The sequence below is a fragment of the Amblyomma americanum genome, chromosome 3, assembly GCF_052857255.1.
Source record: "Amblyomma americanum isolate KBUSLIRL-KWMA chromosome 3, ASM5285725v1, whole genome shotgun sequence".
NCBI lineage: Eukaryota > Metazoa > Arthropoda > Arachnida > Ixodida > Ixodidae > Amblyomma > Amblyomma americanum.
In genome coordinates this window covers 53,315,649-53,376,029 of record NC_135499.1, presented here as the reverse complement: position 1 = coordinate 53,376,029, position 60,381 = coordinate 53,315,649, and the positions used below count along the sequence as shown (strand labels likewise).

At 50.5% G+C, this 60,381-nt stretch overlaps 3 protein-coding genes across 4 annotated transcripts in view; 2 read left to right on the top strand and 1 right to left on the bottom strand.

Annotated features, from left to right (window-relative positions):
• Positions 1 to 5,976, bottom strand: part of LOC144122961 (uncharacterized) — a 15,995-nt gene extending 10,019 nt beyond the window's left edge. Inside the window, exons 1-4 of one of the 2 annotated variants that reach the window (XM_077655906.1) lie at positions 5,872 to 5,976; positions 3,920 to 4,022; positions 1,961 to 2,046; positions 366 to 473 (exon numbers count right to left, since the gene is read on the bottom strand). In XM_077655906.1, the coding sequence (XP_077512032.1) occupies positions 366 to 473; positions 1,961 to 2,046; positions 3,920 to 4,022; positions 5,872 to 5,943 (369 nt within the window). In that variant the 5' untranslated portion in view covers positions 5,944 to 5,976. The remainder of the gene's footprint in view (positions 1 to 365; positions 474 to 1,960; positions 2,047 to 3,919; positions 4,023 to 5,871) is intronic. The other variant, XM_077655907.1, reaches the window with a different exon arrangement.
• Positions 5,977 to 23,107: 17,131 nt separating this feature from the next.
• Positions 23,108 to 43,460, top strand: LOC144123729 (galactosylceramide sulfotransferase-like). The gene is made up of 4 exons (XM_077656502.1): positions 23,108 to 23,136; positions 33,983 to 34,223; positions 38,189 to 38,509; positions 42,963 to 43,460. Exons 1-4 carry the CDS (start codon positions 23,108 to 23,110, stop codon positions 43,458 to 43,460), a joined length of 1,089 nt encoding a protein of 362 aa, XP_077512628.1.
• Positions 43,461 to 55,294: 11,834 nt separating this feature from the next.
• LOC144123728 (uncharacterized) lies at positions 55,295 to 56,143 on the top strand. Its single transcript, XM_077656501.1, has one exon. The coding sequence runs from the start codon at positions 55,295 to 55,297 to the stop codon at positions 56,141 to 56,143; it is 849 nt and encodes a 282-aa protein (XP_077512627.1).
• The last annotated feature ends 4,238 nt before the right edge of the window (positions 56,144 to 60,381 follow it).

Here is a 60,381-nt window from a genome sequence, read left to right as displayed (position 1 = left end):
AAGAGTTTTTGTGCTAATTTGTTATTTACTCTCTACCTCCGGCACGCGGCATTATCAATTTCTGTCTCCTTGCGAGCAGAGGCCAAAGCACTCTGGAGCAATCACGATTACGTGTAGCAATTTCCATGATGTTTTGGTGTTTCAGGCGTCTTATGTCTAATGTTCAGTGTGCTTTTTAAATATAGCACGGAACTGAGCAAAGGGTATTCTGACCTTCGTCGCCAGATGAGTGCGCGTGTACTATCACTGCTATTCCTAATATGCTGTTCAGTGCCACATTCTTCGCCTTGAAGATTGCTGCTCTGTTCACCACCTCGTGACAGTGTGCGCTGAGCAAAAATATAAACAAGGATGAGCTTGCTTACGTTACGCCGAGTGCTCTTGAACGCAACCATGGTGACGCAGAGGAGGAAATCTGCGACAACCTCTGCTGCTGTCCAGTTGACAAATAGTTTCATTGCTCTTGGAGAATCCTGCGGCAAGGGTGAAAACTTTATGCCCGTGCGTTTTCGGCACCAAAGCACTGTAAGATGCCGAAGTGTTTGCCGTTCGGAGTTTTAATTTGCAGCATTAGTAATATGATTTGTTCAAAGTCACCGCCACTGAATAAGTCTTAGTACCGGATTTTCGATCACAACTAAAAAGTTTGAATCTTCTAACTTACGAAGTTAAAATATAACAACTCCCCGGCTCAGCCCACTGCAATAATGGCTTGAAATTACGTTATCGCTAAGCTTGTATAGTTTGTATCTATATATAAAACATATGGTTATACATACATACATACATACATACATACATACATACATACATACATACATACATACATACATACATACATACATACATACATACATACATACATACATACAGGTTCTACATACATACGTCGACTCAAAATAAATCTACGGCTAAATGAAGTGTTTCTCAACTTTGCGCGCGCGCGCACACACACACACACACACACACACACACACACACACACACACACACACACACACACACACACACACACACACACACACACACACACACACACACACACACACACACACACACACGCGCACACACACACACACACACACACACACACACACACACACACACACACACACACACACACACACACACACACACACACACACACACACACACCACACACACACACACACACACACACACACACACACACACACACACACACACACACACATATATATATATATATATATATATATATATATATATATATATATATATTACATACATAGCTTATATTTACAATATCTTTATATATTAAAGGAAGGCACTTTACTATTCAGGAAAAACTGAAGGAGCTGAAAATACAGACAGAAATTCTGGACAAGAGGATTTTTTAAAAGAAGTAAAAGTTTACGAACGACATTTTTCCGCATATCGTAAGATTGCACCACAAGAATCAGTAAATCTAAATAGCCTCCTTTGGGTGATTGTAGGCTTCTCCTATTTATGGTCAAAAACGGACCACATTAGTTCTCTTTCTAAGTCTCACTTACTCTGTCCAAGCGCCGGACAAACTTTAAAACCAAGATTTTCCTACGCATCGGAAGATTAGACTATACCCATCAGTGTGTTGTCAACGGCACCTTGCACTATTTTACATTTTCCTCCCAATTAAAAGTGATGTCCGTGAAACTTCGGCTTGTACTGAGTGCAAAGCTGGTGTGTCTTCGTTTTTGCGTTTGTTACTCAAGTGCTCACTGTAGCCATTTGGCAACTGTGTCCTACGTGGGTATGGGCATGCGCAATAGTTTTTCCTTAGTAACAATGCTTTGCGCTCCGCAATAACAGGAAGAGTTAGAGGTGCCTTGGAGGCGCTTTCAAACTACCCATTATTAACAGGAACAGAGATACGCCGAAATTAAGACCCCGTTGAACGATCAGTCGCCAACATATACGCCTTAATGTCAAGGAGGCTTACGTCTTCAATCCCGATAACAAGCAGCAGGTCCACGCAAATGGTGACGAACACTAACAGCATTCGTGGTACCAGCGCCAAGCAAATCTCTGTAGGTAAAATTGTGGATGGTTAGAGCAAGCCCTCAGGAACGACGAGCCTTCTATAAGCACAGCAAAAACATGTAAAGCAGTGTGCAGCTTGAACGGCTTAATAAAGCGAAGGTCTTCGAGACACTTAACTGCTGCCGTCCGAAAAAAAATACGAAGAACTCTCTCCAAAAAATTTATTCATAGTGCCGCTGTTCATTTACTACCATTATGTCGCAGCGGCCGGACATTAGAATGTATCGAGGTGAAGTTGCAGAGTGGGGCTCGTGTTAGCAACGGCGGCAGCTGCGCAGGCATGCGCACCTGCCTCATGGTTATCAGCTCATCGGCTTAAAAATCGTCTCAGATCGCCGAGCAGGCTTACGTATTCTGCTTCCTTCCACCATGCTGCCTAAAGATAAGTATTAAGCAAGCTTAAATTAAACAGCAAATAAACACCTGACTTACGACAAACTTGTGCATCGAAACCTATTGGTGTCTTCGACTGGTCGCTCCCACGATCCGGTTAGGATCTGGTGGGAGCCGCTCTCGCTCTGAGCGCATAGAGAGACTAGTCAAGCCGAATGGTCCGCGAGTTTTTAGAGCGGAAGCGCAGGAGGCAGAAGGGGTACGTAACTTCCGGAACCACTACGCGGCACCGCTACTGTTGTCAGCTGTAGCCGCATGTAAGGTCCCTTGAATACCTTTAGCCGCACGTGGCCGCACACAGTTTGCATCGCGGTCGCCGCTTAGCCTGTATCGATCGCTACCCCGGGTTTCCGTCCCACGGGACGTTCATTTTTCGAACATCGCCTTCTGGATAGCACTGTCGTCCTCGTCTGAGCTGCTGCTGGAATCGCTGTTGTCATTTTACAGCAACACAGACCGCGTTCCTAGCGTAGTTATCCGGCGTCTCTTGGAAATTTTGCCTCACACAGCGTGGCACCCGCAAAACACAACACAGCAAGGCCGTTACTACTGCGTCAAAAAACCCACACTTGTTTCTGCCTACGCGCAGTGGACGCCGAGGCCTCGTACCGCTTTCGCGATATGGCGGAAGTGGCTCTGTCACGTGGACTCATCTCGGAGCCGCTCCGACTTTTTTCTCGGAGCGCCTCAGAGCGCTCTGAGCTGGAGGCGAGCGCTCAGAAAGAGCCAGCCGAATGTAGTCAGAGCGGCCGGTTTCGACCAGCTGAATGTGCGGTCGCCTCTCAGAGCGCTCTAGAGCGATCTAAAGCGACCAGTCGAAGACACCGTATGAGAACGTTCGGGCGAGTGGTTGCCAACTGCACTCTCCAGCATCAGTTATACTTGGAAATGTCTGCGCAATTGCCGATCAGGTCGCTAGAAGAAACCAACAGAAAACCCTTTCCTTTTGCCGAAACCGATGCCGCAACGGCTACAAAACGGATGGAGAAGCGGCTGTCTCAGGAAAGGTCGAGCTGTTAGAAGGACAGGTTAAAAGTGGCGAAGTGCCTTTTTAATTACAAGGACTATAGGAAAAGTAATACAAACGACATTTCCAGAGTGGGCTCTTCATTTATAATCGAGGGGAGCTAGACTATCTCAAATGAATAAGCCAGCAAATCAGATTCAATTAAACACGCCAAAGCCAGAGGGCAGATATTTTCACCTGTCGCTCTCTTAACCAAAATTTACTGTTTACTGCGCATTTAAAAACATAAAAAGCCGTATTCAAGGCCATGCGCAGTGTTGTATTGTGCATAAATATCGGCGGGAATATTACTTTCCGCAAGAAAAGGGGGTAGCGAAGAAATGAACACATCTGAAGTAGCACAGTTCGAAACTTTCTGAAGGACATTAGATCAAACAATGTCCTTTTTTTTCGAAATACACTTGAGCTCGAGGCTGAATTCGTTGCTATGTTTCCTACCAAGGAACGACGTGTTGATGGAGGCGAACTTCAGGCGCATTATCATATCCTGGCCGCTCATGACTGCGAACACCTGCGCCATCAGGAAGAGACTGTGTAACGTCTGGAACGGAAAAGAACAATTAACCGCAGATGTCATGCCATATTTCCGCCACAGGCTTTGACAATAAAGCTCGAAGAGGAAGAGAAATGCTGCAATGTATTTTCACGGCGTTATAGAAAATCATGGTCGGGATGCCTTAATTGGATGCACTGCAAAGTCAGTGTACCCTAATCTTATCTGATTGATATAGAGCGCGTAGCATTCCACCATCCTTCCGCCGGTGCTATTGCTTTCTTCGGATTATGTTTCCTTCGGGTCCATTTTTGCTTCCGCATTGATTACTTCTCACGCCCTTCCAGTATCCAGCTGCCGCATTTTGACTTCGTGCATCTTCAAGCAGCATCATCCATAGCCTAAAAAGTTCACCGATAACTGCATTGGCGCACTGATACTTTGAGCGCTAACTTGTTCAGGAAATGCAATCCCGCTAGCGCACCGCCTTGAGTAGCCCCGGCCGCGGAGGCCAATAGTTGTTGCCGGCGCGACGGCGGAACGCAAAGATTACAGCACGCTGGCCTGCTATGGCCTACATATGTTACTGCGGGTATTGGATCATGCCGAATGGTCTTTTCTTATCACTTCTACGCCGACATTCATTATTCAGTTTGTAACATCACTGCGCCACATAATTCCCCACAGGGTAATTGCATTGATACTATGCATATACGTGCAATTAGATGGGTCGCATGATGCAGAAAACTGTGGAGAGATTTCAATGCAGTATGACCAGTACACGAAAAATAGAAGGCATTTCTAATGCGAAAGAGTCATATATGGTTCATCAGAAACGAAACCCGGCGTTGTCGTCGCTGAATGCAAACGTGGTCCCGAAAATTCTAGATGACGTCACCATGGTATAAAAAAAAAAGATTTCTTCCGGAGGTGCGCGCAATTGAACCCAGGACTTTCAGACTGCGAGACGAGCCAGCAATACAAGGGCCACAAAACCGCATTGCTTCTTCGAGAACAAAGGTGGACCCAGTACATGCGTTTCCTTAAAGGGCAGGTGAAGATGTTTTAGAATTCGACGAGTTTAAAGGGGTAGAATGTGTAAAACTTGGAGGTAACGCATTCGAAGCATTTTTGTGCTAGGATTTGAAATGGTGACGTAATCGCAGAATAAATCCCCATTGGGGGTCAGGCTTCTCTGCAGGGCGCAGCGATGGGCATAGGCTGCAACGATGTCGTCACATAGGGCGGCACTGCGTTTCCAGATAATAAACGGTTGTTTCAAAGAAATATTTTTGGCAGTGTAATGCAATGTATTTGAGTATAGCCTCAAATAACACTAAATTAACTTTGTTTTTCATCCAATTGGGTTTAAAGTATATCTAATACGTCACATGCTGGCAACATTAACACGCCCTTAGAAATTGCTTCGGTTTATGGGGGTTTAACTTCCCAGGCGACTCAGCCTATGAGGGACGCCCTAGTGAAGGACTCCGGGAAATTCGACAACCTGGGGTTCTTTAACGTGCACTGACATCGCACAGCACACGGGCCTCTAGAATTCTAGAATTTCGCCACAGTCGAAATTCGACCGCCGCGGCCGGGATCGAACCCGCGTCTTTCGGGTCAGCAGCCGAGCGTCATAACCACTGATCTACCGCGGCGGCTCCCCTCAGAAATCGGACGGTACTCGACGTAGAAGTACAGAGCGGGAGCAGATGCGACTGTAAATTATTTGAGTTGCATTTTCTAAAGCCCACTTTGACTGACTTTGCCTCTTCAATCAAACAGCAGAGAAAGAAAACGATTTTGTCGAGAAACGCGAACCTGCCCGTTAATAGAGTCACGAAAATGTTAATGTGGTTTTCTTGTGGCTTGAGAGAAAAACGAACGAACTTACGAAAAAAATGGTGCCCATCGTTTGGATACCAGCTTGATTCTTCAGGGCGAAAAAATCGTAGGGTGACTCCATTGTAAACAGCCTAATCTTCTACTTTCTCAGACAACTCACAACTGGCAGCCTCTGTTGTGACGCCTTTTTTTTCTTCTGTCTTGGACACTGCAGCACAGCGCGGGCGTTACTTTTCAGAAAATGTCTTCTTAGCACAGATCACAGTGGTGATGCTGACCGCAGTGTTGAACGGTGCTACGCGCTGCTTCAGTGTATCACTTTTTTTTTTCGATAGGGGAGATAGTTTCGTGCGGAATAAAATTCTCTGGTGGATTTGTGAACTTCTTTTTGAGCGCCTCGTATACAAAGCATGGTATTTGAAAGGCTGATTATTATCTACTGTCCCTTCGGTGCAGGAATTTATACGGAAAGGCTGATAATAAGAAAGCAAGAAATGGGTTGCGCTTGATGGTGCATGTTGTAGGCATTAGCCGCATGCAGTGGCTAGGCCGTCTGTGTGGCTTGGCTTGGCTGCGCGGCTGTGCGCCGGCGTGAGGCTTGTGGCGGCTGGGACGCATCTCGGGTTCGTGCCGGCATTCGCCTGACTGGAATAAAGCGGTCCGGTTGGCGTCTCAACGGTCTCGCTTTCCTCCACTCAACATGGTGTCAGAAGTAACGCAATTCCCACAGTAAGTCCAGCCGGGGCTTCGTCCTCTCACTTGGATACCTATCTACGGTGGCACACGTCACAGCAGCGTCTACGGCCTGGACTACGCGGCCAGTACATACATGGCGTCCTTCGTCATTCAACCGCCCGAGGCCTTCGGCTTCACGACTCCTGCCGACTGGCCGAAATGGAGGAAGCGGTTCGAGCGTTTCTACACGGCTTCCGGTATCTGCGACAAATCAGGGTCACGCCAGGTTGACACGCTCCTTTGCTTGACGGGCGACCAGGCTGAGGGCGTCTTCGGAACCTTCAAACTCTCCGGTGACAACGCTGAGAACTTGGAAGTCGTCCTAAAGAAGTTCGACAGCTACTTCATACCGCGGCGCAATGTCATTTTTGAACGGGCACACTTCAACACGAGGGTCCAAAACGACGGCGAATCCGTGGAAGAATTCGTAATTGCGCTTCACACGCTTTCCAAACATTGTGAGTACGGCACCCTCCGAGAGGAACTAGTTCGAGACAGACTGGTCGTCGGAATTCATGACCAGAAATTATTAGCGAGACTGCAACTAGACGCTGATCTTACTCTTCAGAAGGCGCTAGAGAGTATCACGTAGGTCGAAAGCGTTCGTCAGCAGCAAGCGGAGCTTCACCCCGAAACGCTGACCGGCAACGAAGTTGCATCAGGCAAACAGCAAGGCACCTCACGAATGCTGCTCACGTCAACGACGGCCGAGAGCTCTTTGAATTAAAGCCACATCCGCGTCCAATGTCCACATCCGCGTTCAGCTGACAGAGTTCCGTCATCGTGTCGTTGGTGTGGGAAAGAACGACACCCGCTTTCACTGGGCCCAGCGCGGACGCGGGTATGCAAGGGCTGCCACAAGAAGGGCCACTACGCGTCTGTCTGCATGTCACGCCGGGTTGACATCGTTGAAGCATCTGGACACCACAGCGAAGGTGGATTTGTCGGAACCGTCTCGTCCTTCGAATTTCCTTCAAGACCATGGGAAAGAGTTGCAATGAACATGTTCTTCAACAGCCACTGTGGTTAATCGTGACTGATTATTACTCCAGATATCCGGAAATGACTCGTCTAGAGAAGCTGTCATCTAGTACAGTGACCAATCACTGCAAATCAATTTTCGCCCTGCACAGCATTCCAGAGGTGGTAGTCTCTGATAATGGTCCCCAGTTCTCGTCCTCCGACTTCGCTAAGTTTGCTCAAGAATACGGGTGTAAACACGCCACATCAAGCCCACAATACCACCAGAGCAACGGACTCGCTGAGGCTGCGGTAAAAATCAATACTTCAATGAAGAAAACCCAAGGCCCGTACCTGACCCTATTGTCCTACAGGTCAACTCCATTGAAAAATGGCTACAGCCCCTCTGAACTATTGATGGAGAGGCGGTTGCGGGCAAATATTCGTGACTCCCGGAAGGCTTGTTCCCCGTTTGTCAGACGCCACTAAACTTCGGAATTTTGAAACCCAATACCGCGAACAGCAGCGAAGAGATTACGATAGGCAACATGGCGTACGGCAACTTCCGACCATTCTGGAAGGAGATGAAGTCCGAGTTACAGACTTAAAGCGAAAAGGGAATGTTGTGTCGCCCGCAAGCGAGCCTAGGTCATGTATAGTTGACACTGTGAAAGGCACTATACGGCGAAATCGAGCCCATCTTATCCCCTTTCTCAAGCCTCCGAATCAGGAGCGAGGCCACCAAGACGTCGTATACAGCGAACCTCTCCCTGGGACTTCAGTTTCTCAAGAAGATTCTCAAACAACCTGCGCTGACGCCTCCCAACCGCACACCAAGTGTGCACGTTACGTCATTCCTCCCAAGAGGTTACTTTTCTGTCAGGGGAGATGTTGTAGGCAGTAGCCACATGCATTGGCTAGGCCGTCTGCGTGGCTTGGCTTGGCTTGGCTGCGCGGAGGTGCGCTGCGTGAGGCTTGCGACGGCTGGGACGCGTCTTTGATTGCGAACATGGTCTAGGAACTTTGTGGAGAACGGAGAAGAACCAAGCTCAGTTCGTCTACAGATCTATCATAGCATTTACCGTTAAACAGAAATTTCCAAAGCTTAACGTGTATGCCAGCCACGTGACTAATGAAGAACACCGTTGTGTAAGGTGCAGCCAGTCGTGGGCCGCCATGTGCGAAGTTTTAACGATTACATGCTTAAAGAATAGCAACCATATAGTGCGCATGTGTCCAAGGTTGACGCGCGAAAAGCTGAGCGTGGGCGTACACATACGATTTGCCGAAGTTAGTGTTGCGGCCGATCTCACCTTGACCGTCTTCGATTATTGCATGCCACGCTGCAAAAAAGATTTCTTGCTTGAGTGGTAAGTAGTTCGCATTCCATTCACTCGATGGCGCCACATTTTCTTTGGCTTTTATTTTATGAGTTTATTTACGAGTTTATTTCACATTTTGTCAGTCGCCGAACAATTGCGGAGTCGGAAAAAGAGTTACTGTCTTAATCAGCTGCATAAATACAGTAATATTTTGGCAACTTGACAGCGGTGCCGGTGGTTTAGCGAATGCCTAATGCCTCCATGTGCGGTAAAAGGAAAGCTTTCGAAAAGGTGTTTTAAAGCGTTCGGAGAAAATCATTTGTTTGTGGCAAGCTTACACAGTTTCCCTTATCCATACTCATCGGGATGACGCAATTTTGAAGCTGTCTATTGGTTCTGACAGCACGTTACAACGTCATCATGGTGGCAACAGTGAAACCAAGAAACCAGTCGCCATTCACACTTAGTGCCTCGATTCCCCGCGCCTCCGCTGGCGCTGGCCCATGGAGGCACCTTACATGGATGAGGGGATATATAGATATCGGCTTTCCCTTCGAACCGAGATAATGGCGAGTGCCACCTTGTCTGAGCAGTTATGTTTTATTCGAAACTAAGTTGTATCCTGGCCCAGGTTAGCAACTTTTGTCCGTGATATGACGCGCTGGGCTGACACGTGCCCAACGTGATTGGCTGTTTTGTGTGACGTCACCAGGAAAGCAGCCTTTATATTGTCACGACCTGTGGAGCCGTGCAAGTAGGCGTCGAGGAGAGCCCAAGACTGAGAGCTTTTTATTAGAGAGCCAGGGTCCAGGTCACAGAGCCAGAGCTCCTCAAGAGCCAACCACCGCTTCGTGGTCGTTTCCACTAAGCGTGGAGGCCGCGCGGCACGTGGCAATAGCTCGTTGTCTGCGAAATAAAGCAGTCCTGCGTTTGCCCTCGGCCTGGCTCTGTCACTCGATATAACAGTGGCGACGAGGTGGCCTGGGTTGGACGGTGAGATTGAAAGACTTGCACGATCTTGCTTCCCATGCATGTATACAAGCGCGACCAATGCCACATCGCTAGGATCCTATCAGTTGGCCGGAAATAGAAACCAAATGGTCACGGATTCACATCGATTATGCTGGTCCAATCGACGGACGCATGTTGCTGATAGTTGCCGACTCGCACACAAAATGAATTGAGGCACTTCCGGTCCGGTCGTCGACCGCTGAATTCGCAATCTCGCGGCTTCGGGAAATGTTCGCGTGGTTTGGCTTGCATGACGCAAACGATCGTGTCGGATAACGGGCCTCAGTTTTCAATCCAGCAGTTTGCCAAATTCATGACTGACAACAAGATAACGCATCTACGCAGCGCGCCGTACCACCCACAGTCTAATGGCCTGGCGGAGCGCGCAGTTCGCAGCATAAAGGACGGCCTCCATAAGCACGCGGCGGTGAGCGATCTCGAGAAACTAGCGCGAGTGCTGCTAGGCTACCGGCGTACCCCACTACCGTGCGGCAAGTCCACGTCAGAAATGCTGCTGAATTACCAAGTCCGTTCACGCTTGGATGAATGTGTGCCATCTCTCCCTCCGGGTTCTTCGCAGCCTTCCAGATTCCAGTTCGGGGATCGCGTGTTGGTGCGCAACTTTGCCCAGGGGAAATGTTGGTGTCCAGGCGTCATAAAAGGCATCAAAGGTTCCCGGCTGGTCACCGTTGATACTCCAAATGGGCCACCCCGGCGTCACTTGGACCAAATTCGCCGCCGGGTGCCTACGTCGGCTGTGGGTCCTAAAGCGGAAGCGCCCGACCCAGTCCAGCCTAGCCCGGACAACAGGGAGCAAGCATCGCCACGAAGAGAGCGCCTCAGCCCGGAAAGTTCGGAACGCAACGGTGCCGTTCCCATCCCTTCGACATCGCCTCCGGCCGAGCCAGCTGAATGTCCAACACCGCCGCTTTTGCGGAGGTCTATCCGGGAACGGAGGCCCGTGAAAAGACTGCAGCTTTAGAACAAAGAGAGAAATGATATGACGCGCAGGGCTGACACGTGCCCAACGTGATTGGCTATTTTGTGTGACGTCACCAGGCAAGCAGCCTTTATATAGTTTGTTGTCTGCGAAATAAAGCAGCCCTGCGTTTGCCTTCGGCCCGGCTCTGTCACTCGTTATAACAGTCTGTCTGCTCATTTTCCACCAATATTCCAGCCTTTTTTTCTCCTCATATTTCCATTGCTGCCCAGTTTCTTCCGCTCCTCATTTCAAAACCAAGAGCTTCCGTACGGTCCCTAGCTTCATTGTGTTGGAATTACCATCCCCGAGATCGGTCGGATTCTTTAACATTTTAATAAATGGTGCCGAATCGTTCCTGCTTCTCTTCCCCAAACAGAACACGCGTCTTCCTGCCGTGTCTAATTCCATTGATAAGTGTTTGTCCTTAACCTACTCGGGCCTTGTCGAGCAACGCGCTGCCCTTATTGTTGTTGAACATCTCCATTCTGATTTCTTCTTTGCTAGTGCGTTAGACTGCTAGCGAATGGTTTGCTTTCATTATTTCCGCCCATTTCGCTTTCGCTTTCTGTTTCTCTTACTTTCGTTTCAATATTATTAGCGCTTTCGCTTCCACTTCTGACTCGCATATACAACATTGTCACGAGCCTTTTTGTTCCTTTCTGCTACGCTTTTCATACATATGTACTAAGACACTTTACTTGCCCACCTTCGTTCGTCCTCACCTATCAGTGACCATCCAGATACCGATGCAGGCGCAGTTAGCACCTGTAAGGTCCCGTGATACACGGATAACGAAGGCAATGTTATACGTGGCAGCGTCCGCAGTAGCTGTCACTAAAAAAAAACAGTTTGATGATTGATGTCTTAAATGCAGGGCAATGACCTGAAGGTAGAAGTTATTGGTAAAGCCAAGCAGTCATTTGAATGTGTACTTGAATGAAGTAGAAATTTCAATATACTAACCTAAAATAGGAATTCAGAATTCTGAGTCAGCATTGCATAGAATTGAAATCTGTACTTGAAAAAAATGTGAAATCCCAGATATTGCTGTTTAAGCCAGCAAGAAATTTTCACGGATGGGAAGGAAGAAAACGGAGCCTATAGTTGCACTTTAGATACAGCGCCGTTTAAAAAGGGACGCCCTTAGCATCAATCTGTTCGTCCGTTCATGAAGTCAGAATTTCCATCGAACCCAGAAGTCAACGAGAAACCTGTGGAGGAACTAGTATTAGGACGATTTGGAAAGAAATGCCTCCTATCTGTTGGCATGGCAACTACAAATGATACCGTGAACAATATAACACCACAAGATGAAGCAACATTTTATATACATAGTTGTTTTCCCCACAGTCACCGTCATTTATTATGCCTTTTTTTCCAGCAATGAACAAGAAGCTACATGCCGTGCTTGTAAACATCGGAAGAGCGTAAGACATGCCGCTTTCTGATAGCTGCAATCATAGCATGCTAGCCTGAAAAATTTTGCGCGCACAGTCTTTTTAAACAGGTCCAAAGAAACGGAAGCCCGAAGGGTCCATATCCGGACTGTGTGGCAGATATTTCAGGAAGTCCAGCCAAATTTTGCAATATGCTCTATGGTCGCGCCACTGGTATCGTGTTGCAGGCGCAGTTTCTTTCTCCCTGCCTGACCTGACTATGGAAATTCGGGCTTTTATAAACTTGTGTTAACCGATGATTTCCGAAATTTGATTCCAGGATTCATCTCTGTACAGAGCCTTTTGGTAATAATTCGTCAATCAGCACGGATGAGCTCTTTGGGGCGCTGCAGCCATTGTGAGGGGTGGTAACTGAGAAGGCACACTAGGAGCGTGACTTTTCGTTCACATCTTTGTGACCATTTCTGAAACGCGTTGCCTAGCGATGCACAATACCCACTGCCTTGTCTCTGTAGACCTGGAGGAATCGTGAGTAGATGGTAGAGAAAACGATTTGTTCAGCAGTGATGAACTCCACTGCACTTTTTCTGTTTCGTATTCACCTCTGTCACACACCATTATGCTAGACTGCCGCTCTGCTGCTGCCGTTCGGACAACAAAATTAACAGATTATGAGCACAAAGGCCCAACCCTAAGTTTAACGTCACCGCCACCTAGCAGAGGCATTACTTGTGAACATACACAGAAAAAAATTGAAAATTGGTTTTGAGGAAAGGAAATTGCGCAGTAACTATCTCCCATATCTCGGTGAACACCAGAAAAAAAGATGGAGTGAAAGAAGAAATGAAGAAATAGGTGCACCCGCCGCGGAGGCTCAGTGGTTAGGGCGCTCGACTACTGATCCGTAGTTCCCGGGTTTGAACCCGACCGCGGCGGATGCGTTTTTATGGAGGAAAAACGCCAAGGCGCCCGTGTGCTGTGCGATGTCAGTGGACGTTAAAGATCCCCAGGTGATCGAAATTATTCCGGAGCGCTCCACTACGGCACCTCTTTCTTCCTTTCTTCTTTCACTCCCTCCTTTATCCCTTCCCTTACGGCGCGGTTCAGGTGTCCAACGATATATTCAATTGAATTCAATTATTTATTCACCAAAAAACTGGACGGTCTCCAGGGCTAAAAGTTGCTGCCTACAACTTGACCGGGGCCCTGGAGCCGTTTACAAAGCGGCAGCAGGCATTGGTGGCAGAGTACGCTAACATTAATTACAAACACTGAGTAGCAGAAGGCGTCAGAAAATACAGACCTGCTGCATGATTTATCACAACAATAGATTCTTATCAATTACAATTGAAAAAAGTGTACTCGTAGCTCTTTTGGGGATTTGAAGGCTACTGTTACGTTTCGCCTACGACGCGCGGTATAGCCGGCGCGGATGCAACGGACGCCGGGGCTTCGTTCAAAGTGGCGGTCATTTTGGGCCCGTTCAGTGCTGCCGTAACGCCTCCCGCCAAGCGCGTCCAGGCAGGTTTCAATGCCACGTGTCGTCGTGTGTGTGTGTGTGTGTGTGTGCATGTTGGTGCCCACGCTTGTCAAAGCGCGGCAGCCGCGGAGAGGAGCTCCCCAACTGGGAGGCGAGGAGGTCTGACCGGCGCCGGCCCGGCGGACGCGCACGTCACGTCTGAACATGTCCGAGCGTCGCCGTATCGGGCGCCTCATTCCGTGCCGTTCCTTCTTGCCCTCGACTCCGAGGGTATAAAAGGCAGCTGCCCCGGACTGTATACTCCCCCTTTTTTCCCTTTTTCCTTCTTCCTCTGAAACCCTACCTATCCTTCTCTCTATCTGCACGCCGGCAGTGGTGGTGGTGCTTTAACACCAGTCACAGGCCCGTGCATTTTCCTTTCCTCTTCCCCTTTCATCCACTTACTACTACGCCAAAGAGAGACTTCGATGTTCTTCCGTCGAGTAACGTGGTCGCCCTGACCGGCTGCTCTTTTGCGATGCCAGAATAAACAAGTTGTTCTGTTGCCAGTCGACTCATCCTTTGCCAGGACCTTCGGATGTTTCCAGCTGTGCCCCAGGCCGCCAGGCCAACGCTACCCTTGGGGCTTGCAACCCATTTGCAACAACTGGTTGCCAGCGGTGAGATCGCGACAACGGAGGCCAGCAGCGAAGATATGCGATCAACTGTATGCTGAGCAGCACAACGACCATCCGGGAGCAGTGCAACGAGCCCTGTGTGATGACTGGTTGCCTGCAGCGGAACGACTGCGCTGAATTCTTGGCTGCGAGGTTTGGTGAGTGCGGGACTTTCTTCTTCTGAGTTTTGCCAGGCTTTTGTTAGTGTCAGAAACAGAGCTGGTAATTGTGTTGTCGTTGCTGCCGGGTTAGTTTGCGGCAAGACAATAGTAGGTAGTAGAGAAAGCAGCATTCGGAGCAGCCATGGATTTGAAGTCGTTGCGCAAACCGAAATTGCTGGAGCTTGCAAGAGAGTTGGGTCTGAATGTCTCAGACAAACTCAGAAAACCAGAACTGCTAAGGGCTATTCTTGAGTTGGAGGCTGAGGATGACGAGCTGTCGGAATGCCTTGAGACCATTGAGGAGAGGGAGCAAAAAGAGAAAGACGAGCGCGAACGTAAAGAACAAAAAGATAAAGAGAAAGAGGAGCGCGAACGTAAAGAGCAAAAAGAGAAAGAAGAGCGCGACCGTCAACACGCTTTGGAAATGAAGCGTCTCGAGGTAGAGATGGAACGCGCTCGTAATGGAAGCCAGGCACACTGTGCAGGAGAACGAGTATCGTTCAAAATGACTGACATGATGCGGCCGTTTAAGCTTGGAGAGGACATTGGTTTGTTCCTGGTTAACTTTGAGCGAACGTGCGAGAAGCAGGGGTTCTCTCGGGAAACGTGGCCACAGCGCTTGCTCACTTTGTTACCCGGCGAGGCGGCCGACGTAGTCGCTCGCTTGAAGAGAGAGGAGGCAGAGGATTTCGACCAAGTGAAATCGAGTCTGCTAAAAAAGTACAGGCTGTCAGCGGAGGCGTTGCGTCGGAAGTTTCGGGAAAATGAAAAAGGCAGAAGTGAGTCATATACAGAGTTTGCCTACAGGCTTATGTCAAACATGCAGGAGTGGCTCAAAGAAGAGAAAGCGTTTGGTGACCACGAGAAAATTCTGCAGTGTTTCGGGCTAGAACAGTTTTATAGTCGGTTACCTGAAAACGTGCGGTACTGGGTCTTGGATAGGCCAGACGTTAGTACAGTGGCTAAAGCCGCCGAGCTAGCCGAGGAGTTTGTGACGCGTCGGGCTCGCGGAGCTAAGGACGGTCAAAAGGGTGAATTTGGCTCCGAGTCTGAGAGGCCGAAGTTCACACCCATGAGAGCAAGGGGGGACACAGGTAGTGCGGATGCGAGTGAAAGCAGTCCGACCGAACGTAAGGAGACGGCGGCAGCCGAAGCCGAACGCAGAAAGCGGTTCAACAGGAGGCAAGCGCGCGTGTGTTATACGTGCCAGAAGCCGGGTCACGTTTCGGCGCAGTGTCCAGAAAAAAAGTCGTGTGTTTGTCATTATGTAGCACTGACGAGAACATGAAGCTTCTCGAGCCTTACATGCGAGACTTCCTCGTGAACGGGAAAGAGTGCCGAGTGCTTCGTGATTCTGCAGCTACAATAGATGTAGTTCACCCCTCTTACGTAGAACCCGATATGTTCACGGGCGAGTGCGCATGGATCAAGCAAGCCATGGAAGCTCATAGCGTGTGTCTGCCCGTAGCAAAAGTGCTTATTGAAGGACCTTTCGGAGCACTTGAGACGGAGGCCGTAGTGTCATCTATGTTGCCCCCCCCCCCCCCCCCCCCCAGTACACGTACCTATTTTCGAACAGGTCCGATCACCTCCTGTGCGAGAAGGGGCTTTTGCTTGGTGAGGCTAGCGTTCAGGCCTTAACCAGATCGAGAGTTCGGGAGCTCGCTGCAAAGGCGGTAGTTGCGGGGCCGACGTTGTCGAACAATGAGAAAGGGTCGGAGGCGCAGCAAGCTGATATTCAGAGCACGTCCGAACTGAATAAAATTGAGCCTGTAGCGTTGAAGGCATCAGGTACTGGAGAGGAAATGCCCGACACGGGAAAGTTAGAAGAGCTTCCGGTCGAGCTTCCGGGACTAAGCTCAGTGACGAACAGTGAAGACACTGATCAGGTCATTAGTGACTTAATCATTAAAGCACCGCTGTCGGCTGAGCAGAAAACCGAACTACACCAACTCTTACAAGAGTTTCGAGGTCAATTCTCTGAGAGGCCTGGTAGGACTTCTGTCCTTACTCATGATATAGAACTTACCTCCCCAGAGCCAGTACGATCCAAGGCGTACCGGTTGTCACCCCGCCAGCGCGATATTATGGAGGCTGAGGTAAAGAAAATGCTACAGCTCGGTGTTATTGAGGCGGGTGAGAGTGATTATACCTCCCCTTTGATTTTAGTTGAGGTACCGGGCAAGGAACCTCGTCCTTGCGTCGACTACCGCAGGCTTAATTCCATCACTAAGGATCAAATTTATCCGATCCCTAACATCGAGGAGCGCCTTGAGAAAGTTAGTAGCGCTCAGTTTATTTCCACCCTAGATCTTGTCAGGGGTTATTGGCAGGTTCCACTTACAGAAGAGGCTAGTAGGTAGGCGGCGTTCATTTCACCAATGGGAACATTCCGTCCTAAAGTTTTGAGTTTTGGTTTGAAGAACGCGCCATACTGCTTTTCAAGCCTCATGGACAAAGTGTTGCGGGGACAGGAAGAATTCGCTTTACCGTATTTAGACGACGTAGCGATATTCTCCGCATCCTGGTCTGAGCAGATGGCACACTTGCGGGCAGTGCTAACCAGCCTGCGCGAAGCGGGCTTGACAGCCAAGGCTCCCAAGTGCCAATTAGCACAGGCCGAGGTTGTCTACCTCGGTCACGTGATTGGACAGGGTCGTCGCCGCTCCTCTGAAATAAAGGTGGCCGCTGTGCGAGACTTCCCGCAACCGCGCACGAAGACCGATATTCGGTCGTTCTTAGGTGTCGCCGGCTACTATCAGAGGTACATCCCCAGGTACTCCGATATCGCGGCTCCCCTGACGGTTGCTCTAAGAAAAACAGAGCCCCAAACAGTCGTCTGGAGCGAGACAAAGGAAAGAGCTTTTAGCGCCTTAAAGAGCGCCCTAACAAGCCAGCCTGTGCTACGATCGCCAGACTACACAAAAGGGTTCGTTGTTCAGTGCGATGCTAGTGAGCGAGGCATGGGCGTTGTACTGTGCCAACGGGAAAATGGAGAAGTGGAACACCCCGTCCTTTATGCTAGTCGTAAGCTGACCTGTCGTGAGCAGGCGTACAGCGCCACCGAGAAAGAGTGTGCGTGTCTCGTGTGGGCCGTTCAGAAATTGTCGTGCTACCTAGCCGGCTCGAGGTTTATCATTGAGACGGATCACTGCCCTCTCCAATGGCTGCAGACCATCTCTCCCAAAAATGGCCGCCTTCTGCGCTGGAGCCTCGCTTTGCAACAATATTCCTTTGAGGTGCGTTACAAAAAGGGGAGTCTCAACGGTAACGCCGATGGCTTAAGTCGAAGCCCCTAACGTAGGAATCCGCCTCAAAGTTGTTTGTTACTGATGTTTTCTTCCTGAGGCAGGATTTTTAACATATTGCTTTTGTTTAGTGTTTCAAAGTGATTATGTGCTTTCTAGTGCAATTTTCCAATTTGTGGACGCGTTCTGAGTGCTGCTTGACTACTGTAAGGAACTAGGCAGTAGTATAAAAGGGGAAAGAGCCTGGCAGAGCTTAGTGAGGGTTCTCTCGTGCTTGCTGACTGAGCGGTTGCGTTTCGGCGTAGTTCTAACGCTTGCTGGGAACGAGCACAAAAATGGCAACTCTACCGAAGTCACTTTGCAGTGTCCTGTGTGATCCTGAACCTGAGAACGAGGCCTTCTCTGTGCGCTGCGCTCAAGCAACATCGAGGGACGACCGGTTTCGATTACGAGCATCATCGAGCGACATCCCTCCGGACAGCGGATGCAGTCCCCTGACCATCGGGATCTCCTTCTCCCGGCGGGGCGGTCTGTTACGTTTCGCCAACGACGCGCGGTATAGCCGGCGCGGATGCAACGGACGCCGGGGCTTCGTTCAAAGTGGCGGTCATTTTGGGCCCGCTCAGTGCTGCCGTAACGCCTCCCGTCAAGCGCGTCCAGGCAGGTTTCAATGCCACGTGTCGTCGTGTGTGTGTGTGTGTGCATGTTGGTGCCCACGCTTGTCAAAGCGCGGCAGCCGGGGAGAGGAGCTCCCCAACTGGGAGGCGAGGAGGTCTGACCGGCGCCGGCCCGGCGGACGCGCACGTCACGTCTGAACATGTCCGAGCGTCGCCGTATCGGGCGCCTCATCCCGTGCCGTTCCTTCTTGCCCTCGACTCCGAGGGTATAAAAGGCAGCTGCCCCGGACGCCAAAGAGAGACTTCGATGTTCTTCCGTCGAGTAACGTGGTCGCCCTGACCGGCTGCTCTTTTGCGATGCCAGAATAAACAAGTTGTTCTGTTGCCAGTCGACTCATCCTTTGCCAGGACCTTCGGATATTTCCAGCTGTGCCCCAGGCCGCCAGGCCAACGCTACCCTTGGGGCTTGCAACCCATTTGCAACACTACCTGTTTGTGTTGATTTAATAAGACCGGCATATTGTGTTTTAATGATTGCAATTTGTACTGAGTGTGAAAGGATGGGACTAACCAGGGTTCGGAAATTCGAGTTAAAGAAGGAGTAGCTCTAGGTTGCAGCAATGCCATCGAACGAAGGAAACTATGGCTGTCATGCTGAGAAAAATAGAAAGCATGTAGCAATCGGTGTTCATAGTGATAGTCAAAACTAATAATTTTGTATTTTGCAAAGAGATGTCTTGTCGTAGAGTGATGATCAATAGTGGCTAAGTAGCGAAATTACCTTTTTTGCAGAACTATTATCTTCTCAATATTTGCTCTTGTGGTGCTTGCCCAGACTAAACTGCAGTAGCTCTCGTGCGGGGCGAATAATGCGTTATATAACTGAAGTTTAACTTCTTGCGGCAGAACAGTACGACATCGCGACATAGCTCCAGTCACTGAAGAGATTTTCCTTGCAACATAGTTGACATGAGTGTCCCAACTCAAATGGCACGAAAAATAGACACCGAGAATTTTGTTAGTATCGACAAGGTCAGTATTTTATCTTGAATCATTAGGGAATTCTCTAGAATGAATTAAATCCGCCTCGTGCGGTAGAAGCCCATTTGTGGCCCTTTTTTGACTTCTCAAGGTGGGGTCAAAGACCTATTTTCCAAGCACTTTACCCTAAACAAGCCGAGCACCAGACCAGGGGAAAGCTTGTACCCATTGTATCACCGGTGGGTACCCGGCAGCACTGGGGATCGAACCCCGCACCTCCCGCATGCGAGGTGGATGCTCAACCACTCGCTGCTGCTGCAGGTGATGAAGGTGCGAGCCACGTTGGCAGTGACACCACCTTTAGCAGGCACCGAGGTTGTCCGACACTGGGGCTTCGCCCGCGAGGGGCGCAGCGGGGTTTACGGAGCTTCTCCCAAGCGAACACCCCTAATGAAAGCCGGGCGCCAGGCCGAGGGACGCTTGTACAAATTTTTACCGGTGGGTGTCCGGCGGTGGGTTCCGAACCGACCACCTCCCGTAGCCGAGACGGGCGCCCAACCCACTAGGCCACGGGGGGATTTGAAGGCGCAGGCTCCTTTTCGAAGCCATGTAACCCTAGCAAGCCGAGCACCAGGCCGGGTCACAGCTTGTACCCATTTTGAGGAAACCGGTGGGTACCCGGCCGGCAGCGGGAGTCGAACCCACCACCTCCCGAAGCCGAGGCGGGTGCTCTACCACGACGCCACGGCTGCGGTATATGAGACAGATACTGCGCCATTTCCTTTCCCCAAAAACCAATTATTATTATTAAGAAATAGGTGCCGTAGTGGAGCGCTCCGGAATAATTTAGACCACGTGGGGATCTTTAACGCGCACTTGCATCGCACATCACACGTGCGTCTTTTGCGTTTCTCCTCCATCGAAACGCGGCCGCTGCGGTGCGGCTGGAACCCGGGTACTTCGGCTCAGTAGAAGAGCGCCATAACCAATGAGCTATAGCCTTGGGTACACAAAAAGAAGACATTATTTTTGGAATGGCCGTGTTATTAGACAATTTCAGGTAAGGCAGTTGAGGGGCACGTGACCTGGACTTCGTTTTAAAGAAGCGCGGGGCAAAATCCTGCATAAATAGCGGCTATGAACGCTGGACGAAAACATATGGACAGCTGAGAGCTAAGTATTCGCACAGCAGGATCATGGATTCACAGGGGAGAAGAAACAGGAAACTAATTATTGTAGGATACAACATCAAAAAAATAGCAGTTGGTAATTGTAGACCATGTTCCTGATGCTTTCCTCTTCGAATGATTTTGCTTGACTCATGTATGTGTTTTGTCCAAGTGTACTTCCTTAGCCGCACGCTTCTATGCTAACCGTGTGTTAGGGGGTCAGGGCTCCTCAAGCTGTTTCTCACAGCTTTTACCTACCCTCCTAACCTTTTTTTTGTTGCGGAATAAAACTGGATTTGATTTGATTTGAATCCGCGGAAAATCACTATCAGTAAGGAAAAAAATCGTCTTTCATGTTCCACTATACCAATCAAGGCAGAGACATCAGAATTTTCGAGCTTATTATTAGTATTGGTTCCTTATATTCGTACTGATTCCTAGAGTTATTTCTCGCGTCTGGGTTATTTCTAGAGTTATTTCTTGCGTCCTGCCCTTCTTTTTTTGTTTGCTGCGCATTCACATCCAACTATAATATTTTTGTCTTCAACACAGCACCATATACTGCCGTTGGATGTGCGGTAAAGTTCTGCATGGCGTATGCGTGAAGAGAGAAAACTGTGAGAGCACTTCCGTATAGGCTTAGCAAGCATTTTTTTTTTCATGCGCACAAGAAGGAGGCCTGCTGTCGATTCGCCCCCTGTGGCGTTCGATATCTAACAGAGAAACGAATGAACCAGAACAGGATAGGCAGCTGGTCTGTGGTGGTGTAGGAGTTTGTCGACAAAAGCCACGCGGACTTTAGAAGTCCGATTACAGTGTCTAGCACCTTCATGCAGCTTGGAGCGCCCTATCAGTGGCTTCGACGGCCACCATCCTAGGGATACTCTGGAGCCTTTCTCGAAACCAGATGCTTTGGGTGAACGGAAATAGAGCGTAGCAGGCCAGAGCAAGTTAACTTGCTTAGGCATCTCTAATTTCTTGGGGTTACGAATTACCTTCCTGTAGTGTTTTTATTTAGCTACAGGTACCACACCCTTCGTGTGTGCTTTATTTTTCAATGCGATACAATTCAGGAGTGCTGCCAAGGCGAAAACTGACCGTAGACGGCTTCTGTGTGAATTAGCCTCCACGTGCCAACAGTGGCAGTTCATGTTTAGGGGAACTCTCCTCTTTCCACCTACCAACCGTCACTCTCTCTCCCCGGCCTTTCTCTTTCTCACTTGTAGGGGAGAGGAGGTTGACGCCGGACTAAGAAGGGCTGAGAAAAAATGATTATGTCAAAGAACAAAACGACTCGGGTAACAGCAAACCTACGTGCCACTCGAAGAACAATCTGTGCAAAAATTAGGTTTACGGTATCTATTCTTTCTCCGCAGGGCTCCGGAAGAGCGACCTGGGTCTCACAAGCCCCACCCGTGACTGTGTTTGAAACAGCCGCCTGCCATCGTCCAACCGCTGCACCACTGCGGTGCTGGTGGTACACGGACTTGCCGCGATCTATCAATGTGACATGCTTCTATCAATGTGACACGCTTTGCGTATGGTTACCAAAGCCGCAGCTAACAAACAACCGGAGATGACAAATTGTAGAAGTAAAAAGGAACCAGTAAAGGAGCCTGGATTGGTAACAGCTGCAAATAAGAGTTAATGGAGAATAGCTTAGTAATCTGTGATTCGCTGATGACATTCCCTTGCGAAGTCACTCAGGGGATCAGTTTCAGTGTATGATCAATGATTTAGACCGTCGAAGCAGAGCGGTGGGTCTAAAAATCAATATGTAGAAAAGGACAGTAATGATCAAAAGTGCCGGAAGGGAACAGAAGTTTACAATGGTAGAAAAGCGCTGGAAGTGGTTAGGAAATACGACCACTTAGGGCAGGTAGTGACCGGAGATCTGAATTATGAGAGTGAAATAATTAGAAGAATAAGAATGGGGTGGAGAGCATTTGGAAGCTTCTCCCACATTATGAATGACAGTTTACCATTATTCCTCTTTAGTAAACTACATAGCAGCTATATCTTACGGGCACTCACCTATGGGGCAGAAGCTCGGAGGCTAACGAAATAGATTAAACTTAAATTGAGAACTACGCAGCGAGATAGAGATAGTAAAATGATAGGCGCGACATTAAGGCACAGGAAGAGGGCAGAGTGGGTCAGGGAACAAACGCGGGTTAATAATATTGCCACACTGTTAGCCATTTGCTGGCGCCGCCATGCGGTGGGACAGCACCCGCTGGTCTTCCTTGTCTTCCCCCGCTCGTGCGTTGGTTCGCTGAGTGTGCCTGCTTTTCTAGTGCTTGTGGGCCCTTCTGCCCTTCCTGCCGGCTTTCGGTGACATTTTGGTGGAGGTGCTGGGATTTTTCCAATGCACGAAGAGCTCCCGGGACACGACACCTGTCCACAAGGCAAGCCGCCGCTTGCGAGGCTTGGATCCCGAGTTTCGACCCCTGACGGCACCACCCCCGCAATGACGTCCACTGCGGCAAGCCAGCCCTATTGAAAAATCCTGTATCGCGGCAAACCGGATTTTTCTAGAACATAATCGGTTTCATATCGGTCCGGTATGGATCCCAAGCTGGACAGACCAGTCCGGTATGGAACTCTAACCGGAGAGACCATGCCCGGTTCGAAGCTCATATAGGACACACCGGTCCGGTACGGAGCTAAATCCGGACAGACCAGTCCGGTACTGAGCTCAAACCGGAGAGACCAGTCTCGGTACGATCATATAGCGGACAGACCAGTTCCGCTACTGAGCTCAAACCGGAGAGACCAGTCTCGGTACGGAGATCATACAGCGGACAGACCAGTCCGATCCGGAGCTCAAACCTGACAAACCAGACTGGTTCAGAGTACAAATTGGGCCTACGAGACCTGTATTCAGAGAGATGTGCCGCGTGGTTTTGGCACTTGGTCTGCAGATGGACTGTTCAACTTTGAGGGGGAAGGGGGGGGGGGGGGCAGCGTGCGCACAAGCGCGATAACACATACACGGTTTTCTTGAACGCTTTTTAATTCTGAAAACACACCCGGAACACTTCCTGTTTGAAGAGGCGTGTTTATCGAGCAAGGAACTGCCCCAGGGAGAAAGAGAAGCATCAAAACCTGGCGCGTAGCCTGCACCGGCGCGTTATCAAACACTGCGCGCAATGCCGCGCTGCCGTATCAACACCATGGGCTCGCGCGCTGTCGTATTTCGCTTTCGTGGAGCGCGCCGCGATGCGGACGCAATGTTCGCCGGCTGACGCTGGACGGACGGACGGACGGACAAGGCTGAACCCTAGCTGCTAAATTAAGCCACCTAGCCATCGACTCGTGAAGTTTTACTCCAACTGCAGTCGATCAGAGTGCCAAAGTCCGCAACCTGTTTTAGCACATTATACTGAGCAGTCTTCACTTTGCAGGCAGCATATACTAAGCAAATAGCTTAGTTTCTGATTGCATAGATACACGTCGTCTGCCGGACGCGCAGCCCGATTAGCACCACTTCGCCGAATGGGGCCGCAGTCTTCATTTCCGTGAGCTAAGTAGGGGTGAATAAGATATCTTAGAATGGTGCCATGAACCATTCATGCATACACGTTGGGCTTTTCAGTTGATATTCTTTTTGGACATTTCAGGGGAATTCTATTCGTGTTTACTTTGAAAGTAACAATTGTTACCGTTTTTTTCTGTGTACATTATTTTCTCAAATTTATACGCAAAAAAAAGAAGGATCAAAGATATATCCGCTGAATAATCAAAAGTGGCGTCACCCGACCTTCAGCGCGACGTTCGCCAGGTTCGAGTACGAATACCACCGCACACCCAGAAAATTTGGGGGCAGAACCTTCACCTTTAAGGGTATAATACATTTAGTACATTTACTTTTAGAAATTTTTTACATGTTACTTCGGAAATTGAGCCTGGCGTCACACGTCGGGACAATGAGGCGGTCACTGACTTTGCCTCACACGCATCTGCATAACGTATCTGTTGATGTCAGTCTCCAAAATAATTTTTTTGCATTTTCGACAGGTGCAAATTGAAGTTAATTCTCTCTCTTGCAATACCTGACCGGCGGAGGGCTATACTGCTGAAAAAATAATAAAAAGGGGTATCGTTAGCGCGATCTGTACTGATATACACTGCATGCTTAATGAATTACAGCGGTAACTGGCCAGAAATAATATTACATGTGCAACATACCAAATATGTTTAGCAAGAGAAAAATGCTTACTCCACCCTGCGCATCAGTTAGTTATCCAGGCTTGCCGTCTCTTGTTCACAACCCTTTCGTGCTCAACAATTGCGGACAAAATCATTTTTGAACAGAAAATAGTGTAAGAACGTGTTTTTTCATATATTGGAAGATTAAATTTAACAATACCCTATCTACCCGCCAATCGCATTTATTTCTTTTGCTATTGACGTTTTTGCTATTGTCACCTGCTTGATGCGAGCAATAGAAAATTTTTAAAAGATTTTGCTACACATTGGAAGGATGGGCCATTAACTTAAATATTTCCATTACAGTACCTTACAATTTACCAATATTAAAATATTTTCCACAAGATTGTAGGAAATGACCACGAAATCTGTAAAATTCCAGGGCCAGCTCTTGGCTTTGGTGTTCAGAGAACTATTGGGACATCCCCCTATGCAACAATAAGTTTCTCCACTCTCTGAACGCCGCGACTCATAACGAGCGGCAACCCCTCTTTTGTGCACTTGCGAGCAGGACTGCAGGACTGCCCATTTCGACGAACACCTCGACCCTCCACTCCGGAACCTTCCATGACACGCGTTCCAGAAAATGAGGTTGTTTCAGCCGTAATACCGGTCCTCACTGACAACCACCATGTGACTGCCCTCGTCAATACCGGCGCCGATTTCTCCGTTATGAGTCGTGGTCTCGCTACCCTCGTGAGAAAAGTGCTGACACCCTGGCACGGAACATAAATTCAGACCGCTGGCGGTGACGTGGTCATGCCGCTCGGCGTCTGCGCCGCTAGGATAGAGATTCGCGGTACCATCTTCACTGGTTGCTTCGCTGTGCTGGCTCCGTGCTCCAAGGGCCTGATCCTCGGTCTCGATTTTCCTCGAGAAAATGGTCCTGTCATCGACCTCCACTAACCCATGGTGACACATTCTCCGCCCCGTGCACCATAACCGACGACAATTTTCCAGACAGACCCGTTTTTCGCGTGTCCAACGACCACATCACTCTACCACCGCGTGCCAGCTTGTTACGGTGGACTGCGACAACCCCTGCGCGTCCAACGGCTTCGCAGGAGCAAACCTGTCTTTACTGCTGAGCCAACAAGTCTGCATCGCACGGGGTGAACTCAGCTTCTAGTTACGAACTTTAACGGCGAATACCGCCACTTGGCGAAAAATATAGCCATTGCCTATTTCGATGAAGTTAGGGAGCCCGCTACCCACTGCGCGTTGTCAACGTCCCAGGACACCCCTCCAGGAGGACCTAGTCGAAGAGTTAAGGCTGACGTGAACCTTGCTTTCAACATTGATCAGCATGGCCGCTTGCAAACCATCCTTGACTCTTTTCATGACTGCTTTGTGACCACCTCTAAGGTCAGGCAGACGTCCATAATGAAACACCCCATCATAGTTTATCACAGTGAGCAGCCTATTCGTCAACACCCCTATCCAGTGTCGGCGAAATAACGTGAGGCGACAAGGCTGCAGGTTCACTAAATGCTCCACAATGATGTCATACAACCGTCTACAAGCCCATGGGCTTCGCCTGTTGTGCTGGTCGCCAAGAAGGACGGGACACTCAGATTTTGTGTCGACTATCGAAGACTTAACAAAATTGCCAAAGGGCGTTTACTCGTTACCTCAAATTGATGACTCTTTCGACCGGCTGCATCATGCCCGCTACTTTTCTTCTCTTGACCTCCGCGGTGGGTACTGGCAGGTTGAGGTGGATGAACGAGACCGCGAGAAGACAGCGTTTGTTACACCCGACGGGTTGTATGAGTTCAAGGTGCTCCCCTTCGGCATGCGTCCGCTTCTGCCACCTTGTATGGTCGGCAATTTCGAGATGTGAGCGATGGCCACTCGCTTGGTTAGCTCACGGACCTTAAAGAATAAAGACCCATTGGGGAGACAAGCGCGTTGGAGCCTCCGGTTGCAAGAATTCGATGTTACGATCGTGCACAAATCTGGACACAAACAAAGCGGCGCAGACTGCCTGTAATGCGCTCCTCTTCCGTGCATCATTTCTGACACGGCAGACGATCCCGCTTTTATTGGCGCTTTAACGGCGTCCGTCCTTGCTCAACAACAGCGAGATGACGCCGAGCTACGACCCCTCATAGAGTACCTCGAAGGCCGCACCTTGTCGCCGCCCCGCTTCTTCACACGCCGGCTATCGTTGTTCTGCTTGCGGGGTGGCATCCTCTACAAGAGAAACTACGATCCCACGGACACTCCGTACCTGCTCGTGGTTCCAACGGTGCTTCGAGACGAAGTTCTTCACGCATGCCACGAAGACCTTTCTTCCGGCCACCTCGGCTTTTCTCCCACGTCGGCGCGGAGACGGCAGAAGTATTACTGGACCCGGCTTGCTTAAGTTGTCCAGCACTACGTCAAGTCTTGCCTCGAGTTCCAACGTCGGAAGACACCCCCTGTGAAGCCGGCCGGCCTATTGAAGGCCGTTGATCGCCTCGAATCCCTTTCCACAAGGTCGGCATGGACTAGCTGGGACCATTTCCAACATCATCATTGGGCAACCGACTACCTCACCCGGTACTGTGAGACGAAAGCCCTTCCCCGCGGCACCGCTGCCGAAATTGCGAACTTTTTCATTTTTAACATTATCCTCCGTCACGGTGCCCCTGAGGTCGTTTGAACTGATAGAGGCACAGCTTTTACATCAGCCCTTACTCAGGAAGTTATGCGTCTCAGTGGCACCAGTCACCCTCGAACCAGTGCCAACCATTCTCAAACAAATGGACTGACTGAGCGGCTCAATAAAACCATTGCCGAAATGTTTTCCATGTACGTCGGCACCTACCATAAGAACTGGGACCAGATCTTTCCTTACGTCACGTTCGCCTATAACAATGCTTTTCAAGAGACGACGCGCTTCACGCCGTTCCGTTTGGTGCGCGGTCGCGAAGCCACGACTATGCTGGACGCAATGTTACTTCCAGATGCTGCAGGTCCCTCCGTCGCTGGCGCTGAAGAGTTCGTTCGGCACGCAGAAGCCGCTCGCCAGCTAGCTAGAGAGCGAACCCATACCCAACAGGAAAGCGATGCTCAACGTTACAACCTTCATCACAGGGCGGTGCTTTACCACCCTGGCGATCAAGTTTGGGTTTGGACCCCAAGCCGTTTGCGGGGTCGCTCCGAAAAGCTTCTGCGCCGCTACTTCGGCCCCTACGAGGTACGGCGCAAACTTAGTCACATTAACTACGAAGCGCTCCCGCAAGTGTTTGTTCGCTCCTCGAGGCGGCAGGCGGCATCCGAAATCGTCCACGTTACCAGGATGAAGCCCTACCACGCCCGCTAGGGCTTATTCTGCCAAGTTCGGCGCCACAGACTTTATTCCGGCTTCCCGTGATTCTGCGGCATCGAGGCGATTCCCTCTCCAGGAGGGGGGGGGGGGGGGGGGGCAATGCCACACTGTTAGCCATTTACTGGCGCCGCCATGCGGCATGCGGTGCGACAGCACCCGCTGGTGTTCCTTCTCTTCCCCGGCGCGTTGGTTCGCTGAGTGTGTCTGCTTTGCCCGACCGCGGCGGCTGCGTTTTTATGGAGGAAAAACGCTATGGCGCCCGTGTGCTGTGCGATGTCAGTGCACGTTAAAGATCCGAAGGTGGTCGAAATTATTCCGGAGCCCTCCACTACGGCACCTCTTTCATCCTTTCTTCTTTCACTCGCTTCTTTATCCCTTCCATTACGGCGCAGTTCAGGTGTCCAACGATAATGAGACAGATACTGTGCCATTTCCTTTCCCCGAAAACCAATTATTATTATTATTATTAGTCCTGGTGTGCCCTTATGCCCTCTCTGCCGGCTTTCGGGGACAATATCCTAGTCGAGATAATGAAGAAGAAATGGACTTGGGCAGGGCTTTACATGCTGTTGTTGTTATTCATAGTATGAGGATAACAACAACAACAGCATGCAAAGCGTAGGAAAGGTAACCGATGGTCGTTAAGGGTAACGTACTGGATTCCAAGAGGCAAACGTAGCATGGAGCGGCAGAAAATTAGGTGACCTGATGACATCAAGAAGTTTTGCGGAGAGAAGGTGGCCGTGGCTGAAATAGGGCAGCGTTTTTGGTGATATATGGGAGAGGCCTGTGTCCTGCAGAAGGCGTAGTGCAGGCTGATGGTTATGATGCGGATGAGATGAAAGACGATTTTCTTTTGATATCACAGTTAGGCTCGCAATAGGTTCAGTATTGGAATAGAATGGCGAGTGAAAGAAGGATACTATGCCATTCCCTGTAGATAAATTTGGTTGATAGCCCGCAATTTTTTTAATTGTCTGAGTCTCCTAGAATCTTCATTTTAGGTGCTAAAGAGGAGGAAGAAGAAGCTCTGTTTTGTCGCCGCTGTGCAGGGCGTTCGATCTCTCCAATCAAGCCTTCAGAGGTGTGTTCCTACCCGGCTAACACGTCACCTCAGCACTCGTGAGCGAAATTCATGTCATATGTTGTTTGCTGATAGACTTGCAGGTGACGGGAACGGAAGCTTTGTGCCGGGATTGTACAGCCTTTGCCAGAAGTAAAGAGCCCAGGTGGTTGGCTTCAGAGTCGTATATGGGCGCTCCGCTAGCATTCATGGAAGTCCTATATGTCAGAAGAGGCAGGACCATATATCTCGTTACCTTCAGGTGATTTGCAACGCTGGGGGTGCATTACGAGCCACACAGTGCGGCTCAGCATCAAACATCCTGGGCTCCAAACTCTTGGCAATGGGTGTTCGTCACTCAGGAGATTAATTGCAAAGCACGATCAATGAGTTAGGCAGGCGGAGCACAGCGGTGGGTCTCAATATTACCATGCAGGAAACCAAAGTAATGTACAACAGTCTCGCAAGGGAACAACAGTTCACAATTGGTTGCGAGGGGCTGGAATTGGCAAGGGAATACGTCTACTTAGGGCAGCTAGTGACCGCTGGCCCGGATCGTGAGAGGAAAATAACGAGAAGGATAAGAATGGGGTGGAGTGCTTATGGCCGGTTCTCTCAGGTCATGAATGGCAGTTTATAAACATCCCTCAAGAGAAAGGTATATAACAGCTATATCTTACCTATAGGGGGCAGAAACGCGCAGGCTAACGAAAAGGGTTCAGCGTAAGTTAAGGACAGCGCAGCGAGCTGTGGAAAGAAAAATGATAGGTGTAACGTTAAGAGACCGGAAGCGGGCGGAGTGGGTGAGGGAACAAACGCGGGTTAATGACATCCTAGTTGAAATCAAGAGGAAGAAATGAGCTTGGGCAGGGCATGTAATGCAAAGGCGAGATAACCGCTGATGCTTAAGGCCAACGGAGTGGATTCTAAGAAAAGGCAAGCGTAGCAGGGGACGGCAAAAAGTTAGGTGTGCGGATGAGATCAAGACGTCTGCAGGAATAGGGTGGGCGCAATTGGCAAAAGATAGGGTTAATTGGAGAGACATGGGAGAGGCCTATGCCCTGCAGTGGGTGTAGTCAGGCTGATGATGATGACGATGATGATGATGCACGCTGGTTTATGTAAGGATCGGTTGTTGCTGAAGAAGAAAAAATGGAGGGGACACTTAAGCTCTGCCTTAAAGGCGCATTTATAGTCCGACGTGTTCAGCGCGCGTGCGCACGTCGCTCGCAGTCAGTCGCTCGCCTCGCGCGCCGATCGTCGACACGCCGGCAGTTTCAATTCCGTTCGCGCCCTTTTCTGCGTCGCCTTATCCGTTTCGTTCCATCCACGGCATTGCGGCTACTAATGAAACAAGGGTAGGGTGTTATCCGCGCGACAGAAACTTGCTCTCGTGTTACTAGTGCACCGCTTGCAGCGAAAGCGCAGGCGCTCGATGTATGTGCGAAATATCGCTCTCTCCACGGGAACAACTCACCCGTGGAGAGACCGGTGCTTCGCCCTCTGTTGCCAAGCGTTCTCTTTGCCCTGGTGGTCTCTGAAATCCAGCCTTTTGGTGTCGCATACACAAGGGTGTTTTCTGATGGCTTCGATAAACCGTTCCACAACGATATCCGGCATAATTTCAATATTTGGGCAGCTCGCGCCACTCACGCCGCTCGCACTGGCATCCGCCATTTTTCTCCGCGCGATGCATTGTGGGTCGACGCGGTCGGCGGCACCGGCGCGCAGGAGCCAAATCTGCGCCGGGCCCGTCGAGGCACGCTGGCAGCCGCCGGTTACGTTGGCCGCTGCAGTGCGTCGAACTATAGATGGAGCTTTTTCACCAACGCAACGCAGCGTGCGCTTGCTTGCTTGCTTGCTTGCTTGCGTTACGTCGGACTATATTCGCGCCTTAAGAGCATGGCGCGATATGGGTTAATTCCCTTTTATGCAGAAGGTCATTCTCTACTGTACATTTATAGATCCCTGGGAGTCATCATGTCCCTTTTGGCATTGTGGTGCATAGGTTACGCGATTCGGCACTGCCATGAAATGGCAGGTGCTCCTAGCGGTGTATGTGGCCCAGGATGTACCTCTCGCACGACCAATCATTGATTTAACTGCCACCTGCCATAGTGGGCAGTTTGCTCACTATTCGGTGGGCAGGTTGTCATGACGCCTCAAGGTCACGTGACCTAGGTGACCCACCTGCCTCCTAGGTTGCTCTCTGGGCATCTCCTGCCAGACTCATGTTCGTGATTTTTTGTGATTTGCTGGATAACGGGGCCTTTAACGCTATCGCGTTAAATGTGCAAGTGGTGCCCTAAACTTAAGCACGCGTGATATGCGTTTTGTGGTTCACTTATGGAACTACGCTGTCGCTTAGGTTGGCCCCTTGTGCCCAGGTTCTTGGCTGAGCTTCCACTAAGCGCTTAAAGCTGGGGCTGTGTCTTTTCTTTTCATTGCTGCTTCGCTGGCGGCTGGCCACCCTGGAACACTAGTACGAGTTTTTTTTTTTTTACTTGTACTGTCGCACGAGCGGAGCAATTTCCGACAACATCAGCTTGACGGTAATCCCGCCAGCTCCTTAACGCTGCCACCACCGCTACCGCATCTTGCGAACCAAGATTCAGCGAAAACCATTGTGACTGCTTTCCAAACGAAGAAATATGCTTCCCATAGAGGATGGTCGCGATGTTCGGCTAGTTCAGAAACATCTTGTTGTTTCCCACTACCACTCCAGCGTCATGGAACCTTAACGGGGCCCAGACGTGCTCGCTGCGAACCATCCTTCATCAAGGCTTCTGAGAAAATATCACCACGTTGTTCAGTTGCGATCTCTTTCACCTATCATTGCGCTTTGATTACCACCGCCAGCGCAGACCTTTGCCATTTTCTATTCGCTACCCAAACTGTCTTGTGCACGTGCGCCAGACGCGACCAGACTGTTTACCGAAGAGCCACGACCATCCGTAGTTTTACGACGTTCCAGAAAGTACCGAGGAAGCGCTTCGTCTATTCAAATAGGTTGGCCGCAGAAACCTGGAACTCAGCTTCCCTGCACAAGAAAATTATTTTGACCATCGCCGCCGGCCTGCTTTGGGAGGCAGACAATAGGTGATGTGCCGGAAACTTCAGCAGTCGAATGATTGGCGCAAGTATTTCCTGCACGCTTCTGCATTGTGGTGCGGTCGCGGTTGAGTATTAAGCGCAACTCTCCCAAGCCGATGCTGGGCACGCGCAATACGCCTTCTCCGCGTAGTCGTCCAGACGAGACATGAAGCCAAACTGCTGTTCGCGGTGCGCATTCAGGGCATCACTCTTGCAGTGAATATCTCCAGCGCTCCACCCAACTTCTGTCCGCAGGAGGAGCTGCGCCGTCATGGTGAAGGGTTTTTCTTTGCAGGGAAGCTGACTTCCGGATCACTGCAACCTATCTATGTCAGCCGCATCGACCCTTCGCAGCGGCACCCGTTCGTAAGCCTCGGTTTGTTTACTCGTCGCATTATCGCTCTAGTTATGAGCAACGGTGGCTTGCTTCAAAGCTCGAGCTGCTGTCGTAATTCCCAAGTGCTTAGCCAAAAAGCAAAAAAAAAAGACCAAAAATTCACTCGTCCCTTTCCAGCTGCATGGCATTAGTTATGCCGCACTCTGTCGCTCTCGCTGTAAGGTGCAGAATCAAGCACGAAGGCTAGAGAGCGAGCTAGAATGGAAGAGGGTAGGGTAAGAGAGCTTGATTTGCGGAACCGGGCTGTTCTCGATGGCTAGGCTACAAAGGAGGCCCTGCCTAAGCGATCAAGGAACGCTTTGTCCGTGGTCGTAGTCTTGTTTAATTGGAGGGCGGTCAATAGCGACAGTCTTTAAGTTGCTGAAAACAGCCCAGTGCCCTTGGTGAAATCGCCGCCACCGAGGTTTCTTGCTTTACAGGAGCGCGGGCGCACGTAAAAAACTGCATGTGTGTTAGCTGACCTGCCACCTACGCCAGCTTGCGGCTTTGTCGCCATACTCACGTGCCAGTATATTCGTCGAAATGTTTTGGGGTGATATCTGATGACGCGAACTATCCTCTGCCAAGCTTTCTAAGAGTGAACGACAACAGACTGTTGCGTTATTTTTCTCTTTCAGGTACATTATCATTATTTGAATACTTATTCATTCTTTCTCCTTTACACGTATATAATTTAAATTCCCTTTACACGTATATAATTTAAATATCATGCTCTATTACTACCAATATAAAAACACTAACTTTTCAGTCTTGCACGGCACATTTTTTTCCCTCTTCGATACAGATATTGGAGCGCGAGGTTGGTCTTGGACGCTGCCGCAGACATGAAGCTAGTACTGCGACTTCTGCTAGTTCTCTTCGTATTCACCGTAGTGTTCACCTGCTGGGCAGCACTGAAGGCTCGCTTGATTAGGTGGGAATTTTTCTTGTATAGAGTCATCTAGAATTAAGAAAGAAGGCCGTCTGGTAGCGCTCATAGTCAGGATAGATTGCGCGAAACATTTTTTGATAATTAAGTTACAAGTTATGAAGGCGAGAGAAAGCAAGCGCAGTTCAATCAGTAGCAATAGCCCTGTAAAAGTTGACATTCTTAACAACCCACAGATATTAGTAGAGCGTAGTACGACACGCGTCATCGGCGCTGTATCTCTTCAGTTGAAAACTAAAAACGGTGACGTTAAGGTGCTTAAAAGGCTTGTGTTTTACTCCACTGAGCCGCAAAGACGAAAATAATTGACATAAAAAGACTTGCGTACTTTTGGCCTTTGTTTATGATTCAGAGGCGATGTGAACAGCGGTGCCTGAAATTTTGTTTTTTAGCTTCATGCATATGGTTTACATTGATTTTACTGGGGTTCAGTCGACCGAACCTCGTGCTGTCTGCGCCCGAGCACGAACAGGGAGTCCAATCGGCTGAGGGAAGCCGTGAGTCCTGCGAGCCGGCGCGCTACGTGGTCTTCCTCAAGACGCACAAGGCCGGCAGCTCGACTGTGTTCAACATTCTGCTGCGTTACGCGGCCGAAGAGGGACTGGTGCTGGCGCTGCCTCAATCGCCGACGGCCTTCCAGCACAGCACGGCCACGCATTTCGAGCCGAACAAGGTGCTCCTTTATTCGCTCCCTACCGCGTGGAAGGCAAATGCGCATTTCGATTTGCGCTGAAGTGCAAGAACGGCTCTGTGCTGTGTAATGAACTCTAGGGAGTCCCCCTCTTCCACTCCTGGCATTACTTAGGGAGATTCAGGTGTCCACCGAGAGCGCAACTGGTACCTATTTGGCCGATTCTAACGCGCACTTTTTTCACAAGGAATTGGAGAGCTAGCACTGCAGTCTCCTGCATTGGAGAAAATTTGCGTTTGAGCGTCAGCAACTTCTTTTTTTGCAAGTAATCGTTGTCACGTGACGCTTGTATGACGTCGGAAATTTTTTGCAAGTCATCGTTGTCTAACATCAGTACACATCTCCAACACGCTTAACCGCCGTGCGCACGAGAACACGTTCACTTCGTGCCCCTCTAACACGCTTGAACCGACGACCCTTCGTGGCGAATGTCTTGCGTGCCCGCCTCGCGCACAGAGGGCTGGGTTCGAACCGAAATGCCGGCGAATTTATTTTTTCGAATGGTGATTTTCGTGCGGACATGCTCTGCGGACACACTCTGCCGATAGTTCCTGCACACGGCACTCATGAGACAAGGATGTTTTCGCATTTCTCACAGCCCGGTTTTTTTTTTGTTCTACTCGATAAACTGAAAAGAACAAAAATAAAAAAAATGCAATGAAAAAAACCTCAAGACGGCATACGCGTTACAGTGGGATACAAAGCCGACACCACGGTAGGAACGTGTCTACAACTTATAAATCAGGTAAGCGTTAGAATCGGGTTATCACTGAGCTGCGCCTTTCCCGTTCACGCAAAATGTTCGCATTTGATAATAACCGTAAAAATAACATTCCGCCATACTTTCCTTTGTTCGAAGACTTCGCTTTTTCATTGAACTCCTACAGTATATGTAACAGATGGAGGTAGAAGAAAGTGTTCATGTGACGTCACAGACGTCATTTTGTTGTACGGCGCGCAGTTTTCGCTATGCACGTTGGAGCCGGCGCAATAAGACATGCATGAGGCCTTGCCTTATACAGGCCAAAATGGCAGCCACTGCGACGTCCATTCTTCGAAAGAGACGCTCTTGTACTCTTTGTGCATCCAGCCAGACTGTTCTACTAGCTTATTAATGCGAAAGCATTATATGTCCCTTTATCACAAAAGCCGGCGACCGCCGTTATGGCACGAAATTCGAATGCTGTAAGAACGCTGGTGTACGATGTCACAACACATAGAACCTAACTATTGAATGATTGCTCTCCATCCCGTCTACTTTCCTTGTGTCCCTGTGTGTTTCGCGCCTTTAACCAAAGATGTCCAAAAATGATGAAACACAAAGTACAATGACGTACGAAAGTCATGGCTCGTAATCGTAGTCATGACTTATAACTCGTGGTCATTCTGCAATGTAAATGACTCAGCACTTAACATGAAACGTAATGTAAGCTGTATGGAATTTGTACAGAGTATGCGCAGTCAGGACGTGTAGTCATAGTCGCGACCAAACATTATGCGACATAGCATGACTCAGAACTTCACAAGTAACGCAAGGTAAGGTGCATAGACTTAGTACCAAGTATGCGTAGTCATGACGCATGACACAGCACTGCACTTCTGCAACGTAGGGTGACTCAGCAAATTAAAAATAACGTATTGTAAGGTGCATAGAGTTCTACAAACATTATGCATAGTCATGCCTTGTAGTCATCGTCATGACTCATAACCATTCCGAAACTTAACAGAAGCAGTTTACAAGTAGCGTAATGTAAGGTGTATATAGTTTCCACAAAGCATGCATAGTCATGCCTCGTAGTTATAGTCATGACTCAATATGATTATGCAACGTAAACGACCCAGCACTTTAATGCTTTACGAAGCAGTCTTAAATGTCACTGCCGATTTTTTTGCTGAGGATCAAGCTTTATTCCTCTCCTCTGCTGGGTTTTTAAGCCGTCACCACCCACGTGATGACTTCGCCGGTATATTAGCGACGGTGACTTTTGAGGTATGTCCACCTACCACTCCAGTGGGTGCAAACAGTAAAAATTAAAGCGGCACTGCGGTGCTTTCCTCAGTGCCGATTAATACCATTAAATAGACTCACTATGCGTTGCAGTGCAAAAATAATGATTGAAATCTGAGCATGCAAACGATAGTTTTTCCGCTTTAAAAATAAAAAGATGAGACGAAAGCGCGTTTCACTCACCCCGTGCTGAGATTGGGCGCTGCCAATCAGAACCGCGCCTAGCGCACACGCAGCGGAAGCTTGTTTGCATTTGTTGCTTTGTCGGGGCAGCCCACAGCCGCGCATTTTGACGCCGTCATCCCTCCGTGCACGCGACGCCGTAGACAGGGCAGGGGTGACTAGCAACAAAGGAAGCTCGCCGATATTTATTAGGATTGGAAAGCTGTCGGCTCCCCCCCCCCCCCCCCCCCCTGCCGTCTCCTGTCTGGCCTGTCTCCACATTTTTGGGCAAGATGTGTCGACTGCCTTTTTTTTACCTGCCTTATTGCTGTGGTTTGAACAGCGTTCGCCTCCACTAATGTTTGAAACGGAATGGAAAGTGTCACCTTTTCTTATTAGTTTTCGTTCTCTCTGACTGCTTCTTTACAGTTTTTGTGGCATGCGGAAAGCTTTGTGCACTTAGAGACATAATATTTCGGATCCATTTCGCGAGTATAAAGGCACAGTATTGAAACTGGACACCCACCCAATCAGAAGGGTGGCGCCCAATCTGGATGCCACCTCATTTCCGCTGCCGAAAATGACCGCTGTGTTGCGACACTGTCGGCTCGAAAGAAGCATTTCGGGAGAAGGTAAAAAATTAAATGTTACGATTTCGTCGATCTCTTTGGGCGTTCGGGCGTCACATCGATCTCTTTGGGCGTTCAGGCGTCACAATGTCCCTTACTCTCCATACAAATACAGACCACGCTTTATCTACGTCGCAGGGCCCCTTTAAGGGACTACGATACTACTTAATGAGCAATGTTAGAGCTGATGGGGGTTCTGTGTCGTAAAAACTTCCGTCTGGTCGGTCTACAAAGGCGGTCTTGCTGTCACCTCGCCGTGGCAGGAACTCTGGTCCGCTCTTGGGTCATCCGGGTGTCCATGCATCCAACGAAAGTCTTTTCGCTTGTTTTGATATTCTTTCGTGACCAATGTCCGAAGCACCGAGTATAGTGCGTGATCAGCGGGTTGGGAGCGCGCTTGGTCAGCTGCACGCTCGCGGTGACGTCACAGCGCAATTACACTTGACTGACGCTTGCCACGTGATAGGTTTCAACAACTCCGATTACAACGCGTGTGCCGGATTCGCCAGGGTTGTAAAACGCTTTGTTCCTCCTTTGTAGAAGTGGACAGTAATAGCTTGTGGGCCGTGCCCAGGCGGAGGCCAGCACCTATGGGGCCTCTGACGAGGGGTTCCGCCCAAAGGCTTATATACCTATCAGAGAACTGAGGGTTCCGCCCAAAGGCTTATATACCTATCAGAGAACTGAAAAACTGAGGCAATCATCGGTGGATCGCATAAATGCGTTAGCAGCCAAACGTTCGTTGTAACCGAGGTTTACACGCTAAAGTTCGTTGCATCCGAAGTGGTACACGTCTGGAAAGTAAGTTGTATTCGATGCAGCACACCTTCATTCTTTATATCCGAGGTAACACACGAAAGATCGTTAAATCTAAGTCGGTATACTTTGGTTCGGCATATCCGAGGTTAACACACGAATGGTGGTTATATCCGACGTGGCATGCGAAGGCTTATTTTTTCCAAGGCATTACAGTAAGTTAAATAGGTAGTGTACTAGTTCATCCGTAGCTCCGTGGCCAGTTGGCTCACCCCCGACTGGCTACTGAGATACGGCAGTCGGCATTTCCGCTTGCACAGACCCTTTAATGCGGAGAGGTTAATAAAATTTATTGCTACTACTACACTGGCATGTGGTATCCATTTCGGCAGGTGCTGGATCTGTCGGCGGCCGGCATGCGTCCAAACCTGGTGGCCATGCACATGCGCTTCCACCGCGAGGCGCTGCTGTCGCTGATGCCCAACGAGACGCGATTCGTGACCATCATGCGCCAGCCAGTGGACCTGTTCCGCTCGCTGTACGACTACTACGCGTTGCAGCGCATCTTCGGGGGCGAGTCTCTCGAGCGGTTCGTCTCCAACGAGGAGCTCGTGGGCACCCTGCGGCAGAGGCGCTTCTCAGGCAACTTGGGCTTCAACCAGATCGCCTTCGACCTCGGCCTCGACCCCGAAGACTTCAACAGCACCAGCAAGGTATGCATTCGGGAAGTGAACGGTACGCAGATATCATCATCATCATCATCATCATCATCATCATCATCATCATCATCATCATCATCACCATCATCATCACCACCATCATCAACATCATCATCATCATCAACAACAACAACATCGTCGTCATCATCATCAGCCTTACGGCACCCACTGCAGGGCAAATACCTCTCCCACGTCTCTCCAATTAACCCTGTCCTTTGGCAGCTGCATCCACCCTTTGCCTGCAAACTTCTTAATCTCATCCGCCCACCTAATCTTCTGCCACCCCCTGCTACGCTTACTTTCTCTTGGAATCCACTCCGTTACCCTTACGGACCAGCGGTAATGTCTTCGCATTACATGCCCTGCCTAAGCCCATTTCTTCCTCTTGATTTAGACTAGGATGTCATTAACCCGAGTTTGTTCCCTCACCCACTCTGCCCGCTCCCGGTCTTTTAACGTTACACCTATCATTTTTCTTTCCATGGCTCGCTGCGTAGTCCTTAACTTATGCTGAACCCTTTTCGTTAGCCTCCATGGTCCCAAGTAGCACAGGTAATCGGCCCAATATTGCAACTGGATGGTTAAATCCTGGTCCTTTGTAGGACCGGCCTTAGCCAATACGGTTCCAATGTTGGGTCAATTACCTGTACTGCTTGCGTTTCTTGTACCTTTTTCTCTTGAGGAAAATTGGTAAACTGCCGTTCATGATCTGAGAGAACCTGCCATATGCGCTACACCCCATTCTTATCCTTCTAGTTATTTCTAGTTCCAGTTATTGTTGATATTGCAGCAGTGCTATTCTGTATCGCCCCACCCTTTCTCGCGGCCCCTGGGTAGTCCTGGAGGAGTGGGCGAAGCGCCGGCGCTTCAGTTCATTGTTTCCACAGCCCCTGGAGCGATGAAGTAACACTGATGGCTGTACCACGACTGCACGATGACCACTCTGAACCTCAAATTTTGAAATATAATAATTTACTGGTGAAAACGATTACAAAAGTCAGATATAGACCGTGTGTTTTCTTTTTCTGTCTTCATCCTTTGTGAGGGTGCATATTGGGGTTTGCTTCATCGTTCGGCGTTGTAGATCAGTGATTTCATTTCGTGCAAAGATTTGTCATGCGTCAAATTTCGCTTGCTGATAAACGGCTGTTACTATGCTTGCGACACGCGTATTAACTTGTGCAATGTCCTGCTAGTACTCTACTCCAATTCTGACGCTTGACGATTATCTTTATGTGATGTGTAATCATGCGAAAGTGAAGGGCGGTATAGAGTCGTCATGCGCTTTGCGGCCTCTTGCGGTGCTGCCTACTGGGGCTGGTAAAAAAATGTCAGAGATTGACAACGAAAGATGGCACGGAACACCGACAAAAGGAGATCCGTGTAACAGGGCTAGAGATCGTGTGCACACAACGGAAAGATATCGAGGGGTGATTTTGAATTTTCACGACGACATAATTTTCGCGTTTGAAGTCAGGGGTATGGCGGAATCCCGTCTGGTCGGGATAGTACTTGACAATATAGATGGCGCCGACCAAAAGAAAGATGGATAGATGTTTTGACTCCCCCGCGGGAGCGTTATTCGCACAATGCAACACTTAGTTGCGTCGATTTTTAAATACGACGCATGAATCAACTCGGGCATCTTGAGTAGAATGGAAGCAGATTTACGTCATTGCTATTAAACGTATGCGCTGTCATCCAGATACTCGATGATTCAAACACAGTCATGGTTTTCTGTCCTTTCTTTTGCGATCACACGTGCCTCTGCCCAGTTTATATTGTACGTGGCAGATAGCAAGTGTTCAGTAAGTGAATGTTGATCTACGCACCGATCCCGGACGTCACTCTGGTGGTCGCGTAAACTTCGTCCATATTCCCCTGACTCGCCGGGCAGTCGGCACATGGTGTTGCATACACTACGGCTGGAAATTTTTCTTTTTTCAGTTTGTCCTTGCCTCGTACTACGTGGCTCCTCAGATTTCGAGCTGGCACATGCGTGTGCTCTACGGCATAGGAGCGTAATATGCGCGCCAGAGTTTCACTGTCGCCTGAGACATACGGAACCGCAATTCGCCCCCAGGGTTCCTCGGGTTTACTGTAATACAGGATGTTGAAGTTGGCATTGTATACGAAGTCAATTACATATTCAGGGTAGCCACAAAAGGACACATCATGATGTACGTGCTCAGCTTCAGCCATCTGGACATCACGTCACGGAACAGACTTTTTTTTCTTGATGGAAAAGCGAGGAACCTACTAAACGTTTCTTGCAATTAGAAATAGCGCTAACGGGGTTCTTGGATACTTGCGTCAACCTTCATCGCTGCTATTTCTGTTAATAATAGCAATTTTAAGACTGTTGTGTTTTCTGCTGCTTGTTAACTTATTATTGTATAATTATGCAGTTTTCTGTACTTGCAACTTCTTTCTGTAATGCTTCCGAGCTTGGAATTAAAGTACTTGAAATGAAAATAAATAAATAAATAAATCAGGGTGCACAAGCTTGAAATTAAGGTAACGGCTGGTGTGTGTGGATTTACGAGAGCGTTGAAATATAAACTTCAATACTATCGGAAGACACGTACATGCAAAAAGGGGAGGCGGCCATCGATTTCCTCTTCAACTGGGGCTCTTTTATAGGCCTCAAGTTATTCAGGTGAGCAGTAAAGTCGTGCAATGCTTATTTTTCCAGCTTACTTGATCGTCCTTGCTTTGATCTTCTTTTAAATTGTTTTTTTTTAGCATTTAGCTCCTATTCACTTATCTTGAATTGGCTTTAAGCCTGGCAAAGCATGGCTGCTCCAGGCTTCCTCTCTTTCATGTTGCCTTTTTTAAATTTTTCTGAGAGGAACGATAAAAAGAGGCTAAACCAGTCGTCCACATATCTCAGGAACATTTTGGGGACAAGCGTGGACTATGGAAAGGCGCGGCCCTAGGTTTCTTCCTTTGTTAAGTTAGCGCCCGTAACGGAAACAGATCCACCCATAGCTACTCCGTCAATCTGCTTGGATAAGAGATGTTGAAAAATGAAATATGTGTTTGACGTACAAAAATCGAGAAGTCGGGTCAGGTCATGCACATCGATCGGAGTTCTTTCTGACTATTTTGAGTCGGCCTCATGGCCGGCGGTGCAGCCTTCCACGGCGAGGACTCTTGTGAAGAGGGATTTTATGTCGAATGAAACCATGACTTCCCCTGCGTGTATTTCAAATTGTCCAAACTTTTCGCTGATGTCATGGGTGCTGCGCATGTGTGCGGGGCTCCAGCCCACGAGCGGAGAGATAACTCTGTGCAGAGAGTTTAAGAAATTCGGAAGGAGCAAACCCATGAAATCCACTATGCGCAACGAGATATCAGGCTTATGAATCTTCGATAGTTCGTAGATCGCGAGGTTTGAACCGTTGTGGCATAACAGGTAGTAATACAGCGATTTGTACCCAGTGGGGGGGGGGGGGGGGGGGGGCACCACCCGGAAAACGTCAGCCAGCAGTTCCTGCAGTTCTTTTTGAACATTTGACATCTGATCTCGAGCAAGTTGGGCGTGTCCTAAGTCTAAACAAATCTGTGGCTGCTGTGCTGGCACTGGAGATTTCTCTCGACGAAGGGGACTGCGCTTTATATCTTGAGGAAGGCAAAAAGAGTTTGTATATCCCGATACTTTCTCTCTGTCTTTAAAGCCCTCAAAAGAGTTAAGTCAGAGCTACACCCCATGTGTTCGTTGTGCCCAACTTGAGGGGCCAGAAAGTGATCCTGGTATAACATAGACCCTATAAACATCCCTCGTTATTATGCAACTGGCCACCCTGTACAGGCTGCTTTACCGCTTCTTAAACATCCGCGTTCAGCCGCAACCGTCAGTGCCATATACCCGAAAAATGCTATTCCGCTTCGACTCCTTTACGTCTTTTTTTTTTGTTTTCTGCTGCTTTCGACTGTCTCATGCAACGTCAAGCCCGTACGATCCTTGTGCTTCAGTAAATGACGATGAGGTAATGCGGGCAGCTGCAAATAGTAAGAAAAAATAAAGAAATGAAAAACAGTAGAAATGAGTAATTCCTATGTGCGCAGGTCATCCTTTTCCGGCTTTATATTGCATTTATCCAGCAACGCCTCATCGCCATCATAACCACGAAGATAAGGGAGGTTGGAGCAGCATCTGGCTGTGTGCTTGTAGTTGTCGTTCGGCCAGTGGTGAAGACGAGCCATTCACAGTCAAAGCGGCCGCCATTAACTAATTCAGCCTAACTAGATTTTCCAATAGGTACAAGATTTACCATGGCCTTGTGCTCGTACTCGCTGGAACTAACTGCTTGGATAACGGGTCTTTGACTCCACCTTGCCTCATAGCACTCTACATCCAAGTTGTCCTTGAGCCATTAAAATTCTTCGCCATCATTATCGCCATCATCATCAGAGCTTGAAACGAGTACCACGTGCCGCACAGGTGACAGAGCTGATGTCCATGATGGACTCCACATTTCATCTGGTGATGATAGCCGAGCGGTTTAGCGAATCCCTGGCGCTGCTTCGCCGCCTGCTCTGCCTTCCCGGATATCGCAGCGTGGTGGCCTTCCGCAAGAACGCGCTGCACAACCGCACAACCCTGACGGCGCCCGTCGCCGCCCGACTGGCGCAGCTGAACGCGGTGGACACGCTGCTCTACGACCATTTCGCCCGCAAGTTCGACCAGCAGGTGGCGGCAGTGGGCAGGGCTCGCGTGGCCGCGGAGGCGGCGCACATCGAGGCGCTGACGGAGCGCTGGTTGGCTCACTGCGTTGAGACCACCAAAGGGAGACGGGTGGTGGGGCACCAGCTTCGCGCGGGCATGGACCACGACGAGACCTGCCACCGCCTCGCGCTGCCCGAGCTGGAGTTCACCAAGGAGCTGCGGTGGCTGCAAACGCGCCTCGCGAGGCAGCGGACTGGTTTCTTCTACCAGTGAATGAAATCTCTCCTGCAGGTTTGCGTTCGCGCTGGGGCATTAACTTCGCCTCCGGAACTATTGCTGCGCCTCGCTGTTTCTCCGGCCTTCTCCTTCAGACCTTTTCCAGCAGTATGTTGGACCGTAACTGCTGTTTCCTCCGCTGCATTCCAAAGCTTGCCGTAGTGGCTGAAGTGTTTTGCAGTTTGGTGTGTTAGGTTACTGGCATATTTGTTATTATTGACATAACTATAAGTGCGCTACATTTTGATAAATTTACAGATGTATAATAGCCCTTCCGCATGCAGGAAAGCGTTTGATCTTGCCTCAATTTGCTTTCAATGTCCTGGGCATACATGCAGCTGCCGCTTGAAGCGTGTAGAGCCTGGCACTGCTTTTTCTGGTCTTATTATATATTATTTCTCTCTAGCTTTCTTTTAATGTTAGCCACAGCGACACCTATGCACATCACTGCACATGTTTTGAGGAGAAATTCCGTGCCAATTCTATTATAAACCCTACTTTCGCCATTCGAACCGTCTTGCCTGCAAGGTGGCAAGGGGTGAAATGGAAGTTCAAGCTGATTAAGAGAATAATTTGCGCTGGGGCGGCAATTCTTTTTTTTTTCAACACCATTACTCGTGTAAATGTAGGTTCCTGCTTTTTGCTTTCATTGGAGACGCCGGCGCCAGATAAAAATGATGCGTTTAGATTCCACTTCCGGATGTTCTGTATTGTAGCATAAAATGTAAACAAAGCCTTCTACGAAAAGCTCTCTTGACAAGTTTTATGCCTTTTTTGCCCATTCTCTTCCTTAAACAAAATTATCTACTAAGCACGTGTCAAAGGCAGTACGCTGCTTGTAGCTTACAGCATTTGTCCTGTAAAGGGGAAAACCAGATGGGACGATCTGGTGCTGAGGGAGGCCAGCGTTTCTTAGAGCGAGCAGCGAGTCTGTTCACGTTCTCTCTTTTTGCTGGCCGCACCGATTGTCGTCGTTACAACTACCTCCCGGTGAAAATGTAGCGTCTCAGCGGCCTGTCGGCTTGAGCAATCTCACTGCCACGGCGACGAAGATCGGGAGACGTCGTCAGGGTTCGATGAGGTAGTAGGCCGGAGTTGTTTCCTTAAGAAAATAGTAGTGGCCCTGGTACTTGATCAGAAATTTTGCAGAGTGGCCGGCACTCGACGAAGAACCCACAGCGATAATGCGGAGTCAGGGAGGTGAGTTGGAAGATGCGGGGAAGCGGCACGACAACTTTTGTGACAGGGCTGGTTTTAAGGTGTGACGGAATGGCGAAGATAGCGGCACTCTTGCCTTGGAAAACTGGTGGTGGCTTATGTGAAACTTGCAAACGCAAGCAACAAATATTGAAATTGAAATTGGAGCTTATTATACAACAAAAAATAGTCTTGCGAGGAGGGCAGGTAAAAAGCTGAAAAAACAGCTTGAGGAGTCCTGATCTCCCAGCATACACAGCAGCGCAGCAGCGTGCGGGGAAGGCGGTACACAGCATCAAACCAAGGGCTTATACAGCTTAAACAAGGGACGCAATTTCTTTGAATAAATCGCGGAAATGTCATTATTTGTTTCCATAAAAATATTATATAAAACCGTTGGCAATGAGTACTTCAACACCTGTTTCCCGTAGTTAGTCCGGAATTTGGTGACATTCTTGGGTTCCCAATAACGTACCTTATAAGTGGTGGCGTTTATCTGCAATCCTGCTAGGGTAGTTAATGCATCATTATTCTTTAGTACTCCAAGTTTATAAAGGCGGGATTGTTTGTAATTGTATAGTGATGTAATTGGAACGATATTGTGTTTTATAAATAGGTCTGCAGTATGAGAGCGATACGCAACATTGCAGACCAGACGTAAGACCAGTTTTTGAAATATTAACGGTTTGATAATTTTGCTGCTGTTGTTGTGGACCATACTAAAAAGGCATAGCTTAATGTAAAGGAAAATAAACAGTTATATAAAAGGACGTTCACTTAGGGAAATAACATTGACGGCGCATGATGCAAGTAGTTCTCGACCACTTATTTACGACATAACCTACGTGTTCATCCCATGACATATCTTCAGAAAAGTATATACCTAGTGATTTAAAAGCTTTTACTATTTCAATATTGGTATTGTTTCAACACGGTGTGTGGCAAATGGATTTGCTTGTTGCGGGGGTGAAATAGTACAGCTTTTGTTCTGCTATGGTTAACTGCTGAACAGTTTCTTTGAGCCCATGTATTTATTTTAGGCAGCGCGGCATACTACGGAGTCAGGGAGGTGAGTTGGAAGATGGAAGATGCGGCTTGAAGCTAAGGTCTCACATGAGTTGTTTGAAAAAAAATAAACTAGTGTCGTCTGCATAGATTATATAGTGAGCAGTTTTGTCAAGGCGTACTATTTCATTTATATACAGGATAAACAAAAACGGGCCCAGAATACTGCCCTGTGGGCCACCTGTTTTTAGTGGTTTCAATGCAGAATTTTGTCGTCCAATTACTACAAACTGAGATCTATGTTGCAGATAAGATGTGAATAATTTTTGTGCTTTCCCCCTAATGCCATAATGCTCCAGTGTTTTAATGAGAATGTTGTGATTTATAAGATCAAACGGTTTTGAAAAATCCAGACACAGTCCAAGCACCATATTTTTTCGTTCGAAATTTGACAAACTCTCTTTGAGCCAAAAGTGCCAGCTCTGTCGACTTGTTCCTTAGAACGCTGTCCGAGTTAGTGCTTGTAGAAAGTATACATGGGTATCATATCTGATGATGCGGTTAAAGCGTTTGGTTATGCTACTTGTCTGTTCATGCTACGAACATAAATGGGGGGGGGGGGGGGGTTGAACGACGTGGCAATACTGAAGCGATGTCCCGACTTCAGACAGGAAAAGCCGGTTCCGATCCATAAGCAATTCTCAGGGTGCACAGTGACGAAGTGTGATGGCGTGAGCAATCTTAAAGCGATGATGCACTTGTGCGCTGCTTAAAATGGAAGATGGAGACGATAGTCTCGCGGTTCCTAGCTAAAGTCTTTGAAAGAGGCTCATAGAGGCAGATTTCTACGCCGTCAAATGGTGGGAATGGTCACGAATCTCAAAGGTATTGAGGACAGTGCCAGAGTTATGAGCTCCGAAAACTAGTTTCTTCACCTGCCGTCCAAATTTCCAGGATGACATTGTTTGGCTTGACTCTAACTGTGCTGCTGAGAACAAGCAATCCTTTCTCAAGCATATTCAGCAGTTAGATAGAGAGATGGTCATCCGACAGTTATCCTTGGCTTTTTGCCGACCTTTTCCCAAAGCCATCGTGACCCCCATCCTTCAGCGTGTTATTCAGGAGAAAGTTGCTAAGGACCGGTCACCCGCTCATCGGCCCCCTCAGGTCGTCGCTCCGCCGACTCACGCCGAAGCCGTGTGCCGGTCGCTATTACCTGCAGGGCACCGAGCACCGTCTTCGCAGACCATCAGCTCGCGCCACTGGTGCCATCAGATCACTTCACTATTTCTCGCTCCGCACCACTGCCTACGAGTACATGTCGTCGCACGCAGTAGAACCGCCCCGTCTGTTACGCCTGCGGTGTTGCTGGTCATGTGGGACGCTGATGCAAGCAGCGCCAAGAAAATAAGAAATCTATTATCTATGTCAGTTCTCTTTGGCACTGAACCGAAAGCTACCAAGGGTATCACTAACCTTGGCTGAGCACTCTGGACAGTTTCAGACTGCTCGAGCAAGTCTGCTGTAACTGAGACGCTTGCTTTTGGTGCACGCAAACGGCTGTACAATGCAAATGATTCTTTTGTTTAAAGTTCACAACGCCAACGTATTACCCCAAAACACCCGAGAATATAGATATCTGAAGGCAAGCTGATGAAGACAACGACATAACAGATGGTAATGGCATGGTTTATTGGCTGCGGGTCTGGCGCGAGCACTCCATCCCGCGCCACTGCCAACTTCGTCGTCTTCAAGTCCGTGACGATGTCATCATCCGTGCTTAGGCTATGCGCTCATTGCGGGCTGGCCATGCCCATTTGCCAAGCTAATTCATTTCTTGAAGGTGCGACCCGGTTATCGTGGCGGTCATTGCACTATATCTAAAGCCCGGCAAAATTTTCTCGCCCAAAATATTGAACTTTGAAAGCACTACGCTTATAAAACCTGCCGGTAAGGGCACTTTTAGCAGAGCAGTGACCCCGATGTGTGTTGAACCGTCGGAGTGTTTCGAATGCAGTGCACAGAAATGAGGACAGTCCTAACAAGAGTTTTGAGCTGTCAGAGAACTTACCACATGTCACTGGCTCACATACAAGCGAGTAGCCTGGTACTAAGCCCGCTGGCCTGAAAATTTGTAACAAGGATCTGTAATTAAGAAAGAAATGCTAGGTTAAGAACTAAATTCGCAGCTCATTTTATTACGTGTCTTCAAACGCATGTATATATTGTTACGGTGTGGGATGCCACGGGGTGGCCACGGGCCCGCCCAGAGAAATATAGCAGCAGTACGGAGGAGAGCCGGCGAAGCACGACCGGCGGCGGCCAAGCTTTCTCGTTCTATCTCCCTCGTGCTGCTAGAGCCGCGCGCTCGCCGCTCGCGCTCGCTCTCCGCCTCTTCTTTTATTCCCGTATCACCTTTCCCCGGGGGGGGGGGGGGGGTGGGTGGGCGGAGAAGTCAGGCCGTGCTTTGATGCAGGGTTTCCTGGGGCGATGCAATGTGGGCCCGCAGATAGGAAACGGTCACACTCTTCGTTGAATTCGAAGTGTGTGAGCTGGGCGAAGGTGTCTGCAGTCGCCGAAGAAGGTCCCACACCGGTTAGGCTAACTTCAGGGCGTTTTATGCATATTGAGCGGCGATCCGTTTATGGGACTGCATTGCGTGGGGAAGGCATGGAGCCAGCAGGCGACGACGGCACTGATGAGGACCCGGTAGCTAAGTCGGAGTCACCGCAGGCGCCGTAGACATATCGCTTCATGTTTGAAACATGCTCTGGGAAAATGTGGTGCACACCGCATGGTCGATGCTCTGGCAGGTCTTCCAGGCGGTATGTCACGGGGCCGAGTCGGGCAACGACACGGTAAGGGCCGCGGTATCGGGGCAAGAGCTTTGCGGCACGGCCAGTCACACGGATGGTGCGGCGAACGAGGACCAAGTCACCGGGCCGGAAGGGGGGATGTGGTGGTGCTGCCGCGTTGGCCGCTTGCACACGCGCGTGAGCCGTGAGGAGGTTGCGCTGGGCGTCGAGGCGGGCGGAATGAAGTCGTTGAGCAGATTCAGTTGGTGACGCAGTAGGATGGGGAAGGCCCAACTGCGCGTCGAGAGGGATGGAGGGCGTTCTGCCATAGACGACTGAGAACGGCGTCACATGCGTTGTTTCTTGCGCTGCAGTGTTGACTGCAAAAGCTGCAGCAGAAACAAAACGATCCCAGTTTGTGTGGGACGGAGCGACGTAGGATGCGAGTATATCCGTGAGGGTACGGTTAACACGCTCCACGAGGCCATTGCACTGCGGATGATTGACGGATGTAGTGGAATGCGCAATGCCGAAGGAGCGGAGGGCTCGCTCGAATTCATGGGACATAAAGCAGCTCCCACGGTCCGTGATGAGGCGCCGGGGAACACCGTGCCGAAGAACGAGATGCTGTTCCACAAACGCGACGGCATGAGCGGACGACGTGTCTGGAACGGGCAGTGCTTCGACCCACTTGGAGAAGTAGTCGATCGCAACCAGAACATACCGGTTGCCGGCACGCGTCTTCGGAAACGGGCCCAAATGATCCAGTCCAACCAGCTCGAAAGGTGAACTTGGTGGCGAAAAAGCCTGCGGGGGTGGCTTGGTTACACCTGTGGACGGTTTTCTGTACTGGCATGTCTGGCAGGACGCCACGTGTTCCTTGACATCTCTGGACATATTAGGCCACCAAAACCGCTCCGACACTCGTGCGTAGGTCTTGCCGCGACCAAGGTGACCAGCCGTGGGAGCGTCGTGTAAGCCGCGCAAGATTTGCGACCGCAGTGTTGCCGGCACAACTGGCAACCAGACGGGTGGTCGACCACGGAGCCGCTTCACATGACACAAGAGGTCGTCCTTCATTCGATAGACCCGGCGTAGTTGGCGGAGGCCTGCGCCGGCGGCGGTGCCAAGGGAGTGGATTATGGCAGCAATGGCGGGATCTTGCGTTTGTGCAGTCCTCAGGTCCGTCAAAGCCTTCACGGAACAAGGGTGGCGAGAAAGGAAATCGGCATCTTGATGGGCAGAGCCGCGCCGATACACTATTGTGAAATTGTACTCCTGAAGTTGCAGGGACCAGCGTGCAATCTTGGCATTCAAATGTTTGGCGGACTGCAGCCAAGTGAGAGCGCTATTGTCCGTGACTATGGTGAAGTGACGGCCGTACAGGTAGGGACGGAACTTCTCGACGGCCCTGACAACGGCGAGGCACTCGAGTTCTGAAGAGTGGCGGCGGCGCTCAACGTCGGAAAGCTGGCGGCTGGCATAAGCTAGGACTTTGTGGTCACCAGACTCGTCTTCTTGCAGGAGGACAGCGCCGAGCCCATCTTGGCTGGCATCCGTGTGGAGGACGATGGGGGCCGATTCGTCGTAATGGGCCAATGTAGGAGGCTCGAGGAGGGCGTGCTTGACGTCAAGAAACGCGAGCTGTTGGGCCTGCGTCCAACTCCACGGTGCATTCTTCTTCATCAGGACGGTCAATGGAGCGCTGCGCTTGGCAAAGTCCGGAATGAAACGACGGAAATACGAAGCAAATCCAAGGAAACTTTTGAGCTCCTTGGCGGTGGTGGGAGCTTCGTAAGCTGTAAGCGCTTTTAGCTTTTCAGGGTCGGGACTGATGCCATGCCGGCTCACAACGTGACCCAAGTACGTCACCTCCGCGAAACCGATGAAACATTTTTTTTGGTTTTAAGCGAAGCCCAGCAGAGGTAAGGGCTTCGAGGACGAGTTTGAGGCGTCTCTGGTGTTCTTCAAATGTAGCCGCGTAGAAAATTACGTCATCCAGGTAGACCAACGCCATAGTCCACTTCAAATGGCCTAAGACTCGGTCCATGAGACGCTGGAAGGTGGCTGGAGCGTTCGAGAGACCGAAGGGCATACGGTTGAACTGGTAAAGGCCGTCGGGAGTCACGAAAGCCGTCTTTTCCGCATCATCGGGGTGAACAGGCACCTGCCAGTAGCCCGAGAGCAGATCTAGCGTGGAAAAATAACGGGCCCCCTTCAGGCGGTCAAGCGCATCGTCGAGGCGAGGCAGCGGGTACACGTCGCAATTAGTAATAGCATTTAGCTTCCGATAGTCAACGCAGAAGCGGAATGTTCCATCCTTCTTGCGCACAAGGACGACAGGGGAGGACCAAGGGCTACAAGAAGGGGCAATGATTCCCTGGTCAAGCATGTCGCACACGTGCTGCTGGATGACTCTCCGTTCGGCTGGCGCTACACGGCGAGGTTGGTGATGAACGGGCCCGCGGTTTTCGGTGTTGATCCGGTGTTGAGCCCAGGAAGTGCACCCGAGTTCACCGGCGCTGAGAGCAAGGCAACTGCGATGCTCGAGCAGCAAGGTCTTCAGAGAGGCGAGCTCCGCGCAGGTCAGGCTGGGTCCAAAGTTAAATTCTTCCCATGATAGGATCGCCGGCGCTGGAGGGTGGCGAGGCGGGGCTTCAGGTTGCAGAGACGCCACTGCTGACCCGGGGTCCAAAACTGAGGCTGTACCCAATTGCGTGCCGGGAGTCAGCGCGAGAGGTACGCTGCTGATGTTGAGTATAAATACGTGGGCCTCTCCTTTGAGCACAGGCAGAAGGCTTCGAGGGGAGGTCATCTGACGGGCTGGAGCTGAACACCGGATGGGTTCGAACAGCACGTCTGCTGTGACCGGACTGTCAAGCTTGGCATACACCCACGTTGCCGCACCCGGTGGCAGGGTCACGGCGGACGCCACAGTCACGGTAGTGACGTCGAACGGCTTGTCTCGACACGGCCACTTCGTCGCGAGGTCACGCAGAGATGCTGAGGCACGCTTGGTCGCCGACACCAGGGACTGCCACAGGGCGACACCGAGGCTGGAAACCCGGCTAAGCCAGCCCGGCCCACAGAGAGTTCGGCTCGCCCGTGGTTTGGTTCTAGTAAAATTAAGGACGACTCCGGCTTGCTGGCACCACCCGCACCCGAGGACCACTGGGCAAATAGGGCTGTCTGCGACAACAAACTCGGTGGAGATGGTATTTCCGAGTGCTGTCAGGTTGACGACGACACGTCCGACTTGCTCCACAGGGGTGCCGTTAAAAGCTAAGAGCCGGGTTTTGGCGGCTGGCAGAAGCAGGTGGGGCGCGTTAGCAACAAACGATTTGTGCAGTACATTGACAGCCGCTCCAGTGTCAACCAAGGCCTTTACGTGCCGGTCAAGCAGGGCGACGTCGACGAGCACGTGAGGAGCATCAGTGGTAATCGGAGCCGACGAAAGGAGGGCTCCCAAATCGTTTCCCGACGTTGGAGGGCCGGCACAGTCCCTCGCGTAGTGTCCCCGCAGGCCGCAGCGGAAGCAGGCCATGCGGACGTCGTTACGCAGGCGTCGGATAGAGGCCGCAGTTGGGGCTGCGGACCGAGGAGCCTGCACCCGGACGCTGCGCTCGGCAGACGGTGGCGACCCCCGCGTGGCCTGCAAAGTCAATTCCGCCTCGATGGCGAGCGCCATGGCGGCGCGGACGGAATCAGGACGGCCAGAGCGGACCAAGCGCTGCACCTCGGGGAGTCGGATGGCGTCGACAAACGCCTCGGTGCCGACCAGGGCCACGGCGTTCTGAGGCGCTCCCGGCAGCGACTGCAGAGCCAGGCGCTCGATGGAGGCGGCGAGGTCCTGGTACGTCTCCCCGGGCTCTTGACGGCGGGCTCGCAGGCGGTGGTACTGCACACGGGGTTGACCTGAGGCACCATAGTGGTCGGCGAGGAGGCCCGCCAGAACAGTGTAAGAGCCCAGCTGGTCGGGCGGCACGTTCTGCAGCAGCTCGGTGGCGCGGCCCCTCAGTTTTGCAACGAGCATCCATGCCTTCATTTGCTCGTCCCAGCCTCTCGCCGCCGCAATACCGTCCAGCTGGATGCGGTAAGCATCCCACGAGATGGTGCCGTCAAATGTGGGCAATTCCACAACGTCCCACGAACACTGCGGCGAGGACGCACCCGCGCCGAGCACGCCATTGGCGGCCACGACCGCAGGCCCAGCGACGGCAGAGCCGTAAACAGCGGCGGCGGGGACGCCCAAAGGCACCTGACCTGTGCTCGGCTCGGCTGGCACCAGGCGACGGAGTTCGCGCCGGAGAGCTTCCATCTCCCCAGCCTGGGCAGTCAGACGGGCCTCCCATGCGTCCATCCGTTGGGTGACTGTATCCAGGAGGCGCTCAACACCGGCGTCCGGCTGCTGCGAAGAGCCGAGCCCCTCCGAGCGCCTAGGTCTAGCGGCGCCGGCCGCCGCGTCGTCGGCGCTATCGGCTGGTGGTGGACTCCTGTCGTCTGGCACGTCGGGTGCTTGACTCTGGGAGCGGGTGAGCGGCATGATCCCACCGCTGCCACCAAAATGTTACGGTGTGGGATGCCACGGGGTGGCCACGGGCCCGCCCAGAGAAATATAGCAGCAGTACGGAGGAGAGCCGGCGAAGCACGACCGGCGGCGGCCAAGCTTTCTCGTTCTATCTCCCTCGTGCTAGAGCCGCGCGCTCGCCGCTCGCGCTCGCTCTCCGCCTCTTCTTTTATTCCCGTATCAATATCCACAGCTTTGTCAGCGAAGGTAGGAAACGGCTTTTATGTAATGTCTGTGAAGTATTCATTTCCAGCTCTGTAACAGCCCGCAAATGTCTACACAGTATTGTAAATAAATAAAAATGCACGAACCGGAAGAGGAGCAGCCGCCAGGGCAGGGGGCATAGTGTAGCAAACATGGTAATTCCAACCGTGCAGCGATGCCGTTGAGGCCGCGTGAGCGCGACGTGTTACGAGGACGTTGCGCGCGTTGAACGGCAAAAGTGATCGCGCAGTATGTGTTTACCCTTATTAAAAAACGGTCTATAGACGTTCTAATAGACCTGTTATATACTCTATTGGCTTCCTAAAGATATTACCTTTCATAGTCTATATTCTGCATAGAGTCAAAAGTCGACTAAAAGTTTATATGTCCGTAATTTATAGTTTGTATATAGAGTATCAATATGATCGGTATTGTCTACAAACTTATCAATACGGTTTGTGTATAGAAAAACTGTGCACTTCCTATAGACAGTGCACATATTGTGTAAGGAAATGTTTGTAAGGGTCATGTCCAGCAATTTGGGACAAAATTTTGAAAATTGGAATATTGTAACTTACTTTTGCGGTAACATTGAAGGCAATGGTCCATTCTTCTGACATGTAGCAAAATCTTTCTTTTAAAGTGTTTCCATAGGCCGCATCGAACAGTTAAGACTCCCATAAAAAATCAAATGAGGAACGCTTTTGACGACAGCAATAACGTTAATAGAAAAAAAGTTGAAGACTGTCGTCGGCTGATCTGCGGATATGTTGATGGTTATAGTGAAATCGTACATTATATGGAAGAAATGGCGTTCATAAATAGTTTCCCGTTAAAAAATTATTTTTTCCAGAATTACAGGGTATGGGAATGCTTTAGAGTTTGCTGCGCGTATAGTTGTGGGTGATAGCGTGTGCTGAGGAGGAGAACGCAGAAGACGCCATGGACCGTTTTACCCTGCAATATCTTCAATAATTCTCGTTGGAATTCCTCATAAAACCCTGGCCAATACCCCCTAGTCAGTATCGGCCATATCTGAAGAGGCAATTAAACAACACCAACGACAAAACATAACAACTGTTTGATTGTGAACACCTGAACCGTGCCCTGCAGGGAGCGGAGGAGTGTGTGAAAAGCAGACAGAAGATTCCAGGTAAACGTACTGCGCGCCTGGGTAGTACTTGGGCGATGACATGGTTCTATAGTGTTTAGTACCGTGTTGCAGCTACTCACCTCATGCAGCACCCTGCATATATGCCCGACGTATTGAGTTTTGTGCCTGCACACAGAGAGTCTTGTGCGCTCAAAAGCGGCAAAGACATTGCTCATCACAGAAGGCGACGTTCGGAAGCTGGTCTCGTGCCGACTCACCAACATCTTCGAAGTGAAAGACACTCGTCTGGCAGTGCAGTTAGCTCGAAGACAGCGTCAAACGGAGGAGTAACGAGAGACAGTTAAGCAAAAAAAGCGAGCCTGTAACAGCAGCAGCTGCCTTATGGGCGTCCGCTTCGGCTGCTGGAGTTGGTTGGTTCGAAACTCGCCGCCGGACACCCACCGGTAAAAATGGGTACAAGCACACCGGCCCGGCGCCCGGCTTTTTCAGGGGTGTGTGCTTAGAGGAGGCTCCGCAAACCCCGCTGCGCCTCTTCGGGGGCAAACCCAGTTTCGAACAACTCAGCCTGCAAAGGTGGTTAGTGTTACACTACGAAGTGAAGAGGTCGACTCAAGGCTCGTACGCTCTAACCAGCGTCAAGTTCAACACTAAGGTCCTTCGTCAGAAGCGATTCAGAGTATGACTGCAGTCATGGGCTAGTCCGGCTTTTCGGCTGTTCTGTGAGAAAAAATACAGCAGGAGCAGCCCGAGCCGACGACGATGATGACGCCGAGGTGCAGCCGAATTCAGCTCCCTCCTCGCGCCGGTGTAACGCACCGTTCACTGCACGCCATCATACGTTCTAGCACTTCACCCAGTAAATCAATCACTTCCTTTATAGTGCCGGCCTCATAGTGACTGGCGCGACAAACTAGTGACCCGGACGTCCGCTCGAACACCAGCTCTCATCATGGCCAAAGTCGACGACAACGCCTCAGCCATGCCCGGTGACGGACCCTCCAGGGCAGTCCCTGCGCTGTCTCTTCGCCTTCCCCAGTTATCGCCGACCGATCCTCAACTCGGGCTCGCTCAAGTCAACAGCCAGTTCATTAATAGCCGCATCACCACCCAGGCACAGAAGTTTCATCACGTCGCTGCGTCGCTACCACCTGAGACTGCTGCCGAAGTCCGCGACCTCCTCATAATTCCACCCGCCCCGGCCCCGTTTGACACGTTGGCTGCTGAGCTCATCAAGCGAACAGCCGTCTCGGAACATCGCCGCCTGCAGCAGCTCATCTCCTCTGAAGAACTGGGGGACCGCAAACCAACAGAGTTGCTGCGGCGGCTCCAGCAGCTCCTGGGTGACATGGCTGCTATCTTCGACCAAGCCTTCCTGCGTGAGTTTTTCCTTCAGCGCTTGCCGGCGTCGGCCCGCCTGGTGCTTGCGACCGCACAGGGGTTGTCTTTGGAGAAGCTGGCTGAGCTGGCGGATTCCGTCATGGACGTTTCCTACTCCACAATTTCTCTCGGTGCCGTATCCCCGCCTCCCAACCCGCCATCATCTCTTCCCTCCCGCGTGGACCTTCAGAGCCTCCGTGACGACTTCCACTCCCAGATCACACGTCTCTCCAACCAAATCGCCGCACTGTCGACCTCCCGCTCACTCTCGCCTTTCCGTCGCCAGACCTCACCTTGCCGACGTAGTGCTACACCACCTCTTCAAATCAGCGAGTACTGGTATCACCGCACCTTTGGTGAAGCAGCGCGTCGGTGCACCCCTCCCTGTCCCTTCCAGAGAAACTTCCCACGACACCACTAGAAGCGGCAAGTGGTGTCACTCCGGGGAGCAGCCGCTTATTCTTCATTCGCGACCACATCTCGGGCTTCCTTTTTCTCGTCGACACCGGAGCAGAGGTGAGCGTCCTCCCCTGCAGCATTACAACCTCACCTTCTCGCCGCACTGGCCCATCGTTACAAGCCGAAAACCTCACCCCCATCACTACGTACGGCGAACATGCTCTCACACTCAATTTGGGCCTCCGACGTGTGTTTCGATGGGTTTTCCTCGTCGCGGACGTACGTTACCCAATCCTCGAAGCTGATTTCCTGCGCCACTACAATCTGCTGGTCAACACGAACAGCAAGTGTCTCGTGGATGCCGCGACGAACCTCTCTGTTCAGGGCCTCCGCCTTCGACAACCCTTTCCCAGTATACCCAGCCCACACCAGTCGCACTACGAGACCTCCTGGAAGAATAAATACCCTTCTCTGCTCCGTCCTTCCAACTTCTTACTGCCCGCCAAACACCAGTTCACGCATCAAATTGTGACTACTGGCCAGCCCACACACGCTCGAGCTCGTCGCCTTGCTCCACAGCGGTTACAGATCGCCCGCCACGTGTTCGAACACATGCTGGATCTCGGCATTATCCGACCTTCATCTAGCCCATGGGCGTCCTCTCTACGCATGGTACCGAAGAAATCCCCGGGGGACTGGCGCCCCTATGGCGATTACCGCGCCCTCTACAATGCTACCGTTCTAGACCGTTACCCCCTACCTCACATCGCGGATTTTACCGCCGCTCCGCATGGCGCCACAATTTTCTCTAAAATCGATCGCGTCAAGGCCTACCACCAAATCCCTGCAGAACCATCCGATGTACCCAAAACTGCAATCATCACACCATTCTGCTTCTTCGAATACCTCCGCATGCCATTTGGCCTGCGTAACTCTGGCCAGACATTTCAACCCTTCGTGGACGCAGTTACATGGGGTCTCCCTTTCAGCATGGCCTACATCGATGACCTCCTCGTATTCAGGCGCGATACGGAGCAGCACTTGCAACACCTCCGGAAGCTTTTTACACGTCTCTCTGATTACGGCCTGATCATCAAAAGAGGAAAATGTGAATTCGGCAACTCGGAGCTCGACTTCATTGGTCACCGTGTCAACCGCTCCGGCATCCGGCCTCTCCCATCAAAAGTCCAGGTCATTCAAGACTTTCCGCAGCCTGCCTCAATCCGCAAGCTCCGTGAATTTCTCAGCCTTATCAATTTTTATCGCCGGTTCATCCCTCACTGTGCTGCGCTCATCAAACCATTGACAGACATGCTTCAAGGCAAGGAAACAAACTCCGAACAACTGACATTGTCTTCAGCTGCTCTGGATTCTCTCCAGGCTGCCAAAGCGAAACTATCCGACCTCGCCCTCCTTGCCCATCCGCGCTCTGATGCACCCCTACGCCTCATGATCGACGCCTCCAACTCCGGCGTTGGAGCCGTGCTACACCAGCTCGTGGATGGTTCTTGGAGCCCTCTATCTTTTTTCTCCCGCAAGCTTTCCTCTGCCGAAAGCCGCTACAGTACTTTCGGCTGTGAACTTGTTGCCATGTACCTGTCCGTGCGGCATTTCAAGCACCTCCTAGAAGGTCGGCAGTTCACACCGTCACCGACCACAAACCACTTATTTTTGCCATCAAATCGGGGAGCGGTAAATGCTCGCCCCGTGAAATTCGTCACCTTTCGTACGTGGCAGAATTCACGACCGACATCAGACATGTGCAAGGTCCTGATAATGCCTCGGCGGATGCTCTGTCACGTGTTACTGCTTCCCTCGCCTCTTCTACTCCATCATCGAGCCTCGATTTTGCCGCCCTCGCAAAAGCGCAGCTACATGATTCGGCAGTATGGGCCTTCGCAAGAACCCTCGTTCGCTGGTTCTCCGTGAAATTATCCTCCCTTCGTGCCCCGTCCCCATAATCTGCGGCACTTTCGCCGGCACTCTGCGTCCTTTCGTCCCCTCTTCCTTTCGTCGTCCTGTCTTGGACGCCCTCCACGGCCTGCCCCATCTCGGAATTCGCGTCAAGCAGCATCTTCTCACAAAACGTTACGTCTGGTCCGGCATCCACAAGGACGTGCGCGCCTGGGCCCGTGCCGGCCTGGCTTGCCAGCAGTCTAAAACTCAGCAACACTTGACCTCTCCCTTCGGCTCGTTCCCTCCGCCGTCAGCCCGTTTTGACAACGTCCGCATCGATATCTTGGATTCCTGGCCACCTTCAGCTGGACAGTCATATCTTCTAATTTGCATTGATCGGTTTACTCGCTGGCCCGAAGCGTTCCCTCTGCATGACGCCACCAGTGACACCATCGCCTGAACCTTCGTCGCCGGCTGGGTGCCCCAGTACGGGGTTCCCTCGACCATTACCACTGACCGTGGCGCCCAGTTTGGCTCTTCACTTTTCAATAACCTGATGACTTTACTTGGTACTTCCCGAATTAGAACTACTGCTTACCATCCCATCTCCAACGGAATGATCGAACGCTTCCATCGTTCGCTAAAAACATCCCTCAAAGCCCAACTCGACACCACCCACTGGACTGCTGCCTCCTTACCACTAGTTCTGCTCAGCCTCCGTGCTACACTGAAACAAGATCTTCGTTGCACTCCGGCTGAGCTTGTCTTCGACTCCCCCCTGCGTCTTCCTGGTGAATCTTTCGAATCTACCGATTCGTCTACAAGTCCTGACCCTACCGATTACGTGAAGCAGCTCCGCTGTTTTTGCCGTCATCTAAGAGGGCCACATCTCCGGCGCCAGTCTCGACCATCTTCACGTGTTCCATCCGAACTAGCGACTTGCACGCACCTCTTTTTTTGCCGAGACTCAGTCCGCAAGCCGCTTCAGCCCCCCTACGGCGGTCCCTTCCGTGTACTCGAAAGAACATCGAAGTTCTTCATCGTCGACATTCATGGGCGCACTGACACCATTTAAATTGACCGCTTGAAGCCAGCCTTCACAGAGGACGCCCCGCCCACTGGACCTTCATGTGTGCTTTCTCTGCCCCAACCGGCCGGCGGCCCGCCTCCGCCATGTTTCCCTGCCACTCCTCAGAAGCGGAAAGTGTCGTTACGGCTCCCAGCTTCAAAGGACTCCTTCATTAGTGGGGGGGGGGGGGGGGGGGTCTATTGTAGCAGCGGGAGCTGCCTTATGCAGCAGGAGCAGCACCAGCCGCCGAAGATGATGACGCCGAAGTGCAGCCGAATTCAGCTCTCCTCGTGCCGGTGTCACGCGCCGTTCAGCTGCACGCCATCATACGTTCTAGCACTTCAGCCAGTAAATCAATCATTTCCTTCATCGTGCCGGCCTCGTACTGATTGGCGCGACAAGCCTGATATCTTGGGTCTTCGTACTCAGCGGACCGATGGAGAACGTGGTACATGGATAAAGCATCGTGTAGTCGCTAAAGGCGTGCGTACCACCTAAGCAGAAGAGGAGGCATCGAGTTGACAGAGTTCTACTGAAGCAAGAGAGACCGCGATGAAAACAAGTTCCGACTTGAATGTGGAGCGGCGACAGCGGTTTATCGGAAACGATTAAGAATTGGCTAGCAGTATGTTCGACGACCACTTGTTTGTATTGAATATAATCGAAAACTGCTGCTCTACGACTCACTGGATTAAAACAGGCGCACCAAAGAAAGAAGGGCTCCGAAGCTGAACTGACGGAAGCGTTTACAAAAACAGCACGGTAGATGTGCAAGATTTAACAGCCAAAAATGTCGGGTAGAAAGGCAGGAAGGGGCTCCCATCCTCTGCTGCACCGCCCGGAAAGCTTCTTACTTCGCCGGCAAGTGACATTTCTAGTATCGTTCCCCATAGCTTGGTTGCTACATGTAAATATTAGTGCATTCACGAGCCGCTCACGGCAGGAAATTTGAACATAGCCTAGAAGAATGCCATGTTTTATACGGCGAGATCATTTATGATCAAGGAAATATAACATGCCAAGCGTGTTTGTGTGACAACATCCGGGGCTTGTGAAGGGGAGTGGCGTGAAGAGGGAAGGCTGAATAAAATTGCATATCTGAGAACGAAGGGCACGGTAACTTTTTGCTCTATGTGGACTCCTCTAAAGCGTCGTGACGAAAGAGAAGGAAGGGGGACTGAAAGAGTGAAGATAGAGGTGCCGTTGTGGGGGACTTGGAATTAATTCTGTCATCTAAGGTTTTGCAACGTGAACTGACGTCATGCAGTACACAGGTGTCTTTTGCGTTTAGCCTT

What these genes read in the sequence shown, in the direction of transcription:
- LOC144123728 (XM_077656501.1), top strand. Translation starts at nt 55,295, where the DNA reads ATGGCCAAAGTCGACGACAACGCCTCAGCCATGCCCGGTGACGGACCC.
- LOC144123729 (XM_077656502.1), top strand. Translation starts at nt 23,108, where the DNA reads ATGGATCCCAAGCTGGACAGACCAGTCCG. An exon ending in AAGCTGGACAGACCAGTCCG is followed by an intron (nt 23,137 to 33,982) that starts GTATGGAACTCT and finishes ACTGGGGTTCAG; the next exon opens with TCGACCGAACCTCGTGCTGT. An exon ending in ACTTCAACAGCACCAGCAAG is followed by an intron (nt 38,510 to 42,962) that starts GTATGCATTCGG and finishes CGTGCCGCACAG; the next exon opens with GTGACAGAGCTGATGTCCAT.